Source organism: Rhineura floridana, chromosome 1 (genome assembly GCF_030035675.1).
Source record: "Rhineura floridana isolate rRhiFlo1 chromosome 1, rRhiFlo1.hap2, whole genome shotgun sequence".
NCBI lineage: Eukaryota > Metazoa > Chordata > Lepidosauria > Squamata > Rhineuridae > Rhineura > Rhineura floridana.
The window spans coordinates 187,230,978-187,303,066 of NC_084480.1; positions in this window are offsets into that span (position 1 = coordinate 187,230,978).

Below are 72,089 nucleotides of genomic sequence, written 5' to 3' on the forward strand. Positions count from 1 at the left end.
TAATTTGCGCAGACTGTTGGTGAGAGCTGTGCTTAAGCCACCTATCACCAATCCAGTCTCATCCTTGTCACTCCAAATGCTGTATCACCCGTGTGTACCTCAGGGAGACAGCCACTTTTACAAGCACTAGGACAGGCAGGACATATTACATCAAACAGAACATCACCTGCAGGTCCTGCAATATAGTTTACATCATCGAGTGCAAAAGACCAGGATGTCATATCCAATACGTAGGAAAGACCACAACTGACCTACGCAGGCGCTTCAGGAACCACAAGTCGGCAATTTTGACAAAAAAAGTGGAGCAACCAGTTGCAAAGCATTTTAACATCGAGGGTCACAGCCTGCTGGACTTTTCCATTACAGCGATAGAGATGCCAGCAGATCCAGCAGCATTGACCAAAAGGGAGAACTTTTGGATTTACTCTCTGGACACATTGGCACCACATGGCCTGAACCTGGAGGACAGTACCACCACTACTGAGCTTGTGCAAATGAAGCCCCTCTGAGCATTCCATCCTCAAAGCTCTATAACTGCCACCTTGGTAACAGCATTTGTATGTTGGCAGCTGATGAAGGCGGAAGCTGAAACGTTTTGTTAATATAATAAAAACCTCTGTTTGGTTAATCACAATTACGTTCATATATACATGCGTGTAGGTATACGTGCACACACACACACACATATCCATCCCTGGGGAGATGGAAGTAGGGTGATCTTTGGTGGAGAGATGCCTGCCAGTCATTTTGAAGAAGGGTATGTATCAAAAAATACTTCTTAGCCTTTTCTGAATTGCCGAACAGAGGCTCTGTCAGGCAACAGGGTGAGTGAGGCTGCATTCCAATGCAACTTTACTTAGGAGTAAGCACCATTTAACAAGGTGGGTACAGGGCTGAAAAATGCAAATGCTAGTATCACTGCCTTTTCTACAGAGAGGTTTGCTTTTATATCTTGTATCTGTTCAGGGGAGGGAGTGTTTAGTGGAATCAAACCCTTTCATTCCATCCTCCATGATGACAGGAAGACCCTCCCATTGTATTCACCACTTAAGACACATATCCTGAGAAACAGGCAACTGAGATGAAAGCTGCTTCTCCTTGCTGAAGCAACCAGAAAGTGTATGGGTAAGGGGTGGAACAGCTGCATGTGTTGTTCAAGTGGGTATGTGCAGTTTTCTAACCTGCTAGATTCTGCAGATGCAGCAGGCAAGCAGACTAAAATTCTTCATTTTTCCAGGACAACTGTGGTGTCTCTCATTGGCTAAGAACAATGGAAGGTGGGAATTAGGGTTGCCAGGTCAGAAGCATCCCAAACCCTGAAATTTCAGGGGTGGGCCAGAGGAGGTACTTCTGAGTGATATCAGGATGTGCGCCTGAGTGATGTCACAGGGATGGGCCCTAGTGCTGCCATTAAGCATGATACACTAAGCATCAATCACAGTTGTTTACAGCATACAATGAAAAAAAAACATTTTTCTGATTGGAAATTAAGATAGAAATCTTAGCTAAAATATGAAGCCTGGTTAGGGAACATTTAATCTAGCCCATTTGCTTTCAGCAAGAAGGGTTTAAGTGCCCCCAGGCCAGTCACCAGAAGGCCATTGTGGGAAGAAAGGAGCCTAGTGTTGTGGAGATGTTAGATGGGAACACTCAGGAGTAAAGATGAATGTCCCCAAAAGTAGCAATTCTAAACACACTTACTAATGGACTAAGCACCACAGAACTCAACAAAACTTACTTCTGAGTAGATATAGTATGGATTGTGATGCTGGTAAACCTTGACTATGGATCCTCTGCAAAGACATCCATATCCAAACAGGGTTGGCAACCCCCTGCCTGCAGTGCCCTGCCCATATCTTTTAACATGGCTGCTCCAAAATTCTTAACAGATTTGACCCTTCAGAAAGAGGTCTGAGAAATGAGTAAGAGTAAGAAGATTCTCTACCCTTTCTGTCTACCCTGTGGGCTGCTATAAACTCACTTTGACAGCCAACCCAATTCCAGTGAGCAATAATGGACAGAGAGAAAACACACATGGTTTGGTCTACTTTCATAGGCAGCAGCTTGGGAACAACAGTTGCAGCCACACTTCCAAATATGTGAATTCTCTTTTACCACTATTGGGCAAACTGTCATGCAACCAACAAGGTGCATCACCAGTGGGTTTAAGGGGGTTGCCCTGAGCACATGGAACCACTGCTGTTGCTTCTATGGCTGTAACAGAGTGAGGTTAAAGATAAGTGAAATGCAAATAGAAAAAACAACAACACAAAAGGCAGTAACACTTCCTTAAATGCAATTCCATACCAACCACAACAAGATTCCTATGAGTAAGAGAAAACTCCGCATCCCACAACCAGTCAGGATTCATAACCAAAAACCCAAACTAAAAAAATCCTAGCAGCCAGTCAGCCAAGGTCACAGAAATCCCCATGCAGCACAACCTGACCTGGGGACTTCAGTTAACGCAGAATGCTGCAGCACGATTGCTGACATGAGTGAGATCCTATCAGCACATTACACCTCTGCTCTGAAATCAGCATTGGTTGCTGATTTGCTACCAGGCCAAGTTCAAGGTGTGATTTCCATGCTACGGGTGCCACATAGTACTTGTTCTGTTCTTGTAAGAAATCAGTCCGGCAGCACCTATGCTTTGGAACTCCTTGCCTATTGACATTAGGCAGACGCCTCTTTTCAGCACCTGCTAAAATCAGTTTTCTTGAGGCAAGCCTCTCCAGGCATGTAGAAGCTATTGTGTTTTTAAATCTGTTTTTAACTCATTGTTGGTTTTATTATTTTAAACTTTTAAAAATATCTGTCCTTAACGCTTTTGCCAATAATTTTATTGTTTTAATTCTTTCTGTAAACTGCTTTGAGATTTTTTTACAATAAAGCGGTATATAAATGTTGTAAATAAAAATACATCAATAAATGTTGGAGTCACTGTGGCCCTTGAGTCTCTTCCCACTTTTAGGAACCAAGGAATCTGCCTTATACTGACTCAGGCCATTTCGTACCATCTAACTCAGTAATGACATGGACTAGCATTGGTTCTCCAGGATTCCAGGCAATAGTCTTTTCCAGGAATTGAATTTTGTTAAAATTTTCTTTGCAATTCACTCTTGAATGCACATCATACCTAGGGCAGATCCACACCATTCATTTACAGCACATTCAACACCCATTTGAAGCACATGAATCCCACCACAGAATCATGGGAATTTTCATTTGTTAAGGGTGGTGAGAACTATAACTGTGACGGGGAAACTACACTTCCCAGGATTCTTTAGGGGAAGTCATGCACTTTAAATGTGAGTTGGATGTGCTTTAAATGTGTTGATCTACGTAATCAACTTTGCCTGCATGTAAATCGTTTTAATTAATTTTTCAAAATGGAAATGAGCTATAAAGTGTACTGGGTGACCATGTGCTACTCATCATCTCTCAGCCTATCCTCCCCTCAGGATGAAAACAACAGAGTACCATGACCACCCCAAGGAAGAAGGGCACACTTAAAATGTAGAGGAAAAAATCATCTACAACCATAGTGTGAAATCAAATACTTATTGGGACACAATATGAAGAAATATTTATATAAACATGACAATCAAATATGTTTATGAATTACGCAATCTGTAAATATATTATAGTGCAATCCAATATTTGTTTACTCAGAAGCAAGTCCCAATGTATTCAATGGGGCTTACTAAACTGGGAGGTGTGCAGAGACCTACAGCCTCAAGTGATAAGGAACTTGTTCTTTCAACAAGCCTTTTAAGTTGAGACCTTATCCCAGTCTGAGTCTGTGTTGGAATTGCTTTTTAATATGTTTTAAGCCTTTTCCTTTTTAAAAAAAATGTTTCGTTAAAGCTTTTTAAAATGTTTTCAAAGATGTTTTAATAGATTTTAAAGTCTGTTTTTTATGATGTTTTAAAGTCCTTTTAGTACTTTTGTTTCCCGTCCTGGGCTCCTACTGGGAGGAAGGGCAGGATATAAATCAAATATTAAATAAACTTCATTCACCCAACCCAAAATTCAGAATCATGCCTCTTTAGGCTGTTTTCCAACTGTTTATTCTTGCTTTATGGTTATTGGATTTTAAAGGGATTCATTTCTTATTGTGAGTTCCCTTGGTTTCCAATCACCAACCCAATCACAGGGTTGTTGGAAAGACTTCTCCAGGGCCCAATGAACTGCATCCTAGAATATTGAAGGAACTGGCTGAAGAACTCTTGGACCACTGTCTATTATCTTTGTGAAATCATGGAGGATGGGTGAAGTGCCGGATGACTGGAGGAGGGCTAATGTTGTCCCATTCAGGCAAAAAGGAGGAACCTGGGACTATAGACCAGTCAGGACAGGCAAGATGGTGCCCTGATAGGAAGACGCTACCTCAGCAGCTCTTCAGACTATTCCCCTTCACTGCCCCTCAAACTGCCGTGATATTTTTTACTTGGCACTCTGTCTTCCTTATCAACTTCAACACCAGTTGCTGTTTCTTGGCATTCGTTCTGGCTGACCTTGAGTGTGTGGAGGACTGCTCTTTGTTTTTGCTCAGCATTATTTTTTTAAATCTCCTTCCATCAGGGACTATCTGGGCTGACGAGTCATTCCAAGTAAGCAATTTTTACAATGTACAATTCGATGCAGCCTCCCCCACTCCCGGCAAAACTGTCAGGTTTTCAAAAATCAACTAAATATAACTAAAACAAATAAGAAAACACTCGGCTCCAACCCCTGCGCATTTGCTTTTCTTGGACAGCAACAGCTGCTATCTCTGCTCTTTCTTCCTCTTAAAGTGATAACACCACAATATGGTTTACACCAGAAATTCTTATAGAAAACTGGGAATGCTCCCATATTGTGAGTTGCCCCCACATACAAAAAGAACAAAGCAGGCAATAATCACACATTTTTCTCCCCTAAAGCGAACACAGGGAGATTAGTTTCACCTAAGGATGCAAAAAGAACCGACACAAACTCTGACATGAGGGTTATGGAGCCTGAACTAGCCACTTACCAGCCAGTCTAACACTCTTTTGGACTGGTCCCTGGATATGAATGGGACTCTTTAAATGCACTTAGCTGACCCTCTTTCCTCAAACCTTGTGCTCGAGATAGAGCTGGCGGAGAGTTTGGCTGAGCACCAAGTAAACAACACTTCAGAGAATAAGTCACCATGTGGAAGAAGCATAGAGAGCTTTCAGCAGCTCAACCAGTTGAGCCCCATCTATCCAATACCCAGCATAAATCCAACCACGAGACCTGATTCGCCAACCGAGGCAAACGGACAAGAACAAAGTGTCCAGTTCTCTCTTGAGTGTTGGCTATATATGCTCTCCAGGGATATAACCTGTATCAAAGATTTCCTGACTGCATCCAACAAGCTATTAACCACTCTGGTGGAAGCCTTCAAGAATTTTGGGGTACAACATGAAAACGAGACAAAGACTAGTCGGCAATGCACTGGTTCAGTGCAACTACCACAGTCTAGTAGCACTAAGCGGAAGGCCATCAAGGAGCATAAGAGATCCTTTAGAAAAAGAAGGAACAACATTGCCAAAAAGAGCAAGAATACCAAACAGATCAAGTTCCATTGTTATAAGAAAATGAACTTTGCTAAACCTTTTAAATTACTAAACCCTATCCTCAAAACGAAAAACAGCCAAGAACCCAAAGCTGCAAAGCAGGCCGATCTTCCTAAGAATGACAAAACTAACTCTAATCTCCTTGTTGTAATGGCAAGTCCATCCCCATCGCCTCTTTCTACTGATTGTTTGCTGCAGCCCCAGATCTCCAAGGTGCAGGACCCTTGGACCCTAGTACTCCAGGATCCCAAACCTCCCCAGAGCTCGGTGCCCGAGGCTAGATGGAGATTAATACTCAATTACCAAAAGTTAGTTTTATCCAACTATCCTAAATCCTATGCTTATTGTACACAGGCTGAACGCAAAGCTCATCTTTTGAAGACCGTAGAAACTACTTCACCAAGTCTCTTCTCTACAGATGATTTTAACCATATAGAATATCTTCACTACAATTCTGCCAATGCTCGTATATTGGTGACCTTCAGCAATCCCGACAAAGCCAGCCTTCTCCTTACTAACATACATGCACTTCACACAATTGGAATTACAATGCAAAGGTACTTCGAGAACATTGCTCGGCCTCAGGCCCTGACTGCCTTCTCCCCACCATCTAACAAAGTGCATCCGGCAAAGCCACACTATGACTCAGCAAACAATCTTACTGAACTGGATTCAGAGCCATTCCTTTCCTCTTCTAGTGCTGAGAAGAGACTGGCAGTCCCAGCACACAAGCTGCTAAAGAACCCTACTGAGCCTAAGCCAGAGACTCCCAGTCGTAAACCTCATTTGACTCAGGGCAACGTGATCATCAATGAGCTGGAAATTCCTGAAAACAGTCCTGAGAATATTGAGGGACAGACCTTGTTTAATGAAGATGAGGAGAGACTTTTCAGTGCCTTCAGTGCTCTTCCATCTCAAGCTCAAGCGGACATAATCTCCAGACTTCAGAGACTGACAATGCACCTCTGTAACCATCTGTCGCAACCTGAGCATGCCAGCTGCACCAAAAATGACAAACATCACCCGCTGGTGGCTGCTGGTTAGCCACAAGCTGCCAACTTCAATAGCTCTAAGGCACCAATACTGCTCCCCTCCATGAACAAAAGCACCTCCCCCTCCGGACTGTAGTAGAAATCAACTTACCAGCATACAAACCACCACAAAAATGCAACCCGAAGAATCCAGTGGGTACACGTCCAACTCCCTGGACTGACATGAGATGTCTGGATAAAAGTGAAGAGGGATCCCCGTGTAAGGTGTCTGCCCTAGTGGCCCCTTCTTTTCCTCCACCAAGGGCGATAATTTCAAATGTCAGCTGGCTGGACCCTTCCTTAGAGGTAATAAACTCCCTGCCAGTTGAACTGTCCCTGCTACCCAGGTCCTTCACCTCCCACAACATGCCAACTGCCCAACCAAATATTAGGACTGAAGCATTCTCAGCTTGACACACCACAAGCTCCCCTACGTCCAGGCACTCATTTCTGTCTTGGAATATTGCCGGATGGAGGAGCAAGGCCATGGATCCTTCATTTTTAGACTTTCTGAATAGACACAATATTATTCTCCTCCAGGAGACTTGGGCCAGGGAGCAAATTGAACTGAATGGTTTTTCCACTTACTCACTCGAGGCAAAGCCAAGCAACAAAGGGGGCTGGCCTAAAGGGAGCCTCACTGTACTGGCTGCCACAAACTTATGCGTCACCATTAACAGACTAACCCCTCTTCCTGGGCTAGCTATGTCACTACTTCTTGGATCCAGTCTGGCTAGACTCATACTTATAAATGTCTACCTGCCTCTGCATCGTCAAAAAAACATGGTAAAAGCCATCAGCCAGAAGCTAGAGCACTATATCACCAATTTGACCTCTCTATTTCCTGAAGCAGTGGTGCTGATTGCTGGCGATTTCAATGCCAGAATAGGCTCGAATGATAGGGCTTTATACACCTATTTTCATGAAATTCCCCCACTTGCAGACAAAGCGCTAGACAATCCAAAGATTCAGGATGCAACTATGCCAGTTACCGTCTGCTCCAAATGCTACATAGTTTGTATCTAGCTATGATGAACGGCTCAGTGGACGGCGATCGAAGCAGTGAGTTTACCTACCTCTCTGGATTGGGAGCATCTGTCATAGATTTTCTCATTGTATCTTCTGACCTTCTGAGTGCAGTATATAGTTGTACTGTTGGCAATTGCATGGAAAGTGACCACCTCACTGTGTGTTCCCTCGTGCTGACTGGCTCCCGGCTGTGGAACCAGATTATCCAATAAGAACCGCTTGTGTCAAATGGTCAACTAAAATAGAGAAGGACATAAAAGGAACACTAAACTCAGCTAGATGTCTTTGCCAGCATGAGACTATCCTGACTGCGACCTCCAGGGAAACTGTACACGCGATGTACCAAGATCTGATTGCGGATCTCCAAAAATGTTTACTTCCCATGTACCCTATTATACAACTCCAAACCCTGGTACGATCGAGAATGCCTTGACCTCAAAAAACTCCTAATCACGAAATGCAGAGCTTATAGAGACAAAGACCTCTCCGCACTGCCTACCGAATGCCTAGCTTTGAAGAAGAGTTACAAATGACTGATCGAGGCAAAAAAAATCCAGGCCTCAAGGGCCAAAGATGCGGCCTCCTTCTGGCAGCTTGTGGCCAGGGGTTGGCCCAAATCACCCTCCAGCCTGGACTACTAAATCTCTGTGCAATCCTGGGAAATGTACTTTTATAATACTTACTCAAGGGGTCAGAACCGAACCCAATATGTAGCGAATTCGCTAAATGACTTCCCCAACTGGCCTCCGGTTTCTGTAAAGAAAGTCTCTTCACTAATCACAAAGCTGAAACTGGGCAAGTCACCAGGGCCTGATAACATCCCCCCTGAAATATTCAAATCTAACATCGAGTGGTGGGCTCCAGTCCTGGCAGCCCTTTTAACGAGTATTGACCACACTGCCTGCATCCCCGAAGACTGGGGTTTAGCTACTATTATCCTAATCCACAAAAAAGGCACCAGCTAGCTACAGACCAATCAGCTTACTAAACATTGTCAGTAAATTATACGCCACTCACTTACTGGAAAAATTACAAAGCTGGCTGGATCAGGAAAACATCTTGGTGGAGGAACAAGCCAGATTCAGAGTGGAGCACTCCACCATGGATCATGTATTGGTTCTCCAACACCTGGTGGAAAAATACTCATCTAAAAAGGGGGGGTCCCTTTACACGGCCTTTATAGACTTCAAGATTGACTTTGATCTCATCCCCAGGGACAAGCTCTGGGAAAAATTTGAGACCACAAACATCGACAGATGTCTTTTAGCCCTCATACGATGCCTCTATGAAAACACCAAATTACGCATTAGATGCAACAACGCTGGTCACCTGACCAAGCCAATTCCCACCTATAAAGGCGTTAAGCAGGACTGAGTCCTAGCCCCTACCCTATTCAACTTTTACATAAATTCCCTGGTCGGATTCCTGGCGCAGGTCTCATCCCATTCCCCCACTCTCACAAACAACCCCCTGTTTATACTACTCTACGTCGATGATGCAGTGCTTATCTCATTATCAAGCACTGGCCTGCAACGACTGCTGCAGGCACTTGCAGACCACTGCTCCAAGGAACTACTAGTTATCAACCAGGTCAAGATGAAGTTACTAGTGTTCACCAGGAAAAAGGTGAAACACGGTACCTCACTGGACTTCCAATTTAACAGGTTTCCTCATATTGGTACCTGGGAGTGACCTTCCACTCTTCTGGAGCATGGCACCTTCATGCCAAGAATGCCATCATCAACGCGCAGAGGAACTCGAAGGAGCTCCTTTCATTTTTCTATACCAAGGGAGGGCAACACGTTCCTTCCACTATACAAGCCTTTGTGGCCAAAGTCATTCCCCAAATGTTATATGGCTCCCAGGCAATGGTCTACTCCAAATCCTCTTCCTTCGAACCTGTTCAAACTAAATGTTTGAGATCCATCATGGGTATTCCATCATCTGTGTCCAACAACATCTTGCGTCTTGAAGCTGGACTACCTACAATAGAGGCTTGTATATGGATGCTTAAGGCTAGGTTTTGGCTAAAACTGTGGTTTTCCCCTGTGGGACCAGCCCCCCTTGTGCTCTCAGATCTATATCAATCTAACTGGCAAAAAACACTAATTAGGAAATTCTCAAGTCTAGGTTTCTCCCTCCCTGCCATCTCCCTGTTAGGCCTCTCCAAAGAGAGGCAGGGTATCCACCAACGTATCCCAGACGTAAAACTCCAGAATCACTGTTCCCTGGTAGCAACTGACCCTGGCCCTTTTCTTACCACTGGGGCTTTTGCCCCTGCGCCTTATCTAAGGTTTCTTTCCACTGCTAGGCTCAGAAAGGCATTTACGCTGGTGAAGTTTAATGTACTTCTGTCAGCACTTCTAGACGGCAGATACCATAAGATTCCTTTAGCTGAGTGCCTATGCGCTTGTGGTGCGGGCATAGTGGAAACCGCAGGCCATGTACATTTAGCTTGTCCTTTTTATCATGATTGTCGTCTTTTAACCATAACTCCAATTATTCAAACAATTCCAGGCAGGAACCCTGCATTTTATGCCAGCTATCTTTTATTGGACAAAAACCCCCAAATTACAAACAGGGTCGCGAGTTTCTATGCCGCAGCAATTTCCCATTGTAGAGCATTACTAGCCCAACTGTCTGCACAGACTTGACCATCGATCTTTTAGCTACTCTTGGTCCTTGTACACTAAATGCTTGTTGTTATAATTTGTCTTATATCAACTTTGTATTTTGATGCTTTGTACTGGTCTCTGACTATAAGAATAAATTCTATTCTATTCTATAGACCAGTCAGCCTGACATCGATCCCCAGGAAAATTCTGGAGCAGATTATAAAGCAGTCAATCTGTAAGCACCTTGAAACCAATGCAGTGATTACTAGAAGCCAACATGGATTTATCAAGAACAAATCCTGCCAGACTAATCTTATCTCATTTTTAATCAGGTAACCTCCCTGGTAGAATGTGGGAATGCTGTGGACAAAATATATCTTGACATCAGCAAAGCTTTTGAGAAAGTGCCCCATGATATTCTGATTGGCAAGCTAGCTAAATGTGGGCTGGATGGAACAACTATCAGGTGGATCCACAGTTGGCTGCAGAATCATACTCAAAGAGTGCAATTATCAATGGTTCCATCTCAAACTGGGGAGAGAAAACAAGCGGGGTACAGCAGGGATAGGTCCTGGGCCCAGCGCTCTTCAATGTTTTTATTAATGGCTTGGATGAGGAGGTGTAGTGAATGCTTATCAAATTTGCAGATGATACAAAATTGGGAGGGATAGCTAATATCTTGGAAGACAGAAACAAAATTCAGAGGGATCTTGATAGACTGGAGCATTAGGCTGACAACAACAGAATGAAATTTAACAGGGATAAGTGCAACGTTCTACACCTAGGAAAAAGAAACTAAATGCACAAGGATACTTGGCTCTGCAATACATGTGAGAAGGGTCTTGGAATTGTCATTGATCACAAGCTGGATAGGAGCCAACTGTGCAATGTGGCTACAAAAAAAGGCAAATGCTATATTAGGCTGCATTAACAGAAGTATAGTTTCTAAATCGCGTGAAGTATAAGTTCCCCTCTGTTCAGCAATGGCTAGGCCTCATCTTGAGTATTGCATCCAGTTCTGGACCCCACACTTTAAGAAGGATGCAGACAAACTGGAACAGTTTCAGAGGAGGGCAATGAGGATGATCAGGGAAACAGAAGCAAAGCCCTATGAGGAGAGACTGAAAGAACTGGGCATGTTTAGCCTTGAGAAGAGAAGACTGATGAGAGATATGATAGCACTCTTCAAGTACTTGAAAGGCTGCAATGCAGAGGTGGGCCAGGAACTCTTCTTGATCATCCCAGGATGCAGGATGCAGAATAATGGGCTTAAGTTACAGGAAGCCAGATTTCAACTGAACTTCAGGAAAAAACTTTCTAGAGTGATATGACAATAGAACCAATTACCTTGGGAGGGGGTGGGCTATCCGACACTGGAGGCCTTTAAGAGGCAGCTGGACAGTCACCTGCCATGTATGCTTTAATCTGGATTCCTGTATTGAGCAGGGGATTGGACACTGTACTTATAGGCCCCTTCCACCTCTATGATTCTATGAAATAATAATTATAATAATAATAATAATTTCTTAACTGTGAATGCTAATACAACCACAAGGTCTGGTAGACTGCTTGGCTAACAACAACAGCAACAACAACAACAACAACAAATAATTTCAGAATGCTGTGGCTAAATATGCCCACACGGTTTAATAATAATTCTTAGCAATGAGAATAGAATAAAATAAAATAATAGATAAGAAACTGTTTTAATATATATATATATATATATATATATAAGGATGGGACTGGGATTGATTGGGAAAGAAAAGAAAACATACACAAGCTAAACAAATGCCACCCAACCCCCAGCAAACATTTCTAAGAGACAGAACTTACAAATGACTTCTGCATTTTAAGACTTCACCCCTTCAAAGCACTGTGATTGGGGAGTGTGGGTGGAGTGATAGCATTCTAGCCTTCCTCTCTGTCTCCCTACCACGGTGTTCTCCTTATATGGTGTTGTAATTGCTGCATTTCAGGGACATGCTGTCTGGATTTATTAGAGAAGGCATTAAGCTACAAATCTGAACAAATATCTACAAATTGTTTTGGAACTAGCTGACTCACTTTGCAAACATTTGTAGCTGCTTTAACACAATCAGGACAGGATAAAAATCAGTCCAAATTGGCCCAGTTTGCTTTGTGGTTTGTGCAAATACAGTGTACAGACCTTGTTTCCACTTGTCTAAATGGGACTGCATTCAAGTCAATTCTGACTTATGGCTACCCTATGAATAGGGTTTTCATGGTAAGAGGTATTCAGAGGTGGTTTACCATTGCCTTCCTCTGAGGCTGAGAGGCAGTGACTGGCCCAAGGTCACCTAGTGAGCTTCATGGCTGTGTGGGGATTTGACCCCTGGCCTCCCAGGTCACAGTCCAACACTCTAACCACTATGGGGCCACAGAAAAGGTCAACACTCCTCACAACATGGCAAACATATTCTCCCACATGATCTAAGTGTTTCTGAGCTTCCTCTGTGCTTAATTGCTTGACCATATGCATATATGTGACTTGACTTGAGTATTTGGCTTGGCTCATTTTCTTGAATTAGCTACTTAGCTTATTTTCTGCTTTCTGATTATAGCACTGTCATTCTGTTGACGTGATCTGAGGTAGAGTGGTGTCATGTGTAGATGGCTTTGTTTTTTGGTAGGGATCTTGTACAGGCATACCCTGCTTAACATTGCCCCACTTAATGTTGCCTCGCTATAACGTACATGCTCCATTCGTCCCCATACCCCACTTAACATTTGTGCGCTTCGCAATAATGTATACTTTACTGGCATGACACCGCTGCCATCTAGTGGTGATTGCGTGCACTACAAGTGAAGACAATTGCTTCACTTAACATTTATTTTCGCTTTAAGTATACTCTCTGGTCCCATTGCAAATATTAAAGCGGGGTATGCCTGTATAAACACATACAATAATGGTGCACCATAGCTGAACACAGTGTTTTTTTGTGAATATCATCTCCTGGAAAGTACAATTCCCCTCCCCCATCCCATCCATTGAAACAATTTTTATTTCAAAAATGAAAAATCCTAACCTTTTGAATCCCCTCTCTTAGAAATCTAGATGTGTCATTGCATTGATGAAAAGACCTTAAGCATCCTTTGCATTTTATACCCTTTACTAAGGGTGTGCACTGGCCCTAAGATTCACCTTATATTGATCTCTGCATTTAAAATAAATTCTTGTCCATTTTCTGAGTTGCTCTGTGCTCTCTCTGCTTCAGTGGGTGTTTTGGCTTCCAAGCTGCTATGTATAAAAAAACCCCACTCTTTGTTCCACATTCCCTTTCATAAGGAATTTTCCTCAGAATATGTTTCCCTTTTGCCCAAAGCAGATGAAATTTACAAGAACATGAGTCCCTCCAGAGTGGGTTAAGTTTGCGAAATTGCAAATAAACAGGCCCAGGTACTTTTTTGGGATGAAGTAAAGAGATTGGCTTCTTTCATAATTTGTATTAAAGCAATAGGCCAACTACAAAATCTTATTAGGGGGGCAGCCAGTGTTTCTCTCTTGCTCTTTCTTCTCTTAAAATAATTAAGAAGTAGCAAAGTGGAGTGTATTCTTGCTTGGTCATTTTTAAAAGATTTGTAGCTTCAAACAGGCTGGCATTGATTCAAGTTCATTCTGTATCTACTAGCCGCTGCTTTTACCAATCCATGTTTTTTTCAATCCGAAAAAATATTATTTGCTTCAAAATGTCGATATTCCATTTAAAGATATTGATATTTTGAAGAAAATATTTTAAAAGGAAATATCAATAAATCATCATTCTTATGATCAATACTATAGAGGTGGATTTTTTTAAAGTCCATTTTCAAAAATAACCGTGAAAATTTGCTACATTAAAATCTGATCCTTAGCAATTGAGACTAAGAAAATTAATGGAAAATTTGATACCAAATCCTGATTGGATGGAATTCTAGCACTGTGTGTGTGCGTGTGTGCGTGCATGTGTGCATGTGTGTGTGTGTGAGAGAGAGAGAGAGAGAGCACAGAGGAACATAGGATTTTTAAAAAACTTAAATAAAGCATTTTAACTTTTTTAAAAAACTCACCTGCTGTGCTTTAAAAAAAGAAAGCAAATTCCAGAGCTTTTCAGTGCTCTAAATCAACATTTTGGACAGTCTTTCTTCTTGCAGAGCCCATGAATCTAGAGAAAAATAGAGATGTTTCGGATGTAATACTACGCCAAAGTATGGCTTAGTGTGACTATTTAGATGTGAGTATTCTCAGAGAGGACATCATGACTGCTGCTCTTCTCCCCTAGTCCTGCTTCCATGAGCTAAGCCAGGGTTTGACTTAATGTGCTGTCTGAATAACAGCAGAGAAAATCAGGAGTTCAGGGTTTGGACGACATGCTATGCCAAAACATAGCTTAGCTCACAGCAGCTGCAGGACCACATGAGGAGTGCAGCAGCCACACTGTCTTCCCCAGGAAAGTACATGCTTGTGCATTCATGCTAAGCATAGTTACATGCAAACCAGTGTTACATGCGAACCAGCTCAGAGAGCTATAAGGTACAGAAAAGTATTTGGGGGTTATTAATATTATGCTTCAATCCATGGATGGAAGAAATCAAATCACCCCAGTTGTCCTCATTATTCAGCCCACACACAGAACCCTAGCCTATATACAATTTCAGTAATAATCTTTGCATGTTACACATGTTTTAGATTCTTGAACCAACATTATTGCACTGAACAATGTTTCCATCAATGATTCGAATAAATCACGGATGTCTCCTCACCATTTTGTGGCCCTCGGTGCCAAAATAATAATAAGAAGCAAGCAAAAGCAGAACAACGTTTAAAAAACATCTTGACAAAAAAGTGCAGAAAATCTTGTGGACAACTTGAGATCACCCATTATAGCTCTGGACCCCATATTCTTCTGGAACGCCTCTCCCAGTATGAACCTACACAGACCCTTAGATCTTTTTCTGAGTCCCTTCTCCAGGTCCCCCCTCTGAGGGAAGCTCAGAAGGTATTGACAAGGGAGAGGGCCTTTTCAGTTGTGGCTCCCTATTTGTAGAATACACTCCCCAAGGAAGTCTGCCTGGCACCTTCATTGACATCTTTTCAGTTCCAGGTAAAGACTTACTCCCCCCCCGTCTGTTATTAGTATGCTGCCAAAGTTTCTTGTGTTGTTGTTTTATGGTTTGTTTTTATTGTATGATGCACTTGTTTTTTTAACAATGTAAGTCACAAGTGACTAATAAATCATCATCATCATCATCATCATCTATTCCATTGCTAAAACCAAGCCTACACAGATTGTTACCCACCATCCCAAACACAGCCCACTAGCCATGCATTGTGGACTCTTTCTTTTGCCAGTCTCAAGCAGCTAGTAACAAACATGACATTTGAGTCTTGGATGGACTGCCATACATGGCTGACGGGCTGCAGTTGGTGAGATTGGTCATAAGATGTGCCAGTCTAGATGAATATGTGTACTAAATGTGAAGATATTCAAAGTACAAGTGGGTTAATAACTTTTGAGTCGTTGAATGTGTCTCACATATTTGCATTTGTGTAGCAAATTCCAGCAGTAGAATCCCCTATGATCCTGATAGTTTTGAAGAGGTCTCCACTAAGCAGAGACATACAGTCTGATAATATCCTGCTATATAACTTCATAATGTATACGGTACTTTGAACTTAATATTGTATGCCTATCACCATTACTGAACAGGATGTAATTTTATTGTAATAAAACTGTGAAAGTACTGATTTAAATGTATTACATTCTGCTTACAGAGTTTGTACCACAGAGACTTTGCAGTTGCTATACAAAATAATGGATAGAAATCAGGGAATAAAAGCCTCAAGTTATTAGGCGAATATATAATCAGGTGTCATTAGACATAAAAAATTATCAGTGTTTGAGCTTCTCATTTATTCTGGAAATGAAACAATGTTTCTTAGCTGGACATTATTCATCTTATTTTAAGTGAATTAATTACATTTTCCTTTTTCCTCTCGAGCTTTCCAATTTAGATCATATTTCAAAAATAGTCTTTTAGCATTAATATTAGTCTCATTAAGCAAATAAGAAAGCAAAAACACCCCATCCCCCCCAAAAAAAACCTCCAACCATGCCATTAATCTAGTTAACTATTTCCCAGTAGTAGAGAAAGAAGCCACATCGGCCTTTGGAAAATGCCCAGTGTCAGTTAAGTTCTCCATTTTCACTTCCTGGTACAAATAAGAGAGAATAATGTTCCCATGGATCCTGTAAGATCACAAGAGTGAAACTGGTTCTCCTTTTAAACTTATTTTCCTAAAAGAAAGGCTCTGTAATTCCAATATCTGCTTTGAAAGTAGCACATTCAGAACTGTCAAACAAATTACTGGGAGGTGGGCGAGAAGGACTTCACCAAATATCTGTACTGTCCTGATTCCCTCTGATGCCTCATTGTTCCTTTGGCAATAGCTGCTTGTCAGCCCTATTTTCCTTCTTTGTTGCCTTCACTAACATGACATCATCAACAAAATCACCACGACTTCAGCAATCAACAAATAAATGGCAATGTGGGCATTGCTGAGTAGACATTGTATAATTGTAAGCACTTACTAGCATCCATGGAGCATCTGTGCCCTTTCTGGCCTCCAGCCATACATACTTCACTACTTCTTGTTTCAGTAAGAAAATACCTGAGTTGCATCTTTGTTCCAGAAAGTTCTCAATGTGTCATACAAGAGACTAAAATGGGTCATAACATCTGAATAAAAAGGCTGTTGTAATCTCATTAAACAAAAAACAAAAAAAGAAGGATCTGCTTTTACAAATTTGGAGGAACAGTCTTTAGATGTCAGCATTTAAACACAGATGTGAATATGGTCACGTTGCAAGTGGCAGCTGAAGATATATGAAGTGCAGGACACATAGATCTCCCTTGGAAAGTGATTCTATAGATTTGCACCATTACAGAGAAAGCCAAGCCTTATTTGTCCATGTCCATTCTTTTTCTACCACAAGACAACTACTTCCATAAATTCTGCACATACTTGGGTATTAGACTCAGAATTCAGCGACCAAATTGAAGAAGTGTGCAAGGCAAGTTTATTTGCATTTCTTTTTCTTGGCAGACTCTGCAAACTTTACTGAAATGAATGGGAAGGCAGAAATATTAACACACTCTTCTGGTGTTTGCATTCATTCCAATGAGGCTTGCACGAGAGAGCTATTGCATGTTAATTGGTGGGAGGAGAAAATCAACCTGATTTTTGTGTGTGTCGGATGCAAAAAGTCTTGCATTGGACCTGAATACTCTCGAGCTTTTGCAAGATGATCCAGGAACAGGCATCCTCACTCAACTGATGCAGGCAAGCTGCCACTACAGGAATATGCTGGCACAGGTCACAACATGTGCTATCATGTTCACCATTGTCCTGTCTTCTTTGGAAACATTTTCTCCATTCCTGATTGAGTACTAAACAGTAGGCTTTGGTAGATATGTTATATTGTGATTTCACTTGGGGCAGTTTTGCTGCTCCTGCCAATCTGTTATTGAAACCAACCACCTAATCAGTGTAATATGATAGCTCTGCAATTGTGAGCCCAACAGAAAAATAAACTGCAATACAGGCACCGTGATCAACATAATCATGATATTGTAAACAAGTTCTTTTGCTATGTAAAATGCCCCATATTAGGTTTCTGTCTAGTCTGGCACTAGATGGTACATAATAGGGCCCTGAATTATGGCATTTGATGGCTGGTGGCATCTCTAAGGCAATTTACAAGCAACCCTTAAAATCAGAATTGAAACCCACAAAATTGCCAAACCAACAATACAGTCACATGGGGCCTCTAAAAACTCCTTGTCAGGTCACATAAGTCAGTCACATAAACCATTTTGTTATTCTCATTTACCTATATATTTGCTTGCTGTGACATTTGCTCAGCATGATTAACCAACAACATGTATTAGAAAAGTCAATTTCTGCTTTTCCTCATATATGATGACCAAGTAAATTGTTGGCTTCTACAGTATGTTCCCGATGTAGTCCCAAATCAATGAATTGCATATACGGCAACAACATACGGAAGAAGAGTTTTTTTTGTGACAGCTCTATATCTCTGGGATTCTTTTCCTCCAGATCCACCAATCTATTTCAATCTAATTTGGGACTTTATTTGTAAACAATGTGTAAACATCTTACAGTTGTGCAGAACAAACAGGTTTCCTCCTTTCTGACCAGTCAGAAGGCCTGTTGCCAGATTGTGTACCTGCTGAAGCTTCTGTCATTTTCAAGGGCAGAGAAACCACAGCATACTGAAGAACTTTGGGCTGCAAAAGTGTAGGTGACAGCACCCAAATCCCCAGCATGCACAAAGCCTCTGAAAACCACCACATATAAATCCAAATAACCATCATCCCCTCAGTGGTATACAACTACATCACATTGATTTATTCAGCCACAAATGCAATACCAGTTGAGAAAGGATAATGATCCCCTTCGCAACAATATTCAGGGCCATGTGAGAGCCACTTCTCTGTGCTGAGGTCTTATGTGGCTGTGATCTGTCTGTCAATACCACAACTTCATGAACAAGGCCAAATGAGCTTTGCCATCCAATGATCAATTGGGAAAGACCCACAAGATTATCCTCGTGCCAACATGTTTTCCGTATCCATACATAAAGCACAGTCATGTGGGATCACAAGGCAAAGAAGTGGCTTCCATATACACCAGTGGGTATGGATGGAAGTGGGGTGGGGTGGGGACCATTATTCCTACATATGACAAAAAGGAAAAGTAGAGTTGGGTGTCATAACCCCTGAAGCTTCATGCAAACATGAACAAGAATAACGTACAATAAGGATTAGTAAAGTATCTTGGAAATTAAGAATAAATGTGCAGCATGAACATCAGCCTTTACGCTTGCATCTAAAGTGTAGGTTGGACCATGGCTGGTTTTAAGAACTCTTTGCCAAATAGCTAGCCAACTCTGTCAACTACCATCATTTTAATGATTCCCAAAGCTGACTGATACATTTATTGAAGTCTGGAATTCTCCCCACGTACTGTGTATCATCTTGCATTATTGTGAGTACTAGAAATTATTCAAACAGATAGAAATATACCTTTCAGTAGTGTATTCTCTTTGAAGACAATGAGACTCAGCCAGCGTAAAGGGACTGTGAATAGACTCCTGAGAATTTCCACTTCTAACAGTCAATTCCTTTCTTTTTTTCACTAGAAGCATCACTTGTAGCTTGCTAATATCTGGTAGCTTGCCAAATCCCTTGTCACATACTTTTGTGCAGCTTTCCCTACCTCATGCCCTCTAGATGTTTTGGACTACAACTCCTGTTAGTCCTAGCTGAGGCTGGAGCTGTATGTGTAAAACATCTGGGGGACTCCAGGTTGGGGAAAGCTACTTTAAGATGCAGTTCTATGCACTTACCTGGGAGTAAGCCCCACTGGACGCAATGGGTTTACCTTCTGAGTAAGAACGCATAGAATTGCACTGTTAGTGTATCTTGGTAAATACATTCTTAGAAATTAAAATGTAACTAAAATAAAGTATTCAGCAGCTGCCAGTATAACTGACTCTTGTAAATAAAGGAGGCTTCCACATATTGCTTACAAAAGCAAAGAACAGCTGGTCAAATTTGTTTAAAAACTATTTGCATAGAACTGAAGTGTGTACATATATATCCACCTTTACTAAAGAGAAGAAAGCATTTTCCTTAATGGCATTCACACATCACATTTATAGACATGGGGAATTTTTTGTGGGGAGGATAGCACACATGTGGACAACTCTTGTAACTTTTGTATATGGTTTCATTGAAAAGCAAGACTAAATCAACTTGGGCTCCTGGGCAGAAGGAGCTCACCTACATTAGGGATCAGCAACAGGCAGCCCCTGGGCCAAAACCAACCCTATCAATGGTACCTCAGCTGTCAACTAAGAAGAAGGAGGGGTGAGAGGAGGGAGGTGTGACTATATGACTTGCTGGTAATCTACCAGCAAGAACATAGGAAGCTGCTTCATACTGAGAAATACCATTGGTCTATTTAGCCCAGTATTTGTCCACAGAGATTAGCAGCAACTCTCCAGGGTTTCAGGCAGGGGCCTCTCCCAGATCTACTTGTCTAAAGCCTTAAATGACTTAGGCCTCAAATATCTGAAAGACCATGTCCATGCTACCAACATTTTTGGGTGTTAAGTTCTGCAGAAGGGGCCCTCTTGGCAGTTCTGCCACCCTCAGAAGTGTGGGGAATGGCACCTGGAGCAGGTCTTTCTGGATGACAGCCCCTAAATTGTGAAATGCCCTCTCCACAGAGGTTTTTCTAGCATTTTCATTGTGCAGCTTTCTCCATAGGCTGAAGATGTGCTGTTTACTTTGGCCTTTGACAAGATATTTTGCTTTGAGGAAGCACCTCTTTTGCTGAACTTATATGTTTCTGTTCCATTTGGAACCATTTCAGGCATTTTATAATTGCAATAGTTTTATTGTTTTTATAACTGTAGATTTTATAGTTGTAAACCACCCTGGGACCTTATAGTGAGGGGCACATAAGAAATCTTATTAATAAATAAACAGCCTGAAGATACAAGGGATTGAACCTGGGACCTTCTGCATGTAAAGCAAATGCTTTACCACTGGGACACTTCGCAAATGGCTCTGTAGTAATAATTGTTGCTGACCAAGTCCTAAAAAAATAATAATGTTTATCTAGAAAGGTAATGAGTGGGAAAAACCAGGCTGTGGTTTGAAGGCAGTTGGATGCAAACCATGTCTGGTCTGGCCAATGCTGAGTAATGTCATATATGCCACATTAAAACTCCCCAGAGGAAAGATTGGAAAGGTCTGCAATAAATGTAGCTCCTATGAAGAGTTCAAATCTCATCCATGCATTACCCCAATAATCCTTCCAGCAGTCCTATGAGGTAAGTCACTGATTATACAGTCATGAGAGTGGCATGGATTTTTCACATTCTGCAATGTTAAATTGAAAATAACCCCCATGCCATTTTGATGATTCCCATAAGCTCATTTCAAAACAAAACCTTACAAAACTTACAGTCCTGAACTCAGAAATGCTTGCCTAACATTCCTCTAAATTTGCATAGTGAGAGAATAGAGAGTTCAAAGTCTAAAAAGAGAGAGAAAAAAAACCCAGATCCCTATTTGACTTTTTTCTGTCAGTAGTCTCCTAATCTGTTGAAATTCATTAAAAATCAGCCATGTTCACAGAGTACCTGTAATCCTATTACTGACCTTGCCCCATACTCTGAACTTCATCTTTTGCAGTTTAAAAGTTTAAAAAATGCCTAGCTGATTTTTAATTAATATAAGAAATTTTGCATTGAACTGAATAATAGTGTCGGGCATGCTCGATAAGAACCAACTGTCAAAGTTCTAAAAGCCAGACTCACAGCTGCTGGGCTTGCCTAATCAGGGGGCCACACCAGAAACTGATTTCACTTGAGACAATCATGGCTTCCCCCAAAGAATCCTGGGAAGCGTAGTTTGTGAAGGGTGCTAAGAGGAGACTCCTATTCTCCGGACAGAGCTCCAGTGGCCAGAGTAATTTAACAGTCACCCCACTCTGATTGAAGGCCTGTGAGGGGAACAGGGCATCTCCTAGCAAATCTCAGCACCCTTCACTAACTACATTTCCCAGGATTATTTGAGAGAAGCCATGATTGTCCGAAGTGAAATAAAGGCCTGGTGTGGATGTGGCCAGGGACTGCTTTGGTTTACATTTGGGTGGGAGGCTACATGTGCTTGCTGTAGAAAAAAGAGGTGGGGGAAACACTGAAAAGCAATGATACTGTTCACAAAGTTTTCTTTTGGAAAGTGGCTTCCCTTCTGCCCAGTGCCCACCTACCCAATCTCCTCTCCTCTCCTCCCCTCCCCTCCCCCTTCTCCTGCCCTCCCTGCCCTTCCTCTGGGTCAATGTTGGACTATGACCTGGGAGACCAGGCTTCAAATCCCCACACAGCCATGAACCTGACTGGGTGACCTTGGGCCAGTCACTGCCTCTCAGCCTCAGAGGAAGGCAATGGTAAAACCACGTCTGAATACCGTTTACCATGAAAACCCTATTCATAGGGTTGCCATAAGTCAGGATTGACTTGAAGGCAGTCCACTTCCATTTTCAAACATGATTGTGCAGAAATAAATCCCATTGAACTCAAATAGTATGCAAATGAACAAACCCACCCTCCCTTCTCCTCCCTCCAATACTCTCCCTCTGGGCCCTTCCCTCCCCCTTCCTGTGCCCCTCCATCCCCATCCCCTTCCAATCTGTTCATTCACCTTCCCACTCCTCCTCTTCCTCCCTCATGGTCGGTTTTACTTATCCTAACCATGATCACATAGGAGTAAATCCCATTGAACTCAATGAGCATGCAAATGATCAGACATTCCTTTCCCCTCCTTCCCCTATTCTGTCTCCCTGTCTCCTCCCATCCCCTTCTTCCTTCTTCCCTGCCCACTCCAGCCCTCCCTATCCCCCCCGGTCAGTTTTATCTATCCTAAGCATGATTGCACGGGAGTAAATCCCACTGAACTCAATAAACATGCAAATGATCAAACCTGTCCTCCTCCCCCCTCCTCCCTGCTCCCCTCCCCCCTCTGCCCTTCCTCCCCTCCCTACTCCTCTGCCTCCTCCTCTCTTCCCCTTCTCCTGTGGTCAGTTTCACCTATCCTAAGCATGATTGCAGGGGAGTAAATCCCACTGAACTCAGTAAGCATACAAATGATCAATCCATTCTCAGCAAGCTTGCATATGATCCAATTTCTTAACTCCTGGATTAAAAAGCAGAGAAATTCACTAATAGGCAAAAAACCTTGTGGTTTAACAATGTGCCTATAGCCCACAAATATTTCTATCAAACTATAAAAAGCAGGGAAATTGGGCAGCTATAGTGAATGCAACAGGGGAGCATGAGACCTGACCTTTCTGAGATAGTGTACTGCCATACAAATTTGTCAAAATGCTTCACTCATATCTCACTCATGTCAGCAATTGTGCTGCAGCATTCTGCACTAACTGCAGCTCCTGGGTCAGGTTGTGCTGCATGGGGATTTCTGTGACCTTGGCTGACTGGCTGCCAAGTGGTTTTTTTTTTTTTAGTTTTGATTAAGAACCCTGACTGGTTGTCGGTGCTAAGTTTAAAAAGCAGGGAAATTGGGCAGCTATAGTGAATGTACCAGGGGAGCAGGAGACCTGACCTTCTCTCTGAGATATTGGACTGCCCTACACATTTGTCTAAATGAAAACACATTTTGGGTTGGTCTTTTACAGTCCAATCCACTTGCTGTGTACCTTGGAAGAATTTGGTAACATGTGCCTCTGAGCATATGGTGAGTGGTGGCAATGTCTGCAATCCGCCCAAATAACAGAAACAGGACATGTGCTGTGCTGATCTTGTTTTAGCAGGGAGGAAGCAACAGTATGAAGACAGTTGATATAGTTCAGATGGTCACTTTCAATATGTCTGATTTCCTTTGCAATTTTAGTGAAGTTTCTTATAGGAAATAATTTTCTTTTGTTTCTATTTCTGTGAATATGTGAGGTACAGCAACACTTTGCAAAATTTACACTAAAAAACCTCCAAAAATAATTATGGAATAATGGCACTGACTATTCTGCAGAATATCCTTTAGTGGACATCAGGAGTATCTCAATTTGCACAAGATAAAACAGTGGGAGGTGAAATATACTCTAGCAAAATTCTAAGTGTCCTCTATGTTGATTGACCGTGCCCACCTTGCCTTAAATGAATTGGTTTAAACATAGCAGGCTGGAAACATGCATCCTCTTTTTCCCAACTGCTGGAGTCATTGCTGAAGTAGCAATATGTTGTAATCAATCTGATCTTACATCAAACAGCAGTTTCAGATTCAACGGTTAATGCACCCAAAATAGAAATAACCTCCAATTTGAAACACAAAAGGCTGCCTTCACCATCATATGACATTGACCAATAAAAAGGCTTTGACATTATTAAAAATAAATTTGACAGATTTTTAGGATGAATAATGAGGGAAATAAAATTTTCTAGATTAGATTCTCTAGAAACATTAGTAACAGAGGAAAGAATCAAAGTAAGAAGAACAGCAACAAACATACAAAAATATAATTCTCCATCTTTGGAGATGGCAGGTGCTGCCACCACTCACCATATGATCAGAGGCATATCTTACCAAATTCTTCCAAGCTACAGGAAGTGGATTGGACTGTGAAAGACCAACCCAAATTGTGTTTGCATTTTGACAAATTTGTAGGACAGTACAATATCTCAGAGAGGAGGTCAGGTCTCCTGCTCCCCTGGTGCATTCACTATAGCTGCCCAATTTCCCTGCTTTTTAAAGTTTGATAGAAATATCTGTTGGCTATAGGTATGTCCTTAAACTGCAAGGTTTTTTGTCTATTAGTGAATTGTTATTATCCACGTTTCAGAAATAACGGAGACTTGCTTGAGGTATAAGAGCTTCAGGTTTATGAAAAATTTGAAACCAGAGACTGCCCAGTTCATTGCGTAATCTATCAGCTAGTAGGGTTGCCAGGTCACAAGAATCCCAAACTCTGAGATTTCAGGGGTGGGCCCTAGTGATGTCATGGGGACAGGTCTTAGTGATGTCACAGGGGTGGACCATAGTGATATCATAGGGGCGGCCCTCAGTGATGCCACAGGGGTGAGCTTTAGAGATGTCATAGTGGGAGGCTCCAGTGATGTCATGGCTTGAAGCATACAATTCAAACAAAAACATTTCTCTGATTGGAAATTAAGATAGAAATCTTAGCTAAACATAGAGCCTCAGTGAATGGAAATGAACTGCCTTCAAGTCGATCCTGACTTATGGCTACTCTATAAATAGGGTTTTCATGGTAAGTGGTATTCAGAGGGGGTTTACCATTGCCTCCCTCTGAGGCTAGTCCTCCTCAACTGGCTAGGGCTGTTCAGCTTGCCACAGCTGCACAAGCCAGCCCCTTCCTTGTCCACAACTGCCAGCTGGGGGGCAACTGGGCTCCTTGGGACTATGCAACTTGCCAACGGATGCACAGGTGGCAGGGCATGTAACTCCTCTCACTGTGGGAGTAATTGGTAGGGAACATTTAATCTAGCCTGCTTGCTTTTGTCAAGAAGGGTTTAAGGCCAGCCCAGTGACCAGAAGGCCATTGTAGGAAGAAAGGGGCCTAGTGTGGAGATGTTAGATGGGAGCACTCAGGAGTAAAAATGGATGCCCCTGAAGGCTGCAATTCTAAACACACTTACTAAGCCCTATAGAACTCAATAGGACTTACATCTGAGTAGATATGGTTTGGGTTGTGCTGTCGGTAAAGCTGGACTAGGGATCCTCTGCAAAGATATCCAAATCCAAGCAGGGTTGGCAACACCCTGACTGGAATGCCCTTTAAAAATGGCTGCTCCAAACTTTACAGATTTGATCCTTCACTTCAGAAAGAGGTTTGGGAAATTAGTAAGAGTAAGAAGATTCTCTACCTTTTTCTGTCAGCCAACCCAATTCCAGTGAGTAATAATTGACAGAGAGAAAATACACCTAGTTTGGTCTACCTTCACAGACAGCAGCTTGGGAACAACAATTGCAGCCACACGTCCCAGTATGTGAATTCTCTTTTACCACTACTAGGAAAGAAACAAATCATTATGCAACCAACAAGTTGCATGATCAGTCGGTTTAAAGGGGTTGAGCTGAGCACATGGAACCACTGTTGCTTCTATCGATGTAAGGAAGTGAGGTTAAATGAAATGAAATGAAAGTACGAAAAGAAAAAGACAGTGATTTCCTAAATACAATACCATATCAACTAAAACAAAATTCCTATGAATAAGGCAGAAAACTCAGCATCCCACAACCAGCCAAGATTCTTAACCAAAACCAAAACTAAAAAAATCCTGGCAGCCAGTCAGACAAATCACAGGAATCCCCATCCACACAATCTGACTTGGGGCTGCAGCTAATGCAGAATGCTGTGGCATGATTGGTGACAAGAGTGAGACCAGGGACGGTGCCAGGCATGTGGGGGCCCTTGGGCACCAGCCTGCCCTGCGCTCTACTGTGCGTGCACACACATGCACACACACACACGCCCCACCTAACTGTCTATCCAGTCTTTTGCAGCTGCGTGCACTGCGCACACAGGCTGCCATTAACCAAGATGGCAGCCAGGTTTTCCCTAAGGAGCCGAAGCCTCCACCGCCATCTTGGTTGATGGCATGCATGTGTGCTACGCTTGTGCATCCCTGTAATCCACCAAGATGGCAGCAGGGGCATCAGCACCTTAGACAAACCTCAGCTGCCATCTTGGATAATGGGAGCCCCGTGAGTGCAGTGCATGCAGCCACAAAAGACAGGAAAGACAGGTAGGTGGAGCCAGCAAATGGGTGGGCAGTTTTATTTATTTATTTATTATTCAATTTATTAGTCGCCCATCTGGCTGGTTGGCGATGTACAAGATAAAAACAGTACATTAAGCATTAAAATTTAAAACATAACAATAAAAGCCTAACCCATCCTAAAAGCTTTCCTGAAGAGCCAGGTCTTCAAAGTCCGGCGGAAGGTCATCTCAAAAGGGGCATGACGGAGATCATTTGGGAGAGAGTTCCATAGGGTGGGGGCCACTATTGAGAAAGCCCTCTCTCTAGTCCTCAACAGTCTCGCTGTTTTTACCGGTGGGATCGAGAGGTCTTCTGAGGCTGATCTTGTTGAGCGGCATCCCTGACGATGCTGGAGGCGCTCCTTCAGATAGACTGGGCCAAAACCATATAGGGTTTTAAAGGTCAAAACCAACACCTTGAATTGGGCCCGGTAAACAACCGGTAACCAGTGCAACTCCTTCAACACAGGAGTGATGTGATCTTGCCGGCAGCTGCCCTTAATCAGACGAGCCGCCGCATTCTGTACCAGTTGCAGCTTCCGGACCGTTTTCAAGGGTAACCCCACGTAGAGCGCATTACAGTAGTCTAGGCGAGAGGTGACCAAGGCATGTACCACCGGTGGGAGCAGATGGTTGGGAAGGTAGGGCACAGCCTCCATATCAGATGGAGTTGATACAGTGCCCTCCGGCTCACAGCCGAGACTTGAGCCTCCATGGACAGCTGGGAGTCCAAAATGACCCCCAGGCTGCGGACCTGGTATTTCAGGGGCAAACGTACCCCATTGAGCACCAGGTCCACATCCCCCCAGTTGGAAGCTCCCTCCCTGCACAGATCGCAGAAGGGGATTGCTATTCCACCCACCCTATTGAGGGGCCTCTTAGGGGCCCCTGAGGCCCCAGGTGCCTTCAGTCAGGGCCCGACCTGGCCGTTCTTTGGTGCTGGCCCTCAGTGAGACCCCATCAGCACATAATACCTCTGCTCTGAAATCTGCACTGGTTGCCGATTTGCTACAAGGCCAAGTTCAAGGTGTGCTTTCCATGTTATGGGTGCCACATAGTACTTGTTCTGCTTCTGTAAGAAATCAATATTTTAGTGTGGTAGTACCTATGCTTTGGAACTCCCTGCCTATTGACATTAGGCAAACAACTTCATTGTACTCTTTTCAGCACCTGCTAAAAACTTTCTTGTTTAGGCAAGTCTACCCAGCCAGGTAGAAGCTATTGTGTTTTTTATCTGTTTTTAACTCATTGTTGGTTTTATTATTTTGAATGTTTTTAAATACCTGTCTTTAAATGTTTTTGCCAGTAATGTTATTGTTTTAATTCCTTCTGTAAACCACTTTGAGGTTTTTTTTTTACTATAAAGCGGTATATAAATGTTGTCTGCTTCTGTGATGGAATTGCTTTTTAATATGTTTTTAAACTTTTTTTAAAAAAACAATATGTTTTAACCTTTTTTAAAGATGTCTTCAAAGCTTTAAAATGTTTTAAAGTTGTTTTGTTTTAATGTATTTTGAAGTCTGTTTTTATGATGTTTTAAAGTGTCTTTAGTGCTTTTGTTTGCTGCCCTGGGCTCCTGCTGGGATGTAGGGTGGTATGTAAATCAAATAATAAATAAATAAATATTTTTTGGAGTCACTGTGGCCCTTGGGTCTCTTTCCACTTTTAGGAACAAAGGAATCTACCTTATGCAACTAGGCCATTTGATACAATCCAGCTCAGTACTGATGATATGGACTAGCATTGGCTCTCCAGGATTCCAGGCAATAGTTTTTTTTAGAAATTGAATTTTGGACCTTTGCATGCAGAGCATATGGCCTGCCATGTAGCTACAGCCCTTCCCCTGTTTTAAAAAAGTACCTTTTACAATTGTTCTTTTCATTTCACTAATGAATGCACATCATACCTAGGGCAGATCCACACCATTCATTTAAAGCACAATCAGCACATTTGAAGCACATGAATCCCACCACAGAATCATGGGAACTGAAAGGGTGGTGGGAGCAATAACTGTGAGGGGGAAACTATACTTCCCAGGATACTTTAAGGGAAGTCATGTGCTTTAAATGCAAGGTGGATGTGCTTTAAATGTATTGTGTGGATCTACTTAATAAACTTTGCCTGCATGTACATTGTTTTAATTAATTTTTTAAAATACAAATGAGCTGTAATGTTTACTGGGTTACCATGGGCTACTCACCGTCTCTCAACATAATCTGCCCTCAGGATGAAAACAACAGAGGGGAACCATGAACACCCCATGGAAGAAGGACATACTTAAAATGTAGAGGAAGTAATACTCAGATTCAGATTTATTGTTACAGTCATAGACCAAACGTCAGTAGATAAAAAAATATGCACATTTACAACAAAATCTTACAGAAATATAGTCATATTAAAACAGTAAAACCATGAAACGTTAAGAAAAAACAATTACAATATAAAAGCGGGAGCATCATGGGGGATAAATGCTCTCCGTATTGATTGGGCCGCAGAGATGTATTTAGCTACTAACAAGGTAATATCTCTGTTTGCCACTGACAGAAGATGGAGAAGTAAGCGATCAGGCGTTTTATGAGAGAATTTATTAATAATGGGGGTTATGAATTTAGAACGAATAGAACCATATAGGGAGCACTCAAAGATGACATGAGAGAGAGTTTCAGTGGCATTAACACCGCAGGGACATAAGCGGTTTGCATATGGAATGCGCTGAAATCTCCCTTCTAATAAGGCAGAGGTAAGACAATTAAATCTAGCCTTCGTAAAGGCTAGACGATGTTTAGGAATCGTAAGAAATTCCAGGTATGGAGCGCTAAACAGTGGAGCAAAGCTCAGGCCAAAGTGAATAGGGGAACAAGTCGAGGTGGCTGCAGTGATGGAACGTTGCAAGTCCATATCACTGATGCGGGTCCGGATAGAGAATTTAACTGACTCTGGAGCATGTGACATCAGATGTTCAGTAGAGAGGCCAATACTTGCAAGGTAGTTTGTAAATGTTTGGGCCCATTTTGAGGTGAAAGAGTCTTCCCAAAGCAAAGGAAGATAGCCAGAGGAATTTTCACATTACATTTTAAGTCAGTAATTTAGGGCAGCCGTCCACCCTTGGGACTCGAGCGAAGCTAAGCCAGATTCTAATCTAAGAACCGCCGCTGGAACACACCTGGGGACTCCAAAAATTTGTCTAAGAAATAAAGAAAGAACTGCTTCCACTGAAGAATTAAAGGCGCCAATCCATAAAGGTACCCCATAAAGAAGTTGGGGAATAATTTTAGAGCAGAAAACCTTTAGGGCTGCTGGGATGTATTGTCCTCCTTTAGTAAAGAAGAACCTTCGGATACCACTGGCTGAGTTGCGAGCAGTAGAAATAGCCCCTCGAATATGGGGAGTCCAAGACAGTGATGAATGGAATAATATACCAAGATATTTGAATTGAGAAACCTGTTCAATTTTATGGGTGTTGATTAACCATTCGTGGGCAGGGGAATGCTTGGCAAATGCTAGGATTTTAATTTTGGAAAAATTAATAGTCAATTTATTGCCATGGCAGTAGCTCATAAAAGATCTTGTTAAACGTTTGAGTCCTACTTTAGATACAGATAGAAGAGCAGCAGCATCTGCATACAATAGCAAAGGACAATGCAGCTTCGCTAATTTAGGGGGGTGAAAGTCCGGGGATTGGCAGTTAAAGGACAAATCATTCATAAAGAAATTAAATAAAAGTGGGGCTAGTATGCAACCTTGGCGGACTCCCTTTGTTGTAGTGATAGGGTTTGTAAGATGCCCTTCATGGCTGCATCTAACTCGAAGTGATGTTTGATGGTGCAGTTGACTAATTAAAAAAAGGAGTCTCTTGTCAATTGTAGATTTTGCAAATTTTGCCCATAGTATCTCCCTGGGGATGGAATCAAAAGCCGATTTCAAATCGACAAAGGCAACAAACAGGCCGTTGCCCCAGCGGTTTTTATATTTTTCTGCTAAATGATTTAAGATCACACAATGCTCTATCCCAGACCTACCTTTCCTAAAAGCTGCCTGCTCCCTCCAAAGGATGTTTTCCTCCTCCAACCAAGAGGAGAGTCTCGCTTTTAGGTAGCAAGCGTAAAGTTTACCAATAACGGAGAGGAGGCTAATTGGGCGGTAATTTGTTGGGTCCTCATTATTCCCTTTTTTGAATATAGCGATAACTATGGATTCGAGCCAGGGCTCGGGGATGCAACCAGAGTTGTTAATCAGTGTAAAGAAATTTGCTAGGAGAGGGGCCCACCAAGCTTGGTGTGCTTTCAGCATTTCAGCGAGTATATTGTCGAAACCAGGGGCTTTACCGGATTTCAGGCTGGCAATCAAATCAATAATTTCTTTTTGAGTTACAGGTGGCCATATGGGAAGATTTGTTGGATCAACGGTAAAGAGGCCAGCGTTTACAGTCTCATTACTAGCAGAGAAATATTTCTCCCAGAGATGTGGGGAGATATGACATGGGGCCGGGTTTGGAGGTCTCATAGAACCAGAGACAAGCTCCCAGAAACACTTTGAATTTTTTAATCTGGAAGCTTGAATTAAGGCATTCCAGTCTTCATACATCACTTGCCTTTTTTTGGTGGCTATCATTTGCTTGTATGACTTTTTGATAATAAAATACTCAGGGGGAAGGGTAATTAGATTTTGATGGCGGTATTGATGATAGATCCTTCTCAGCTGTCTCTTGGCATCTTGGCAATCCTTGTCAAACCATCTGGGGAAACCTATGGTGGTAGAAGCTCTGAGGGAAGGTAATGGCGGCGTGATGGATGCTTTGAGGTTTGAAATTAAAGAATTATATGCTGTAAACGCTAAATATGGATCAGTAGCATACATGATCTCCTTCTGTAAGGACAGAGCGGAGGAGGAGGTAAGAAATAAGGCCACTTTTGAGGCTACTATGGGAGTCCAAAAGGTCCTTTTATGGGTGACATGAATTGGGTTGGCCATTGGTTTATGGGTAAGGAGCAAGCAACCCCTTATTGGTAGACATAAGGAAAGAGTAAGGGGAAGGTGGTCACTTTCCTGTCTAGAGCCGACGGAAAAGTTTAAAATAAACTTCAACAAACAGTACGAAACTAAAACGTAATCGATGACACTACACCCAAGACCGGAAATGAAGGTAAATTCCGCACATGGATCTATCTGATTGTGGCCATTCAGCATTGTTAGGCTGTGGCTAGCAAGGAATTGATTTAAACATATACCTCCATAATTTATCTTTAAATCCTTGGAGGTCTGAGTATAGCATGGAAAATAAGGGGTAGTATCCTCACCCCCCCAGAGGTTTGATGCAAATAACGCATCGTTGTGGGGGCCAGACTTGGCATTAAAATCACCCATAACAATGACAAACGCTCTGGGAAATTTAGCCTCAAGTGATGTTAAATAGTTGGCAAGATCATCCCAGTCATGATCAATTTGTGCCATAGAGGAATGGGGGGGGGATGTAAACATTTACCAACAGAAGAGAAATTGTGCTGAAAGATAATAGAGCAGCCTGGGCAATGTTTTTACAAGGAGTTAAACTTGTAGAGCGAGCTGTTATAGAAGTAGAGATAAGTATGGCTAGGCCTCCTTTGGGTCTGCCTTTGGAGTTGGGTTGGGAGTAGGTCGCCGGTAAATATAAACAAAAGAAGCCATCCACTACGAGCTTTTGGGAGCACCACGTTTCCTGTAAAAAGATTAAATCAGATTTGTTCAAAAAAGTAATGAAGTCTGGATTCTTTTGTTTGGCATTCCAGCCTGCAATGTTCCAGGAAAGAAGGTGAAATGTAGAATTATATGTAGAAGCAGAAACCTGGCATGTACTAGTAGTTGAGCTCGTTGGAACAGAAATATCCTTAGGTGTGTGTAATTTACAGGGAGAATGTTTTATTGCCCTAGATTGAGGGCATGCCATTTTTTTAAGTGGTTCACAAATTAGAATCGGGGATTTAGAAATTAATGGAGGTTGTCAAGTCAATTCGGGGACCTCGTGAACTATTACGTCACATGTAATGCTAGGTCTACAAACATTTGAATAACAATGTTGCAAAACCTTTGGGGAAGCTTTCAAGGGAGAAGCTGGAATATTAGTTGGCGAGTTCAGTTTGTAATCCTCCAGAAATCTGGAGCATGTCCTTTTTGCCCTAAGATTATTTAACAGGTTCTGCATTTTATTTATGACCTCACTTTGTTCAATATCAGTGAAAGTATGGAAACTATTTATTAATTCCTCTTCTCCCTCACAAACAAAGTCAAGAGGTAAATCATGATTCACCTTAGTATTTGTCAAGGTAGGAGGTGGCGGTGTCGGGTCAAGAACAGAAGCTGAGAGCAGAGAGGAGCTTACCTCATCCAAAGTAATAAGGTCAGAGTTAATAGAATTAGGTGTTTCAGAGTTTGGAATTTCTTGTGAAGAAGGGGTCTGCAAAGGTAAATTGTTTCCCAGCATAATTAATCCTGTTGATAGTGAAGAGCAGTTTGTATTAAGTAAGCTGTTATGAGGAAGCTGTTCCAGAAGTGGATTCGAGATTCCAGAGTTTGGTAAGTTTTCTTTCCTATTCAAGGAAGACTTCCCTCCCACTTGTGGTGAGATAAGTTTTGTTGATGGAGTTCTCTTTGTAAGCAAGGAAAAAGGTTTAGCCTGGTTTGTGAAATGTCTCTGAACGGATATCCCAAGGTTGCTGAGAAAGGATTTGTTTACAATTAACCGTGCTGTTGTCTCAGGTGATTTAAAGGTAAGTAAAACTGACGTTTTTATTGAGGGGTTGTAAAGGAATTCCACGTTCAAGATATCATCAGGCCATAAATCCATTACACCTAACAACTGAAGAGTATGGCACACTCTTTGCTTTCTAATGGTTACTTTTTCTTTATATGTGAAAAAGGGAAGATTCAATAGTGCAAGTTTGTTAGAATTATATTTAAGTAGCCAGTTGCCGTCTAGAGTTTCTCGTTGTGAAATCTTGCTGTTGGTAGAGTCTTTTTCGCTGTCAATCATCCGATTAGGATGTATAAGCATCTCTGGCAAATACGAACTTTCCTTACTTACTGGCAGAGCTTCGCAATTGACCCTAGGGGGTAATCTCGCTGTAGATGAAGCAGATAAATTCTTTGTTTTCGAATCTGTATGCTGTTGAACTTTAAGTAATTTAAAAAGTTTCTGAAAGTTCATCTTCTTACTCCTTGAAGGTTTGTAATTTTTTATATTTTTAGATTTTTTCCCTTTAGGTGCAATACGAGCTTTCTTTATGTTTGCACTCTTCGATGTTGTTGCTGGTTTATGGGGGGGGAAGAGTATGGTTCAAACGCATATGGAATTTGGTTAGTTCTTCCATAAAAGATTTTAATAGACTATTTGTTTCCTCCAAAAAGGTTTTGATGTTTTCAGTCTCTTTGGCTACGATAGCTAATTGTAACTGCAAACATTTTTGGCCAGTTAGTAGTAGTTTTTGGCCAATTTGTGCCAGTTCCGTAGTTTCCGTAGCTTCTAAAGAGCAAGCAGGGAATGGCTGGGATTGAGTAAAAAAGGGAGTCTGGCTATCGATGTCTGTAGCATGCTCAGTGGACGAGACGGCTGGAGAAGATTGTAAATCACCAGCCTTAAACGGAGAGGGAGATGGCGTCTCCTCGCTCTCAGATGCCTGCAACATGGGGTTGGTCAGACTAGATGAAAGCGTTTGACCAAGAGGGAGAAGCAAGGACGATTCATACTCCAGGCTTTGAAGAATTGCTGGCTCACTCATTACCAGGATCTCCTCATTTGAGCAAGGACAGGGTTGTTCTGTTTCAGTGTCGGAAGGCATTTTCTTGTTGGATCGTGGCACATTTCTCTTTGATTTGCTCGCTTTAGTTGGTAAAAAGAAGTTTGTAATTTTGGGCTGGAGATCCCGTTTCCCAGAATCTTCCAAGTTCAGGTCTAATTTAGGTTCTTGTTCATAGCATCTTTGCCTTGTTTGAACCATATTGGAGTCAATGAGGTTTAGTCAAGATTTGATTTTGTTTGGATTTTAGAGTCTCGAAGAGTTAAATTGAGTTGGATTTTGGCTTATGTCCAGTGCTGTTTCCAAAGTTGATTAGCACGCCATACCCCTTAAACTTGTCTGCTGTATAGTTCGTTCTTTTTGCTGGTAAGATGATCTAATTGCCTTGAAGTATAAGGGTTGTCTTGTCGTTAAGTTCCAGGATAAAAATTTCAGGAAATAACAAGTTGCTTCACAAAAGAATGTAGACAAAACAGAGTGTGCTCCGGAGCTCTCTAACGGAGGTCTGAAGCAGTTGCTGCCATTTTCTATTGAGTTGTTCCGGAAGTAATACTATACAACCATAGTGTGAAATCAGATACTTATCAGTATGAAGAAATATTTATATAATCATGACTGTCAAAGATGTTTATTATCTACACCACTTGTAAAGATATTTGTAATGCAATCCTATGATTGTTTACTTAGAAGCAAGCCCCAGTGTATTCAATGGGGCTTACTCAAACAGGGAAGGGTGCACAGAACTGCAGCCTCAAGTGATAAGGAACTTCACTTACCCAACTCAAAATTCAGAATCATGCCACTTTAGGCTGTTTTGCAACTGTTTATATTTGTTTTTATGGATATTGGATTTTAAAGGGACCTATTTCTTGTTGTGAGCTGCCTTGGTTTCCAATCACCAACCCTAACTCAAAGGGTTGTTGGGAAGACTGCATATACCCACACTTTGAAGATGTAAAAATACAAAGACCCCATATAATAATTTATTGTCAAAAGCAGTTGGTCATAGCAGAACTTTTTAAAAATAAAAATAGAATCCTTATTAGTTTCCTACATAAAGCAGTGATACCTGTGTAAGCCCTGCTTAATTGCTTTAAAAATAGGATTGGAGGGGGAGAGAATGATTTGCATCACAAACACAGCCCTTTGCTAGGTTCTCTCAAATGTCCCATTAATTTACAGCCCAATCCTAACCATGTCTACTTACAAATAGGTCCTATTGAATTCAATGGGGTTTAGTCCAGGTATGTGGGATTAGCATTGCAGTTTTTCTCCCAGAATATCAAGTATTGGATTAAATCTTCATATGGGGAAGGATTCCAAAACACTGCTCTCTTCAAGAGCCAAGGAAAATGTAAACTTGTTTGACTTCTACACACAAGAGAAAAAATGCATTTTGGTACAGCAACAACAACAATAGCAACAGCAACTGCAACAACAGCAACAACAACAACAGCAACAGCAACAACAGCTAGAGCAACAACAGCAGCAAGAGCAACAACAGCAACAACAAAAACAATAGCAACAGCAACAACAGCAGCAAGATTAGCAACAGCAACAACAGCAACAACAATAGCAACAGCAACTGCAACAACAGCAATAACAACAGCAACAACAGCAACAGCAGCAACAGCAACAACAGAGACAGCAGCAGCAGCAACAGCAGTAACAGCAGCAGCAGCAAGAGCAACAACAGCAACAAACTGCTGAAAGCTATATACTTACTCAATTTATGAGCATTTCAGATAAACAAGAAAAACCACAATGCTTTCTACGTTTGCAGTGGGGTCTAGGTACTGCCTGGAGGCCAAGAAATCCCTTGTCAATCACAACCCTGACATCACTTATTGGCTACAAAACTGAAAAGGCAGGGTTAGAGCAGCCACCTAAGAGATCATTTCACAGAAGTTGTGAGGGGGGCGGCTGATGTTTTGGTGTATATTTCACAAGCCAGACCACCCAGAAAGTTTTTTTAATTGAAAGCTGAGAGTCCGGAGATTAAGGCGACACATACAGACACCTGGAGAGGGCCCCAAAAATCCAGAGTCTTGAGGCGAAAACTGCAGATTTGGCAACCCTAATGCTCAAGTAGTTTTCATGACTGTACTGAAGTCTGGGTTCCCCCTTCATGCCCTTAGACCACTGTTTTTCACATTTTCTACTGTCGGAGAACCCTCTTCCACAGTGATATGTCTACCAAAGGATTCCTGTGTATTGCAGGATATTCTAGTTCTAGTGAACAGTCAATTTATGCAGACCACCAGCCAAGGCTGTTGGGCCTCATTGTTGCCTAGCATGAACTTAGACCATAGAACACACCCAACATTCTTTTGTGGTTACAAGGGAAGAACAATAATGGTGTCGAAGCATTAAAAGGATCCTTGTCTGATGTTTGAGGGCTACTGATGATATTCCAAGTAACTCTATGGTTTCTATAGTTTAAAAATCAAATAACCTAGACTCTAGCAAGAAGACATGACACCTTCTAGCTCCTGGATGGGTTTCCCCATAACAGCTACACCTACCTATGGCATAGGCAGTGAGGGTGAGGGAAAAACTCACTGTAATTTTGTGCCTACTATTTTGAAGCTTCTCCCCAATCTATCTCTCTTACTCTCTCTACTGGCCAGTACTAGTTTTTACCTGCCAAGTGGGTCGGGCCCACAGCCCAAAGACCTCCATTGCTTTCCTACTCCTGCTTTTCTGCCCACTGCTCCTAAAAAAGCAAGCAGTGTTTTCCTTTTTTTTTTATCTTTCTCAGATGTTTGGGGGTAATAGGTTGCTAAAGGGCAAAATTGCAATTGACCCTGAAATCGAATCTTGTAGATGGCTGCTTTTCAGGGTTATCTATAATACAGAAAACTGCACATTACAGTACATCTGATCAAGCTCCCATTTAATTCAATGGGAGCTGTGCATGTCATAGGGCAATTCAGCCTCTGCTTTCCATTCTCAGATCTGCTACAGGCTGATGGTATAAATGTAATCTCTAATCTTCTGCCTCATTTTCTCTCCCTCAGGAAATTGAAAGTATTTTTTTTCATCTTGGAAGATGACTTTTAATATCTCAGGTTAAGGCGGTCATGTCAACCATTGCATGGTTCAATACATGTAGGTTAGTAAAATACAGCATGCAAGGAAGTGAAGGATATGGGGCACCAGTAAATGTCTCTTCTCGGGTTAAATACCATGCAGGTTGGGTTTTGTTCTCTTAGGGGAACAATTAAAACTTCTGGCCAATAAGGAGTTCAGATGGTCAGGAATGACTATTCAGAGCCATATGTCAGCTTCCTGTAACCTCCATTCAGTTCTTTGACAATAAGCAAGAAAAGGGAGATATGCCTTTTTTAGGACATCACCTTGTTGACAGATGTGTGCAGCTCCCAGCCAGTTCTGGGCATGTCTTGTCCTTCATCTGATTGGGCAGGAATTCACATCTCCCTATTTATTCACTGAGGACAGTTGGATGTGCATTAGCTCTGCTGTGGACTCATCCCTGTATAGCAGGGATTGGGAACATCAGGCCCAGAGGCTAAATGTCGCCCTCCAAACCTCTCTGTCTGGCTCTCAGCTCTCCTCGGGCCACATGCCTTCCTCAGCCACACCTCCTGCAGGCCCTGCTTTGCATCCTCCTTGAGTGTTTTTGCCTGGCTAGAATGTGTCCTTGAACTCTGATAATGCTTCTTGCTTACCTAGATGGAGGATACAGAGGGGTGTGAGTGAGCATGTATAGAGACAAGCCTACTGTACAAAGGTAAAATATACATTCATTGCTCTGCTCACTTTGGGCTGTGGTCCCACCCACCACTGGCATGTGGCTGCCGGAAGGTTGAGCAGAACGAAACCCTTGAGATGAAAAGTGTTCCTCACTCTTGTTGTATAGGATTCCTATTGGAGAGAAGAAGAGAGAAACACAATGGCTTCAGATAATTTGGAGTTTGTTCACATATGTATCTCATGGAGTAATGACTTGCATGTGTGAATAATACATCACAGATACAGGATCACTGGTGAGAGATTAACTTAAGAAGAGCCCTGGTGGATTAAGGCCAAAGGCCCATCTAGACCAGAACTCTGTTCTCATGGTGGCCAACCAGATGCCCATGGGAAACCTACACACAGAACCTTAGTTTTGTTTTAACTGGCACTCAGATTGCAGGCACTTGACAAACAACCAAGCTGCAGAACCATATAGTTATAGCAGTTACATTTTCAGCTAGCACGGCGCAAGAATCTTTGAAAGTATGGCTTTATAGTCATGACACATAACAAACAAAACCATCTATTCCTGGCTCCCTCTTAAACTGAAGAGCACTCTGCCTTCAAAGCGTGTTAAGTTTACTCCACCCACTCCATTATATTGTAAGAGAAATGCTATTGTGAGTTGTCAAGTGAAGAGATGGCCATCTTTTGTACAGTTTGATAGCTTGCTATCAGGTTAGCTGAAGATGCTTGTTCAATGGCTTTTGGTGGCCAGAAGAGCACTGTGTTGGGGGAAGCTACTACCTAACACTAGGGATGGAAAGATCCGTTGATTTTGGTTCTTTCAGATCCACATTTTTCCAGTCTTAAATTCAGTTCTCCACATTTCTGCAGCAATTTGTTTTTTTTTATCTAAAATGTTCCAGCATTTTAGTGCAACTCTCTCCTAAAATACACATTTTTGTAGTCAGTTCTCACTAATGTACACATTTTTGCATGCCATTTCTTGCCATATAATGCATTTTTGTATGTTATTTTCACTCCTGTATTCATTTTTAGGCACACTTTCCTCCAATATATGTTTTGTTGTAAACATTGGTTGGTTGGCGAATTGGATCACAAAATTCAAACAAGTGCAAATGTTGTGTTTCGGTTCTCATATTGTTTTGGAAAGTGTGAATTTGATATTCAGCTTGAAATGTGAACTGAATCCAAATTATTTCTCATCCCTAGCTTCAATACACCCAATGTGCTGGAACTGGAGGCTTGAGAGAAAGAAAGAAAGAAAGAAAGAAAGAAAGAAAGAAAGAAAGAAAGAAAGAAAGAAAGAAAGAAAGAAAGAAAGAAAGAAAAGATTTTACATTTCACCAGAAGAAGCTTCACAGGGGAGAGCAGGCCCATTAATGCTGTTTATTCTGCTGGGTACTGATGCTGCTTTAATGACTGCCTCTTCTGTTGTTCTTTTTTTCCAGCCCCAGTCATATTAAACTTTTATCTCTGGAAAGAATAGCATTAATATAATGAGACACACCTCCAGTACTCTCACCTCAAGAATCAACCTGACCATGTTGTAGCTGCCCCTGTAATGTCCTGCTAGGGGGGATGGGCCTTTCAATTTTGTTTCCCATTTTGGTTCACCCCACTTCCACATAAACTGCATTTAAAAAAAAAAAAAAAGGCCGCATGAAAATTTGTATGCATTTTCATATTTCTCCTAATATACAGATTTTTCTATACAATTTTGCTTAGTAAGCAAAAAGAGAAACACAATCAGAACCCTAGATGCACTAATAGTACATAGGGACAAAGAGAACTATTACAATAGTTATTGCATAGAAATAGAAGAGGACAACAAAAAAGGTAGAATAAGAGACCTATTCGAAAAGATTAGAGAGATTAACAGAAAATTTAAACCAAGAGTAGGGATGTTGAATAATCAACAGGGGAACACACTGACTGACCGAGATAAAATAAAAGGAAGCAATATACTGAAGAACTCTATAAAAGAGATGCAAGGATGACAGATTCATTCATGGAGGAACCGTATGATGAAGAACCAGAAATTTTAGAATGTGAGGGGAAAGCTGCTTTTAAAATACTTGGAAGAAAGAAATCACCAGGAAGAGATGGCATACCAATAGAGCTGCTACAAGCTACTGAGACTGAATCTGTCCAAAGTTTGAAAAAAAATTGTCAACAAATATGGGAAATAAAACAATGGCCTACAGACTGGAAACATTCAATATACATCCCAATCAAAGAAATTGAATCCTAGGGAATGCAGTAATTATCAAACTATTGCCTTAATATCCCATGCAAGTAATGCTCAAGATTCTACAACAAAGGCTCTTACCACATATGGAGTGAGAAATGCCAGATGTCCAAGCTGGATTTAGAAAGGGAAGAGGTACCAGAGATCATATCGCAAACATACGTTGGAGAAAGGAATTTCAGAAGAAAATTGCCCTATGCTTTATAGATTACAGCAAAGCCTTTGATTGTGTAGATCATGAAAAACTATGCAATGCTTTAAAAGAAATGGGGGTGCCACAGTATCTGATTGTCCTGATGCACAACCTATACTCTGGACAAGAGACTACTGTAAGGACAGAATGTGGAAAAACCAATTGGTTCCCAATCGGAAAGGGTGTGAGACAGGGTTGTATTTTATCACCCTATTTGTTTAATCTATATGCAGAACATATCATATGGAAAACCAGATTGGACCAAGATGAAGGAGGTGTGAAAACTGGAGGGAGAAATATCAATTAAGATATGCAGACAATACCATACTGCTAGCAGAAACCAGTAATGATTTTGAAACAAATGCTGATGAAAGTTAAAGAGGAAAGCACAAAAGCAGGACTACAGCTGAAGAAGACTAAAGTAATGACAACAGAAGATTTATGTAACTTTAAAGTTGACAATGAGGACATTGAACTTTTCAAGGATTATCAATACTTTGGCACAGTCATTAACCAAAATGGAGACAATAGTCAAGAAATCAGAAGAAGGCTAGGACTGGGTAGGGCAGCTATGAGAGAACTAGAAAAGTTCCTAAAATATAAAGATATACCACTGAACACTAAAGTTGGGATCATTCAGACCATGGTATTTCCAATCTCTATGTATGGATGTGAAAGTTGGACAGTGAAAAAAGAGAAAAATCAACTCATGTGAAATGTGGTGTTGGAGGAGAGCTTTGCGGATACCATGGACTGAGAAAAAGACAAATACTTTGGTGTTACAACAAATTAAACCAGAACTATCATTAGAAGCTAAAATGATGAAACTGAGGTTGTCATACTTTGGACACATCATGAGAAAACCTGATTCACTAGAAAATACAATAATGCTGGGAAAAACAGAAGGGAGTAGAAAAAGAAAAATCCAAACAAGAGATGGATTGATTCCATAAAGGAAGCCACAGACCTGAAGTTACAAGATTTGAACAGGGTGGTTTATAGCAGATGCTATTGGAGGTCACTGATTCATAGGGTCACCATAAGTCGTAGTCGACTTGAAGGCACATAACAACAAAAACTTTTGAGTTGACATGGTTAGCATTTCTCTGTAAGTGTGTGGAACAACAAGAAATTGTACTAATCCATCTCTTATTTAGAAATGATGTCATACCTTTTGCAGTTTTGAATATAATACAAATATTTTCTTTGTGGGAAAAATAGATGTTCATAGAGTTTTGTGGGATTATTCTCCCTCCATGTTTGTGGGGAAAATAGCTGCACATATAGTATATACAGTGTGTGCGTTTATTAAATGGTCGTAAGTTGTCTCTTTTTTCCATTGGTATGTATAGAATTGGTTTGTGGGGGTTGATAAATATTCTCAATATACTAGCAATCTGCATTTTAAAGTGCTGCTTGGAGTGGGTATTATCTAAATTTTGCCTGGCTGAAAAAGAGCTGCTATGTGTATGACAGATGATGGTTCTTCACAAGTGTTGACAGTTATTTGGAAAAGGTACACTTGGCACTGTTTTTGACTATGTTAAAGCTATGATCTATGCAGAGGCTCTCAGAATATGAGGAAGTAATATAATAGCAGAAGGACATAAACATTCAGGCAGTAGCCAGGAGTATTGTTAGGGTAGTGTGTGCATAAACTCATTAAGACATCTTGGCAAACTGTGGAGTAAATATTAATGACAAAAACTGAATTTCAGAATAATAGGGTTGCACAAATAAAAGTGAAAGTGCAGATTGCACCAAGATTTCCAAAAGAACAAAAAATAAAGTGGAATGTTAAAAGGAGCATGTGTGTGTGCCCCCTCCCCCCCACCTCTTATCAAACAGCTTAGATAACAAAATGGCACATTTACTGCCGTAACTCAAGTGAGGTGTGATCTCCAATAATGGAAGGAGTTTTTGAAAGCACAGTGAGTACTTTAAGAAGACACTGCCAATAAATCTAAGAAAATAGATGTAGACAAACAATTACCTCTGCTTTTGCTGGCATTAGTAGAGCATAAAACGACAAGAGAATATTGGAAGGATTGACACCCTGCCTCCTAATAAACTGGTGGGGAATGACTCATATTATGTAAAATGGAAATGGACTGCCTTCAAGTTGATTCCAACTTATGATGACCCTATGAATAGGGTTTTCATGGTAAGAGTATTCAGAGGAGGTTTACCATTGCTTTCCTCTGACGCTGAGGGGCAGTGACTGGCCCAAGGTCACCCAGTGAGCTTCATGACTATGTGGGGATTCAAACCCTGGTCTCCCAGGGTTAACCCCTACACCACACTGACTCTCCATATGTATGTAATGAACATGCATAATACCTGTTTTCATCTTGCCCTTTATCTGAGCAAAGGTCAGTATACAAGGGATTATCCTATTTTATTGGTAGACCAGGGTTCGAATCCCCACATAGCCATGAACTTCACTGGGTGACCTTGGGCTAGTCACTGCCTCTCAGCCTCATGAAAACCCTATTCTGAGGGTCACCATAAGTCGGAATCGACTTGAAGGCAGTACATTTACATTTTTTTATTCTCAAAACAACCCTGTAGCAGTAGGCCAGTCTAAGAGGCAATCTGAAGTAAAATGGCCACTATTCTCCCACTCTACCAGTAGACCTGAATTTGACCTCTGATGTTTAAATTTGGTACATTTTAAACAACAGCATCTGCAAAGCATAATCTTCAAGGACATTTTGAGGTAACTTTTTTTCTGGGTGTTGGAAGGGAGGCTGTTGTGAGCATGCTGAAGGCCTCATCATTAGGCTCTCAGCAATTAGACTGCATATAGATCAGGAGTGGGAAACCAGATGTTATTGCACTACAACTCCCATCAGCCACACCCAGCATGGCCAATGGTCAGGGATAATGGGAGTTGTGGTCCAGCAACATTCGCTGATGTTCTTTAAACCATCTTTGAACCCACACCAGCAATGTTGGTTATGTCAGCTTTTCCCAACCCAGCCACTCAAACACATGCAAAGCCCACACTGTGCTAAAATACTCTGGCCTAGTGTTTTGTCTGGGAGTCTTGCTAATAAGGCAGAAAGCAGTGCTCATTATTTTGTTTTCCATGCAGCTTCCCACTCTCCTGAGCTCAAATAGGAGGAAGGTGGGGATTGGGGAGAAATTAGTTCAGTTCACATTTTAATATGAACTTGCCCAATTTTCACTTCCCAAACCAATATGTGAACCAAAGCACAGCTCTCCTGTGGAATACACACTTCTCCACATTTTATGAGGCTGCCTTCCAACCAAAGAATGCGTACAGAAATGGGCATATTTGTGAAAAGTACATACAAAAATAATTATATTACTGGAAATAGCATATAAAATGCATTTTGAAATTTGCTTGCAAAAATGCATGTTATGTTGCGGTTGTTATGTGTCTTCAAGTCGACTTCCACTTATGGCGACCCTATGAATCAGTGACCTCCAATAGCAACTGTTTTAACCACCCTGTTCAGATCTTGTAAAGACTTGTAAGTCCTGTAAGACTTTGTTTATGGAATCAAATCCATCTCTTGTTTGATCCCGACTTTAGTGTTCAGTGATACAACTTTATATTTGAGGACCTTCTCTAGTTCTCTCATAGCTGCCCTCCCCAGTCTTAGCCTTCTTCTAATTTCTTGACTATTGTCTCCATTTTGGTTAATGACTGTGCCAAGGTATTGATAATGCCCTCATTGTCAACTTTATAGTTACATAAATCTTCTGTTGTCATTACTTTAATCTTCTTGACGTTCAGCTGTAGTCCTGCTTTTGTGCTTTCCTCTTTAACTTTCATCAGCATTCATTTCAAATCATTACTGGTTTCTGCTAGTACAGTAGGGCCTCGCTTTTCAGCGGCTCACTTTTCAGTGTTCTGCTAATATGGCGGTTTTCAATTAGAGTAAGACTCCACTCATATGGCGCTTGTTCCACTTTTATGGCATTTTTTGGGCATTGGGCACCATTTTATTGATGGGGTTCCGCTTTTTGGTGGGTTTCACTTTTTGGCGGAGGTCTAGAAAGTAATCTGCCATATGAGTGAGGCCCTGCTGTAGTATGGTATCATCTGTATATCTTAAATTATTGATATTTCTTCCTCCAACTTTCACACCTTCATCTTGGTCGATCTGACTTTCTGTATGATATGTTCTTCGTACAGATTAAACAAATAGGGTGATAAAATACACCCCTGTCTCACACCCTTTCCAATTGGGAACCAATCAGTTTCTCTACATTCTGTCCTTACCGTAGCCTCTTGTCCAGAGTAAAGATTGTGCATCAGGACAGTCAGATGCTGTGGCACCCCCATTTCTTTTAAAGCATTCCATAGTTTTTCATATTCTACACAATCAAAGGCTTTGCTGTAATCTACGAAGCACAGGGTGATTTTCTTCTGAAATTCCTTGGTCCGTTCCATTATCCAATGTATGTTTGCAATGAGTAAGTCCTATTAAATTCAGTAAGGCTTACTCTCAGGTAAGTAGGGTTAGGACTGCAACCTAAATCTGTATTTACAAGTGATAAAGAAGGAACATGCAGGAGAGGAAGTAAAAATGTTATTTTGTGTTTTTCTTTGAAAAACAGATTCCATGTGTTTATATCTGTGATGGATACCTTCCTTCTGAAACTGCAAATGCCACTTTCATGAGTAACTTATGTTGAGGTGTCAATGGGGCTTGTCCAGACAGATGGACAATACACAGTATATTGTCATATACATGCTCCACATCGTATGAGACAGCTTTAGGAGAGGGGTGGGGAACTCAGGCCTGGAGGCCAAATGTGGCCTTCCAGGTCTATCTATCTGGCCCTTGGGACTAGGAATGGACAAATCTGTCAATTTCAGTATCTCTCAGATTCTCATTTTTCCAACTTTAATTTTAGTTCTCTACATTTCCACAGTAATTTGTGAATTTTAGGTAAAATAATCCTCATGACAATTCATCAGCACCCTAATGTGAATTTCTCCTAATAAACCATTTTTTATGCAGTGTTGACTAAAATACGCAGCTGGCTGATGAGGCTGGGCGAATCAATTAGCTCTTTGCTTGCTACTCTTAATTATCTATTATTATTATTATTATTATTATTATTATTATTATTATTATTATTATTATTATTATTAACCAGTGGTGACCAGTGTCCATTAGGATTGGGAGGGCAGAAGGTAGGGAGGCCAATAGTAGGTGGAGCCAGAGCCAGTGACAGGCAGAGCCAACTAATTCTAGTCTTGTTCCCCATCTTCCTCCCTGCTGAGTTCTACAAGGGCATTATTGAGACTAGCAAGGTGGACACTGGCAGCCAGGGCAACCTCCCTGGACCAGAGAGAGCAAGGCAGATGGGGACTACCTAAGGGCAGACTGAGGTTGGTACAGCAGTGCCCCATTTGCCCTTAACAGAGCAGCTGCCACTGGAGAAAGCTTTGAAAGGTAGTGCAATGAATACTTTATTGGGACTTTCGTTCTCAAAAATCCAGAGCTTGGAAGTAATTCATTAGGAAAAAAGGAACTGGAACACCGCATCCAGTGGAGTCACCACTTAGCAGTTGCAAAAGACAATTGAATTTTGGAACATGGAATATACGGACATTGCTGGACAATACAGATAGTGAACCTCCTGAATGCAGGACTGCCATCATCACGAGGAAGTTGAGACATTTTAATACTGACATAGCAGCACTCCAAGAAACTCAAAGAGCAGGAGAAGGACAACTGAAGGAAGAAAAAGGAGGTTATACCTTCTTCTGGAAAGGACTTGCCTGAACAAAAATGATGAATACATGGAGTAGGTGTTGCACTGCAGCCAACTCAGAAGGGACAGGAAGGGGGGAGGCATGAGTTTCAGGCACCTCCACAGCCAGAAGAAGCAGAGTTGGGGATTGTTGTGTCTGAGCAGGATTGTGCGGGAGGGGGGCAGCCTGCTCTCCAGCCAGTTCCCACAAGTAACGCCCTTTCCGAGGAGCCGAGCGCACCACCCCCAGTTGATGCAGAGAACTTGTGGGGGGAAGCTTCAGAGACAGTGCCAGCTCCTCCCTTGCCAAGCAGTTCCCAGGAGGATTCCAGTGTGGCACCGCCCCCTGACCTCAAGCCCATTGCTCGGGAGCAGGTGTCTTCAGATGAGCCGTAAGATGCGCGTCCCCTGTCTCCTCATTCCCGTTGCTGCGAGAAATGGACAGGGCAAAGACAGGAATTACGAAGGAGTCAGAGATTACTGCTCACGATGCACGGGGCTTTTTTAATGCCACAAAGGTCATCTATGGACCAACAAATTACAGTACAAATCCCTTATGTTCAATGGATGGTACCAAACTTCTTAAGGATAAATAGTCTATTGCACTGTGCTGGAAAGAGCATTACCATGATCTCAATTGTAACTCTATTATGGCTGGTGAGGTCTTCTCACAAATTCCACAACAACAAACTAGAGACGAGCTTGCAGCATCCCCTAATTTGGATGAAGTCAGTAAAGCCATCAATCAAATGAAGAACAACAAAGCTAGTGGACCTGATGGGATTCCTGCTGAAGTCTTTAAAGAAGGTGGGTTTGAATTTACACAACAACTCCATAAGCTCATCGAAAAAATCTGGATGAGGGAGGAGATCCCAGGAGACTTTAGGGACGTCATAATTATCACCCTTTTAAAGAAGGGTGATAGAACATATTGTGAGAACTATCGAGGTATCTCTGTTCTTGCTACCGCAGGTAAAATCCTTGCAAGGATCCTCACAAATCACCTCCTGCCGATCTCAGAGGATGTCCTCCCTGAATCTCAAAATGGTTTCCGCCCTTCCAGGGTGACAGTGGACATGATCTTCACTGCACGACAGCTTCAAGAAAAATGCCAAGAGCAGAATCAACCTTTATATATGGTATTTATTTATCTGACTAAGGCCTTTGATACTGTAAATCAAGCTGCTTTCTGGACCATCCTTCTGAAAACTGTGTGCCGTGATAAATTTGTGAATATTTTGCGACTCCTTCATGACAACATGACGGTGACAATTTTGGATAACAATGGCTTTCAGAGCGATCCATTCAGAATCGGATCAGGAGTAAAACAGGGATGTGGCATTGCTCCTACCTTATTTGCTATCTTCATTGCTATGATTCTACACCTCATTGAGGGGAATTGTCCTACTGGTGTGGAAATCATATATCGAACAGATGGAAATCTTTTTAATCTCAGTGGGCTGAAAGCAAAAAGTAAGGTAATGTCAACCTCTGTTGTAGAACTTCAATATGCCGATGATAATGTAGTCTCTGCACATTCAGAGAAAGATCTTCAAACTATCCTAAATGTCTTTGTAAAAACATATGGAAAGCTTGGGCTCTCACTTAATATTAAAAAAACCAAAGTGCTTCATCAACAGGTGCGAATTAGTCCCTCTGTAGCACCATCAATCCAGTTTAATGGTGTGATGCTGGAGAATGTTGATCACTTCCTCTATCTTGACAGCCATCTCTCTGTAACAGCTGACATCAATGCTGAAATTCAACATCACCTGAGCTCTGCGAGTGCCGCATTCTCCGGAATGAAGCGTAGAGTTTTCAAGGATTGGGATATTCGCAGGGAGACCAAAATGCTTATTTACAAAGCTATTGTACTACTGACCGTACTATATGCCTGTGAAACATGGACCATTTATAAACACCACTCCCAGCTTCTTGAAAGATTCCACCAACGCTGCCTCCGGAAAATTCTGCAAATTACTTGGGAAGACAGACAGACTAATGTTAGCGTTTTGGAAGAAGCAAAGACTACCAGTGTTGAAACAATGATCCTTCAATGGAAGGCACATCAAACAAATCCCCATCGCGACCATCTTCCATCTGGAAACCTATGTCCTCACTGTGGGAAACTGTGTGGATCCAGAATTGGCCTCCACAGTCACTCATGGACCCACTGTTAAAGAGCTTATCTTGGAAGACAATCTTACTTGGCCATGAGTGATCGTCAATGAATGAATGTTAGCAGCCGATGAAGGCGGAAGCCAAAATGTTTTGGTAGAACAATAAAAACCTCTTTTTTGTTAATCACAATTACATGCACACACACACACACATAAGAAAAGATATTACTAATTATATACAGATATATAGATAGAAAGGATAAATGGCATTTTGTCAAAAGTATTTTTGCCTACATTTTATACCTCCTCCTTGGTGTTCCAAGCTCATACAGAATTAATTTGAAATGCTGCATATTTATTATCATCATAATCATCATCTTCAAATCCTACCTCAAGTCATTGTATGTTGCTCTTCCTCCCTTCATTTTAATCTCACAACAACCCTGTGAGCTAGCAAGTTAGACTGAGCAAGGCCCAGGCAGGGTTATTCAGTGAGCAAAAATTATGCAAAGAGGATCTCTTTTAATTGTGCTATCAGCCTGCTTACTTCTACTCTGACTGGGAGGATCTTGCAGGATGGGGAAGAGTCAATTGAATACAATACAATACAATTCAATTCAATTCAATACAATTCAATACAATTCAATACAAGTCAATTGAAGAGTCAATTGAAGGTGTGTGTGTGATGTTCCTGTATGTGAATGTATTGTAAATATGATAAGTGCAGGTTTATTATAGGAAATATGGTAAGTGGAGTGAGTGAGAAGGAGGAGTAAATGAGCCGTAGAATGCTAGATGATGATTGGCTGAGTGTTTGAATGGCTGAAGGTATAAATGAGAGGATAACAGTTGACTTGTGGTGTGTGTTGGACAGGGAGGTTGAAGTGGAGAGTAAGAGGTGGCTGTTGAGATATTGGATTGGGAGTTCTGAGGCAAATAGTAGCAATTAGGAACATAAGAGAAACCAGAGCTTGGAAGTAACTAGTTACAAGTAACTAATTATTTGTAATTCATTACTTTTTTGAGTAATGAGTGGGTAATTCCTTTACATTTTGATTGTAATAGAACTAGGAGTAATTTTACTACTTTTGTGGAGTAATTGTAACTTCTCCAGAATTACTTTTGGGCATTACTTGGGGGGGGGAGCAGGGGAAGTCTTCTGCTCCTCTGATTTGTGGATGAAAATCATGTGCCTCAAACTGGGCTTCTGTGCAGTGTCACTCTTTCCTCATGCTCTGTGGATGGGCAGGAGGCGACGAGGGAGGAGGTGGAGAGTGAGATGGGGTGGAGTGGAGAAAACAATTATTTTAAAAAACGGATAGTAGTGGTGAAGAATGGAGTGGAGGGGAAAAGGATCCGGAGGTCAAGAACATGGATAAAGGAGGAGAAGGAGGCAGCAGCAGAATGGAGATAAAGAACTGTGGAGATGAAAGATGACAACGTGTGTGTGTGTGTGTGTGTGTGTGTGTGTGTGCACTTGGCACACAAAGTGGCCTCCACCACCCTCTCTGGCTACTGTGCTGCATTTGCAGTATTTTAACTTTTTTGCATCTCAGGGGAAAATGTTTGCTTGAGTGAGTGTCCCTTAGTTGGTGGCAGGGCAGGGTCCAGGAGGTGGTTAAGTGAGGGAGATTATGCTTGCTGGCTGGGGGGGGGGTTGCACTTGGTTTGATGTGCAAAGATCTGAGTAGTGGCCTCAGCCTCCCTCCCCACCACCCTTACCAGTGGAGAGACCACCATTGCTATCTTATGAATAAAAATAATTATTCTACTACCTCTATATGTGTTTGTTTATTTTTAATGTTGTTTTAGGCTACTTAGCTGTGCAGCAGCCAAGGCCAGCACCTTGTAGGCATTTTTTTAAAGTAACTGAAATGTAATTGTAGTGATTACTTTGGAGGAAAAGTAATCAGTTTCTTTTAGAGCAATTGTAATTGTAATGGTAATCACTACTTTTTGGGGCCATGTAACTGTAACTGTAATTTATTACTTTTTAAAAGTAATCTTCCAAGCTCTGAGAGAAACATATATGAAACCCTATGCTTGTCAATGAAATCTATAAGTAATCTTGTTATTCTTAGTGTTATCAATAAATATTTTCTTGGTTTACTTAAAGCCTGATTCCTCAGTTGGGGGGCACAGACCAGGGGGGAGGCAGAGTAACCAAAGCTGAAGAAGAAATAATATTGAATGGTGGCAGCAGTGAAGGAAGAGATATTGTATCAACATCCAATACCACAGAGCAACCCAGAGCTGTGAGCTTCATAGGCAAGAGGCTTCAGGGGGGTTGGGAATTACCTATACACACAGACACAAGGTATCAAAATAATCAGGAAGAGACTAAGGCACAGTCTAGAGGTTATATTGGATACACAGAGTGTTGGGTAGTGTGGCCTAGCAGGGGGATCTTTTGAGATCTGTGCTAGAGCAGAGAGAGGTAAAAATAAACACGACGATCCTGACTGCTGGTAGCCACGAGTGAGAGCGACACAGGTGGTGCCAGGGAAGGACGTCACAGGGGGCACTTCACATGGCATCACAACTGAAGTTCACCCATATAGGAGCATTATTCAAAACTCTTTTACTTATTACATACAAGCCTGTTGCAGGTGCTGTTGCTGCTGAGAGCAACAGCCAGTTGGTACAGCCATTTGAGTCACAGCTTGTTGATCATGAGTTTGAAAAACTAGAAAGTGAAGTTCACAAAGAAGGCTCTGTGCATGAGGAGGAGCACAACATGAAGCAGTGCCAGTTGCCAACAGACACATCTGCAGAACAGCAAATACTATTTGAGAATGTCATTGTAAGATGCAATTACTGCCTTCCAAGGATCAAAACTCTGAGATTAGCTATTTCCTCCTCATCCAATGTAAAAAAACATTTAGAGGTGAGCCTTTGTCATGCTGCTCCTCAAAGAGTGTTCATTGTCTATTTATGTTTAAATGGTGAAGTGCCTCTTCCATTTTTTTCTTGGATTCATGCTTTGTTCATCTTCTTTTTCCTCAGAGAATGCACCCTGAAAAGCAGACAGCAATTGAAGATGCAATAAAGGCAAGGAGACATGGCCATCCTGAACCAATGCATGATGCCTCTCCTTCCAAAATGCTGAAGCAGCAGCAGACAACCTTTGAGAGGTGGGGATCCGGCAGGGAGGCTGTCATCCAGAGCAATCTCAACAGGAAAATAATTGATTTCATTGTAGAAGACACATTACCACTTCAGACTGTGGACAAACCGTCATCATTAATCTGGTTTGCACTGGACTCCCAAAAGATATCACCATTATATGTGCCAAGACTCTGAGAGACAGAATTGAGAAGACAGCATGCCACAAGAGAGAAACGCTTGCAAACCGAATGGGTGCTGCGGCATATATGGCAACCACTGCAGACTGTTGGACCAATAGAAAGAAGAATGACTTTGGGGTAACAGCCCACTGGATGAACCCAACTATCCTGAAACGTGAGATTGGGCCTTGGCTTGCAAGCATCTGAAGGGGCACCATACATATGATGTCCTTGCAAAAGCACTGTATGATGTGCACGTGCAGTACATGATTCACAAGAAAGTTTTGTGCACTACTACAGACAATGGCTCCAACTTTGTGAAAGCATTCAACGTTTTCATGGCCAAAGAACCAGCAGAAGCTGCAGACACCAGTGCAAATGATGAAGATGGTGATAAACAGGAGGTGGAGTTTGTGCCCATTTGTGAGATCCTGGACACAGGACCTGAGGCAGAGGAAGAAGCAGACTCAGGAGAAGATTTTGTTTTACCACCACACCAGAGATGTGCTAGCTACACCTGGTGGCAACAGAAGACATAGAGACCATGTTTTCTTACTCCTCCAAAAGTTGTCTTCTTGGTTATTTCAAGAAACATTTTTGTTCCTTGATGGGAAAGTGCAGCAAGTTGTGATCCAAGCAGAACCAGTCAGCACAAATTGCTGAGTACATCCAAGTGCAATGTGGTGTGCATCTGAAGGTACTGAACAAGACCAGGTGAAATTCCACCTTTGATGCTTTGAAGCAACTACATGAGCTCCTGTTAACTGTGCCACAAAAAATGAATGCCATAATGGACCAGTGCTCCTTGTCCAGGATCACAGCTGCTGAGACTGTAGTGGTGCAGGAATATACAGAGATCATGGGGCCACTAACCCAGTCCCTAGACATCCTGCAAAGGGAGAATGGCATGTTCATGTGGTATTTGCTACCACCGCTCTACAATCTGGACTGCAAGGTAGAAGAGCTGGAAAACAAACCTCTGAGGTACACATACTGTTTTCAGCTATTAAGAGTGTGCATGACATCCTAAGAAAGCAGTTTGCAGCTATCTGGGAGGGCAAGAGGTTTCTTCTGGCAGAATGGAGATAAAGAACTGTGAAGATGAAAGATGACAGTGTGTGTGTGTGTGTGTGTGTGTGTGTGTGTGTGTGTGTGTGTGTGTGTGTGTGTGTGTGTGTGTGTGTGTGTGTGTGTGTGTGAATACTGTGTTTGCACTTGGCACACAAAGTGACCTCCACCACCCTCTCTGGCTACTGTGCTGCATTTGTAGTATTTTAACTTTTTTGCATATCAGGGGAAAATGTCTGCTTGGGTGAGTGTCCCTTAGTTGGTGGCAGGGCAGGGTCTTGGAGGTGGTTAAGTGAGGGAGATTATGCTTGCTGGCTGAGTGGAGAGGGGGTTGCACTTAGTTTGATGTGCAAAGATCTGAGTAGTGGCCTCAGCCTCCCTCCCCACCTCCCTTACCAGTGGAGAGACCACCATTGCTATCTTGTGGATAAAAAGAATTATTCTACTACCTCTGTAGTTTATTTTTGTCTGTGTTTATTTTTAATGTTGTTTTAGGCTACTTAGATGTGCAGCAGCCGAGGCCAGCACCTTGTAGGCGTTTTTTTTAAAGTAAATGAAATGTAATTGTAGTGATTACTTTTGAGAAAAAGTAAAGTAATCAGGTACTTTCAGTGCAATTGTAACTGTAATGGTAATTACTACTTTTTGGGCCATGTAATTGTAACTGTAATTTATTACTTTTGAAAAGTAATCTTCCAAGCTCTGTCCTTAAGGGCCTGCTGTGCTGACCCATGAGTTTGGTGACTTGGTCAGCTTCTTACCTTCCATGTCATCATCCACAGGCTCAGGCTGACAGTTGGACCCTGAATCAGGGGACATGACAAGCATCAGCAAATCAAGGGCATATGGTGGTTTCCTAACATATATGTGTTAACATATCCTCTCTCTTTCCTAGATACACAATTGAAGCCTTGTTGAAAGCTGAAATAAAGATGGGTGCACTTAATGAGGACAGTGACTGGCCTTCAGACAAAGACCAGGAAGGAGATGGAAAATGACTTCTTTAACATTCAGCCCCAGGGCAAGAAGTCAGCAGTGGTACTGCCGATGAGGAATTGTTGAGGTACCTGTGGTCTCCCGGCAGGGAACTGTCATCACTCCATGACTTTCCACGTGTGCTGCTGTGTTTTTTGAAGCACAACACAGACATGCCTTTAAGCACCACAGTAGAATGCCTGTTCAGTACCAGTGGCAATGTAATGGCTGTAAAAAGACATTCCTTGTCTAACAGAAATGTATAGTAAAAGCAGCATTTCAAGTGTAAAATTTTCTTTCAGATGAATTATATGTGTGTTGGGGTATCATCATAGCTCAGGATGGGTGGGGGATATGAGATTATGTTATGCCATTCTGTTAATTTTATGGATAAAAAAAAATTATTCTACTACTCTCTCTCTGTGTGTGTTTATTTTTAATGTTGTTTTAGGCTACTTAGATGTGCAGCAGCCAAAGCCAGCACCTTGTAAGCATTTTTTAAAAAAAGTAACTTAAATGTAATTGTAATGATTACTTTTGAGTAACAGTCCAACACTGTAACCACTATGGCACACTGTCTCTCGTTTTAACAGTAAAGTAATCCGTACTTTCAGAGCAATTGTAATTGTAATGGTAATTACTACTTTTTGGAGTTATGTAACAGTAATTGTAATTTATTACTTTTTAAAAGTAATCTTCCAAGCTCTGCAAAAATCCATGCTTGGAAGATCTTTTTCAAAAGCTTTAGTCTGAGCAAAAATATTTAAAGGTGGTATATGTGTGTAAATTAAATACACTGAATTCAACATTCCAAGCAAAACTGTAAAATAAAAGCAGAACATGACCAAACCCACCACCACCGGGTAGGCTCAAACACCAGTCATTCATTATTTTCTCCACTCAGTGTGGCTAGCAGATTCAATATGGTTAATTTGATGTGGTTAGCAGTGTGTGTGTGTGTGTGTGTCTGTCTGTCTCTGTGTGAAAAAGAACACTTTCAGATTCAGGGCTTGTCTCTTCAAAGTACCCCAAACCAAATGGGAGACTACCAGTGTTCTTTGGGGTGATACAGAAATTTGGATGTTTACAAAACACTCCAGAACAAGTAATGTTCTTGTCTATTCAATACTCTTTGCAGAGTGGTGCGTGCTTAGAAGATGCTGGATATTCAAGTTCTTCTGCCTTTGACCCAAATTTTTACACACCCACTCCTGCCAAATCAGCTTCCCCCTTAGTTTCCGTGAGTCTTGGTGCCAGCTGAGCAGAATATTAGCCCAAATCAGGGTGGTGGTGGTGTTTTTTTTAAAAATCATAACTACCAAGCCCCTGCCCCCACCTTTCTGAAATTTTACAGGTTACTTTCTTAGGGGCATAATAAATGGGAGATGCACAGAACTTTGCTACAGTGGGCTAAGTGAGGAGAACTGGAAGGAGTAGAGGTCAAGCCCATTGTTTCCTAAATCAATATTAAGATAATATTTAGCAGTATTCAAACTGGATCCACAAAGTTCTGTACTCTTATTAATGGATGGTGAAATCGTGTGTAAGTGTTATTCTCTTAGAAGTGGGTTGAAATTCTCCAACAGTTCAAGAGCCCCCCAAAAAACATTTTCAAGATGGGCTGAAATGGTTTTCAAGAGGGCCTTACTGAAGGGGGCATTCCATAACTGGGGGTGGGGTGGGGAACACTATTGAAAAGACTCTTTCTCTGATAGTCATTCACTGAACCTCACCTGGAGAAGATCTCTGGAGAAGATCCTATAAGAAAATCCACTGGTGACCTCCCAGTGGAATTACAACAATGCATTGTGCATGGAGCTGCCTTGGAAACCAGTGCAGAACATTCCTTTAATCGAGAATATGGCTGTGTGATTGCTAACTGGGACTGCACAACAAGAACACATTATGCCAGTGCTTCATCATCTCCATTTGCTTCCAGTCCATTCCCAGGCCCAAGTCAAAGTCCTACCTTTGATTTTTAAGTTTTTTCTCAACACAGTACAGGCAATCAAATAATCTACGGTTTATTTGGGGTTTTATTTTCTTGTACGCACTTCAACTCCAGATTTACCCTTTGAGTGTATAAACAGTTCTAGTGTTGAAGTGAATTGAATTGTGTTTTACATCTTGGCATAGGTAACTGGATAAACAAGCCCATGGGGAGTCATTACAGGCACCAGAATCCATCAGGTATGTTTTCTGCTGCCTGGCAACCATCTTTAGTACAATAGAGACAGAACTGAGTGCAAGCTGAGGTAATGGAGCCTAAACCTACTATAATCTTGTGTGCATTTAGTCTGGCAGGCTGGCAAGCCCCATGAATTAGTAAGAGGAACTGATCTCATTTGGATAGGATGGGAGCATTTTGCAGTGTCCCATTCCTACTAAGGCATGACACTAGGAAGGTTTGTGACAGTTCTGTGGAAAAACTTTGTCATGAAACTGAAGCTTGAGGGACTGAGCAGTTGAATCAGGGCTTTTCCTTAGAGGGAGGCATGCCATGAAAGAGCATTTCAACTAGGGTTGCCATATTGCCCGGTTAGCCGGGTTTTACCCGGATTCTATGCATGCCACCCGGCGCCCGGCTAGCCCTTTAGGTGGCCCGGATTCTCAGCTTTAATTAAAAAAAAATTAAGTTTCTAGGTGGTCCGGTTCTCGAGATATACATAAAAACGTCAGCCGCCCCCACGACTGTTAAATCTTTCTTTAAACAGTACTGTATAGCACTTCGTAGCTTTAACCCCGCCCATTCAGGATTGCAGCCAATCAGGAATTGTGTTTCAGTTTCATTGACCTTAAGCAGTTTCTAGAAAACAAAATGGTGGTTTCACCCCCTGTTTATCTGAAAATCTCATAAATTGGGTAAGTATATACATTTCAGTTTTTTTTCCTCTTGTGTGCAGGAGTCAGAGCTTGGGCAGTGTTTTGAAAACCTTCCCAATACTTGCTTTTTGTAAAAGCAATGCTAATCCCATATGCCCAGAGTAAATCCCATTGAATTCAATAGGACTTACTTTTGAGTAGACATGGTTATGAATGTGCTGAAAATCAATGGGACTTTGGAGTGAATGTAAAAAAGAATTGTGTTTGTGCCCTCCAGTCCTATTTTAAAGCAAGTAGGCAGGGCTTAGTTAGGTATTACAGTTTTTATTCTGTAGGAAAGTAATACTGATTTTTAAAAAACTAATACTGATTTTTCTGCAATGACCAACTGGTTTGACAATAAGCTATTATATGGGCTGTATGTATCTATACATCTGCAGTGTGTGCGTGTGCGTGTATGGAGTCTTTCTAACACCCCTGTGAGGTAGGGTTGGAAACCAAGGCAGCTCACAACAAGAAATAAAGCCATTTAAAATCCAATAACCATAAAAACAAGTATAAACAGTTGCAAAACAGCGGAAAGTGGCAAGATTCGGAATTTTGGGTTGTGTGAATGAAGTTGCTTGTCACTTGAAGTTGCATTTCTGTCCCTGTTTGAGTAAGCCCCACTGAATACGCTGAGACTTGCTTCTGAATAAATAAACCTAGGATTGCACTATAAATATCTTTACAGTTTGTGTAAATAATAAATATATTTGATAGTCATGCTTTTATATAAATATTTCTTCATTTATCATATTTTTGGTTTTTGGTTAGGAATCCTGACTGGTTGTGAGATGCTTAGTTTTCTGCCTTACTCATAGGAATCTTGTTGTGGTTGGTATGGTATTGCATTTAGGAAAGTGTTACTGCCTTTTGTGTTGTTTTTTTTCTATTTGCATTTCACTTATCTTTAACCTCACTCCGTTACAGCCATAGAAGCAACAGCAGCATATGCAAGATAATTAACTCCCATTAGTGATAAGAACAAGAATTTATAATTATTATTTCAATTAAAACAAGAGGCTTATCAATACTTTGAAGAGGACCAGATATTTATTTTCTTTCTGAGCCCAGGACTGGGTCTTTCATGATGCCCCGGGGGGGGGCGGAGCAGGAGAGTAGTCGATAAGACAGACATCCTGGCATTGGTAATCTAATTAGCAAGGTATGTGTGGGGTTGTTGCACACTTCCAGGCCCAGTTTCATTTTGAGTATGGAGGTGGAACCTGTGTAGATGTGGTTGATCAAAGGGAGAAGAAATTTTGAGTTAAGCAAAGCTCTGCTTTTATAAAACCTAAGAAACATACAGATACTTTGAATGTCTGAGTGCCTGCACCAGTGGAATACTGGAGGAACTTGTAAAGCTTGCTGCAATGGTATTTATAACTGAGCATGTTGTGTGAAAGACTCCTTTTCCTAACATTTTGGCTTCTTGTTTTTCTCCACCCACCACAACTTTGAAATATATCGTATATGGTTAACCGTACTGCTGCCCTGACTTACTTTGTTTGTTGCTATTTTGTGTTTTTATTATGTTTTTATATTGATTGTGTATTTTTATTGTTTTTATTATATTTGTAAGCTGTGCTGAGCTCTGTTTTTAACAGCAAAAGGGCAGGATATAAATTCTCTTAATCAATCAATAAATACTCCATAGTGTTGGAAACTAGAGTCTAGGCATTTAAGGCTAAAAATGTTGCTTTTAAAAAAAAGATTTCTCACATCTTTCCCCAGTTTTTGGTGGTAATTCCTAGGCACAAAAACAAAACAACTGGACAATCCAAATATTAACATGCAAATAATTTGCTTAATATGCAAATCATTTGCATAATATGCAAATTAACCTGCCCGGATTTGTGGAACTGGAATATGGCAACCCTAATTTCAACTGAATCAGTAGCAGCCAGCATGGCAGATCAGAGTGGGGTGGCAATGCTCACCTGGCTTCCCAACAGAGACGTCCCTGCCGGTAAACAAGAGAGAGAGGGGTGAGGCAGTAGGGAGGTTGGCATGGCGTGGGCCTGTTTTGCATTGGCTCTACTGCTATGTGTACCCACACCCTGTTGCCCTCCCCACTGCTTCTCCCCTCCTCGTTCTGCCAGCTGCTACTGAACTAAATGAATAAGATAATCTTGAGATACCTTTTTTAAAAAGCATCTGAAAGTGAAACTGTTCCAAATTGATGAGCATCCTTTTGTATAGAGGGTTCTTGGCACACCACTGAGTGATTTCCTACTATGGCCACCAGGGCCGGCACCAGCTCACCACAGGCTCTTGGACACGAGCCCACTATGGGACCCACCTCCCCCCTGCTTGTGCATATGGGCATGCACATAAATACATCCCCTTGCACTACCTTGAATGTCAGCATGCATGCCTGCCATCACTCAAGATGGCAACAGGGGCATGTTGACACCCCTGCCTCCATGCGAAGTGGCATGACTGAGTGTATTTAAGCACACACATGCATGCAGAGGTGATGTTGACTGGGAGAGCGGAGTTCCCATTCTGCAATCCATGCCACCATCTGGTCATGGCCTGTGACTCAATGCTGCGGGGACCACAGAGCGGGAGCTCCACCTTCCTAGCTCTAGTCACAGGGGTCCTCAACTAGCTGCAGGGGCCATTGGGCAGTCACAGGCCCCTTGGCCAGTGCCTGACCTTGCCACCCGCTGGCACCAGGCCTGATGGCCATTGCTGCCTTAGAAGAGACCTAAGTTTTATACAACCTAGGGGCATATAACTATAGTGTTGACTTAAACTGGTTTTATAATCATTTTCTGTCCCCGAGGACTTATAGTATGTTCCTGTGAGGCAGATCTAAGAGAGAACTATCAACATCCTCAGAAAATTACAATTTGTAGGATTTGGAGGGGGTGAGCTATGATAGTCTAAAGCTGATATAATTTTTTGTTTTGTTTTTGGTAGGGTAGATCTGCTCATAGAGAATAGCACAGATTATTGGAAGACCAAACCATTATTCATTGGTGACTATATCAAGTTACAGATGGCTTGAGGTAAGCTGCAGCTACTGAGACTTCTGAGCTGGATCTCTAAGAACCAAATCTACACATGTAAAATTCACATGAACAGCCTTCTGAAGACAGTACCCCTTTACATAACAGATGGGAGAATTGCCAGCTTGAATGTCTCCCTATGAGCATTTTCACTGTATGCATAACCAGATAACTGATGTCAGGGAGAAGGGTTTGAAGCCTGGCTTTCTCTTTTGACACGCTACTTTTCTGTGACCCAATTTGCATGTAATGAGAAGCCCAGTAGTGGTCGTGGGGTGTTGAACTGGGGGCAGCATTACGTATCTGGCTTCTGAATGGCAAGCATTGCTACCAGTGACTGAGTGGGAGAGGGGAGGGAATGAGGCATGCGGAGCACAGCGAGCACTGGACAAGTACTGTGGCAGTGCAGCAGCAGGAGTGCCCAAATGGCTCTGCTGCTCCACTCGCACAATACTGTGCTCCCCACATCTTGTTCCTCTCCTTAGCAGTAATGAGCAGTGGCAATTGCCATTCAAAAGCCAGCTGCGTCACGCCACCCTGCCTTCGCCGCTCTGCCAGCTGCTTCTGCCTAAGCCAAATGTCATGCAAATATGCAAGCATGTGGGCTCCCAGAAAAGAGATGAAGGTTCTAGGAGTTGTTTTTGACTTACTTTTGGAGATGCATTTTTGCTGTTATTGGGGCTATGGCTTTGTAGTTTTGTTGTTAGACATTATTGTGAAGTATGTGGGGACTGCTTACTTGTATATTTATTGAGATGTTTTCATTAGTTTATTGTTTATGACTATTGTTTAACTTTTTATATTGTTTTATTTTTGTAACTGCTAAAATTATGTAGGCTTTTTTCGTATGTTGTGAGCCATCTTGTGCATAGCTGCTATGGAAAGGCGGCATACAAATTAATGATGGTGATGCTTTGCTCCTCCTCTGGTCCAGCTACTCTGCTGAACTGCTGTGAGCTAAGCCATGGTCCAAACTCAGGCTTATGATGTCTTTTGCTCCTGAGAATTGTTCTTGGTTTGCAGCTTGTAGTTTGTCTGGAGCAGACAAACTGCGAGCCTGGTTTGGATGACACACTAAGCCACAATAGCACAGTAGCAACAGGACTAGAGCCTGCATGCTCATGCGTTTGTGCTGCTGCGTCATGGTTTAGCTCAGCTTTGCATGTGAACTAAGCCTGTGTGTGTTGGAAACATTTATACAGCAGAAGCATTCAAACACAAATTCCTCTGCCTGCAGCTTGTCCTAGGAACATAGTCCTAGGAAGGTTGATTGAACAATGTATTTTCTACATAGGTGAGGGTTAATTTGTAGGAGATTATCTGTTACATTATTAGGAACAAACATTGATAATTTTGTGGAATGTGTCGCAGAAGTGTATAGAAATAAATTAACAACAATTTGGGCAATTCATTGAGTGCTATGCAATTCACTGTATTTTCAAGAGTTCTCTCTCCTTTTACAGCTTGGTGTGCTGCTCTAATACACAAGAAAATGATCTTCCCTTGTGGAAATTCAGTGAACTGAAAATCACATATCTTTTCATGTGTACTCAATCAGTGAATTGCTATTGCAAGATTTTAAAATGTGACTTTTTATCAAGGAGATTATATATTCATAGTTAGGGCTCTTTTTCTTTGGTGCAGAAGACTGGACTTGTGTGAAGTACAGTGTTCATAAATTAGATTTCTCTGATTACATTTAGTTTTGGCTCCCTGAAACCCAGGGAATATTTCCAAGATTCAGGTTACAACAGAAGCTTCTCTGTAGTCACACATCCTTTCAATTATTTATTACATGGATAAAGAATATGATGTAGAGGCATAATATGAGCAACTCAATCCTCCAATGCAGTTCCTGTTATGCTAGGAAAAGGGACTCATGCTAGCAAACTGCTTTGATGATCAGACTGGGGCCTTGTTCACAAGCGTGGTAACCAAAGAGGAACGTAAATCTTACCAGTTTGATTTTAGGTAGCATAGCATAATAGATAAGAGGCTGAAATATGAGCCAGTAAAGTCCTCTGCTAAAATCTCACTTTAGCCAGGAATGGGGATATACCCCTCCTCCCCCACAAAAAAACCCATACACATATAGTTGAAGATTTAAACTCTTCGGTGCGAAAAAGGGACAAAAGAAAAAGGTTTTGGGAATGGGAAAAGAAAAGAAAAGCTTGAGCTGAGTTTTGAACTCTGTAATCTAAAACCATATAGGGATACTGCAGGGGCTCCTCTCTCAAGGTCTGATGTGGCAACAATAGACTTGCTTTGCTGGAGTGTTAAACCAATGTTTTACAGATAGCTGAATGAATTGAGAAATGAATTGGCATTGAGAAAGTGGATAGAGAAAAGTTCTTCTCCCTCTCTCATAATACTAGAACTCGTGGACATTCAAAGAAGCTGAATGTTGGAAGATTCAGGACAGACAAAAGGAAGTACTTCTTTACTCAGCGCATAGTTAAACGATGGAATTTGCTCCCACAAGATGCAGTAATGGCCACCAGCTTGGATGGCTTTAAAAGAAGATTAGACAAATTCATGGAGGACAGGGCTATCAATGGCTACTAGCCATGATGGCTGTGCTGTGCCACCCTAGTCAGAGGCAGCGTGCTTCTGAAAACCAGTTGCCGGAAGCCTCAGGAGGGGAGAGTGTTCTTGCACTCGGGTCCTGCTTGCGGGCTTCCCCCAGGCACCTGGTTGGCCACTATGAGAACAGGATGCTGGACTAGATGGGCCACTGGCCTGATCCAGCAGGCTCTTCTTATGTTCTTATGTTAATTCTTTGCATCTGTCTTCACAGCAGGAGATATAGGGCAGATCTTTGTGCCTGAAATAATTTTGTAGGAAGCAATTCTGAGCAACTGAGGCAAATAGTGGTGACAAGAGACAAAGTTCTAGGCCTAACAGACAAAATAAAAACTGACACATTGTCAGAGCTGGATAGCAGTCACCTAAGAGTTCTCAAAGAACTCAGATGTGAAATTGCTGGTCTTCTAACAAAAATATGTAACTTGACCCTCAGATCCACCTCCATACCTGAGGAGTGGGAAGTGACCAATGTAACACCAATCTTTTAAAAGGGATCTAAGGGGATCCTGGAAATTACAGGCTAGTTAGTTTAATGTCTGTTCTGGGAAAACTGGCAGAAAGTATTGTTAAAGATAAATAACCAAGCATACATAAGAACAAGCTGTAGGAGTAAACAAATATTGCATGTTCACTTTAAGGGATATTTGGGGAATATCCCATGATGTAACTTCCTAATGGGTGGGGTTTAGTTACCTGACTTCCTCCTCCTTTTCCAGGGGGATTTTTGAATATTCTCCATTGCTGATCTATCCACCATTGAGAGAGGCCACATGGCACAGATGCTCTTTCTGAGAGCATCCATACCAAAGACTAAGATGGACTGGGACTATTTTTCTTTCTTCCAAGCTAGAGCCTATGTTCTTCTAAACATATGAAAGGTCATAAGTAAATATTATTTTCTTTTACCTAAAGGATTGTGTCTGTTATTTATATAGAGAAAGGTGGGCTGGTTTACATTCTCATTCTGCTGCTTGTATTTTTACGACTCTGCTAAGAAATAGGACCAACCAAATTAGTTCCTATTTCTGTGTGTATTTTTTATAATACCGAACACAAGCCTTGCTGAAGCAGAGCCTCTCTCACTAACCTATTAGAGTTCTTTGAGAGTGTCAACAAGCGTATAGATAGAAGTGATCCAGATGACATAGTGTATTTGAACTTTTAAAAAGCTTTCAACAAGCTACTTCACCAAAGACTCCTGAGTAAGCTTAGCAGTCATGGAATAAGAGGAGAGAGGTCCTCTTATGGATCAGGAATTGGTTAAGTAACAGGAAGCAGAGAGCAGGAATAAATGGACAGTTCTCCCAATGGAGGGCTGTAGAAAGTGGAGTTCCCCCTTAGTTCTTGTGTTCTTTACCTATATACTCACCACATATATTTGTAAATAAACTTAAATATTACAGAAATGCCTTAAGTCTCCAGTCATCTCTCTCACCAAAAGAAATCAAACCCAAGTAAATGTTAACAGTATCTGTTTTAACTGCAGATATTCTTACACTTGTTTCCATTTCCTAATTCAGGATGTGCAATAATTTCTGCAGTGAAATGCAAAGGTTTGGCTATTTGCCAGACAGGATCACTCAAACTTTTCATAATCCTGTACGTGCAACAAATATTGAGTCATTTTAAAATTGCCTCACAGATGAGAAATATAAATTGTACCATACGACAGCATTTCTTTGAAAGCAGTGTGTGCAGATTCTGGAAGCAATGCGTGTGAGCCTTAAAACAGTTCTCCCCCATCGCATTTCATGCTCCTGGGAAACACATAATAAAGGACATATAAACATAGGTCTGGATTTTTAAAAATGTGGGCTTTGAACTTGTGTTTCTCAAACAACAGACTCCCCATGCCTCTTGGCAAACGTCTTTTACAACTTGTGTGTGTTGGGTTTTTCTTTTTCTTTCAAAAAACAGTTTGTGGTATGGCAATTGGGAAGTGTGTCATTCAATGAAAAAAGCTACTGGCTACAACATTCAGCTAGTTGTACGTTCTGAACTAATTTAAGTCTAGATATGTTGTTGCTCTTATGTGCCTTCAAGTCGATTGCGACTTATGGCGACCCTATGAATCAGCGACCTCCAAGAGCATCTGTCATGAACCACTCTGTTCAGATCTTGTAAGTTCAGGTCTATGGCTTCTTTTACGGAATCAATCCATCTCTTGTTTGGCCTTCCTCTTTTTCTACTCCCTTCTGTTTTTCCCAGCATTCTTGTCTTTTCTAGTGAATCATGTCTTCTCATTATTGTCCAAAGTATGACAACTTCAGTTTCATCATTTTAGCTTCTAATGACGGTTCTGCTTTAATTTGTTCGAACACCCAGTTATTGGTCTTTTTCGCAGTCCATGGTATACACAAAGCTCTTCTCCAACACCACATTTCAAACGAGTTGATTTTTCTCTTATCAGCTTTTTTCACTGTCCAACTTTCACATGGGGGAAGGTTGAATGCTAGGGTGGGGAAGGGGGAGGTCAGAGGGAGGTTAGGGTCAGGGGTCATCATCAATCATTTTGACAGCAGGTGGTCTTTCTATACTACTACCAATCATCCCAGACTGCAGATCAAGATATCTATATTAACAAACCACATATCCTATCTTTTCTGTATAATTTATTGCCTACTTAATTTGTAAAGTGTCTAATCAAGATTATCTAAATCAGTCCCTAACTCTGACCCATACAACATAGCTACACCATAGTTAAATAGCTTAGAAAACACAGTGTCAACTTTGCTCATTATATTTTATTAATTTTCCAATATAGAACATTAATGCCCCTATTCCTCCACATGACAAGTGTAGATGTTATCTATGCCAATTTTAAAAAATTAATTAAAAGAAAAATTATCAGTTTCCTTGCTTTCCATAAAGTATTTCCCCATGTGTCATACATGTGTGTCTCAAAAGTTGACAGTCCCAAGATTCAGTACTTGATATGAGAAACACTGTTGTTTGGATCCAGAAAATTGAATCAAATCTCTGCAGTCATCTCCCCCTAGAAGCATGTCATTCACCCTGATTGTTGGCCTTTAGATGTCAACTGAAGTCATTTTTATTTACTCAGGCTTTTGAGGTTTGATAATGGGATATTTAATCCTCAGCAGCAGCATTTGAAACTGTGCTTTAATGGATTGTTAATATTTCAGTGTTATATTTCTGCTGTTTATTTTATGATGTTTATTGTACATTGCTCTGTGCTCCTATGAAGGGTGGTTTATAAATATTTTAAATTAAAATGAAATAAAACAAATGAGGACAGAGTCACATGGATGTGCTTCTCCCATGAAGGCTGTAGTTAGTGATTTGGGTCTTGCTTTCTCCTCCTATCACATGCTGCCTTTCAACAGCTTTCAAGGGTCAAGTCAAGGGAGTACTCTTCAACATTTAAAAGAATGGAGAAACAACTCTTCATGCACACAGAACTCATTGACTGCTCTGGAGCCCATACTTTCACACTAAGGATGCTGACCAAGACTGATGACATACCACCAGATCAAACATGTACGTACATCATCTGATGACTCAATACTTGAGGACTGACTCACAGCAAAATATGGGAGCGAACTCCTTAAAAGGACTGGGTTTGAAGTGATATTAAATGAAGTGATACAAAAGCTCTGTCTTCAGTATTTGATCTGTGATTACATTTCAAGCATTGAATCGAGCTGTTCACGTATATTACATCTAAACAGAACATCACATTTAGCCAATTAAAAAACTTACTATTCTGAAGGTCATGAAAGATCTATTGTGTATTGAGACTTTAGTACTTCTTACATCAGACTGGCAAGGCCTGCTGACTCCTAGAACATTGTAGTTAATGCAACAAAATGTAATATAAAAAGTCAGAATCTATACTTGAAATTTGATTTTGCAAGAGTTTCACAAAAGCAGCTGTAATAAGCAATGAATCATCTGAAACCCTTCCATTATACTAATGGTGCATTAATACAAAACAGATGAATAATAAGCTAGTGGTTGCAAACAAGAAAAAGAAAAAGATAGATATGCTACTGAACTGTTAATGAGGATTCAGAACAAAATAATTTATATAAATCAGTGCCAGGCTTTTCAGAAAGTTAGCAACACATATGGAATATCTACCTGTTTGGAAGATTGAGAACTTTAGATTGTGGGTCAAGAGATGAGCTCAATATGTGCAGAAACTTTATTTATTTATTGTTTAATTTATATCCCACCGTTCCTCCCAGCAGGAGCCCAGGGCGGCAAACAGAAGTGCTAAAAACACTTTAAAACATCATAAAAACAGATCTTAAAATACATTTAAAACAAAACAACATTAAAAACATTTTTAAAAAATCTTTTAAAAAGGGTTAAAACATTATTTAAAAACATATCAAAAAGCAATTCTAACACAGACACAGACTGGGATAGGTCTCAACTTAAAATGCTTGTTGAAAGAGGAAAGTGGAGCACATATGGTGGACAGCAGGATTATGACCAACTGCCCTATGTAACAGATATGCTTGTGCTGTCCCCAGGCTCACCAAATGTCCATGCATTGTTCAGAACATTGGTATATGTAATAAGCACATAAACTTCATCACATGTAGAAATGAAATGAGCAATTCCCATGTGAAATCTGGCAACACTGATTTTTGGGTCTATGTTTGTCAAACTTTATGCACACAGATCCCATGCAACTATTCTATCTAATGTCAGAACATCTACCAGGCTAAGAGGCGGGAAAGCCACAAGTGGACCTCAGATTTGTTACTGTTTGGATGGATCTTAGGGATAACCATCTAGGGATAACCATCTAACGTAACTGCTCAAATCTTTGAATTTTTCATCTACATTTGTATTTACACAAATAATAATATATAGTCACAATGAAATGTTTCTGTTAGGCAACAGTTAAATATATTGGGATTTTCTAATTAGCACAACTCTCTCTCTCTCTCTCTCTCTCTCTCTCTGTGTGTGTGTGTGTGTGTGTGTTACAGTTCTATTAAATTACTACAATAATATATTTAACCAGTCAAATTGGTATTACTTGACCAATTAAATTTCTAGCCGCAGTTTCTCATTTTCTGGGTAAGTATATGATCTCTTCTGTTCTATATAATGGCAGCTTAAGATGTACCTCTTTTTCTAAGCTTTTGAGGGAGTATGATAATTGTGCTTATTATTGATGCTCTTTGTGTATATTTGTGTTTGATGGGGTGGGGTGTTGATATTGTGTTATTGTTAAACTTGACCCTTGTTATTTTTTTATGTATGTAGGTTGCCTAGAGATGTTTTGTATTAGGAGACAAATAAATAAATAATCAATCATGATAAATGTTCTTTCGGCTCAGTTGTGCATTTTATAGTGCTGTGCCAAAAATTTCCCCACTTTTTTTCAACCTTTCAGATAGCCAAGTAGGCTACAGAGTGCTAGAGAAATGTTTATTGGAAAGAAAAATGCACACACCAGCCACGGCCATCTTGCAATGATAAGGTAAACTCAAAACCACACACCCACAAAAAATTTAAGGAAATTCTGCAGTGCCCTGAGAATGAGGCTCAAAAATGGAAGTTCCTTTCATAGTGGAAGAGGACCTTTGAGGAACTGGAAGAAAGATTTTGGCACAGTGTTAGTATTTTATGCCAGATGTATCTACAAGAGTGGTCCAACAGCAGGACTGCCCCATTTTGCTGCCTGAGACAAAGGACAAATTCTACAAACAGATGCTAACTGGGCTAGCAGTTCAAGAAAGTAGGCTGCCTTAGGGGGTATCAGCAGGGCCAGTGCCAAAGGGTTGCCAGTTGGGCCCTGGCCAAGCATAGAGAGGGAGCTCCCAGGCACCCCCCATACAGTCAGTATGGGCTTCAACAAGCCTGCACACATGGCCCACCTACTTTCCCTATCCCTGTGAATGGCGTGTGCGCTGCGTGTGCATGCCTGCCATCAACCAAGATGGCAGCAGAAGCTTCCCTAAGGGACTGACGCCCCCACTGTCATCTTGGTTGATGGCAGGCATACAAGTGCAGCACACACAACATTCACAAGGAACTGGAGAGGTAGGTGGGATGTGCAGGTGGGCTTATTAGCCCTGTGCCTCTATGGGGGGTTGGGTTACTGTGCCGCAGGCCCAGGGCAGACTGGTGCCCAAGGGCCCAGTCATGCCTGGTGCCGGCCCTGGGTCTCAGGCAGGCTCGGTGGCACAAACAGCTCTGTCCCCAACGAGAACAATTGCAAGGCTCAGGAGGAAAGGTGTAGGTGGGGGCCTACTGCTGTTGCCTCCCCTCTAGTGGTGGGATGAGGTGGCTGCCAGCTCTGCCTATTTAGAAAATTATAAAGAAGGTATTCTACCACTTGTGCCAACCTCTATTTCTTAATATTTCTATTTCTTTTTAAATGAGTTGAAAATATTGCCTTATTTAAATTTATAATATAGCTCTTTTAAATACAAACATGACTAATTTAAAAACAGCAGTGCAAGAACTTGTAAGAGTATGTAACTGGCTTAACAGCCTTCATAAATAATAATAATAATGATAATAATAATAATAATAATAATAATAATAATAATAATAATAATAATAATAATAATAATAATAATAAAGTTTCAAACCACATATAAACATACAACTTAGAGGATTGTTATTCCTGAGACAAACAAATTCATGTCCAGGTCACTCACATTATATGTCCCAGGTGAAGTATTCACTTCTTTTTTTTAAAAAAAAAATCAAAGCATCATTAGAAACTAGCAAGAAACTGATAAATAGGCTCCATGTTTCTTCAAGTCTCACAACAAATTGTCCATAAAAACAGGCTCTTTCCATGCTTAGAATATTTAAAATGGCTAGCCAGAGCAGAACTATGCAGTGCCTCTGCAAAAGCATGTTCCTAAATCCATGTTTTTTCAGTGGTTTGCATATTCTCCATCTTTGAGGAGTGATCCTGTTTTACTGAACTTCAGCAGCTTTCCCCACACCATTCCCCCCCCTGAAATATATTGTTCCTTTATTGATTTTACTCACAGCACAGCACAACAGTATAGCTCTCTTTCTCTGCCACTCCCACCACTAATCCAAACTCCAAGTGGGAGGAAAGAAGCCACGTCTCACCCATGTTGATTCTAGACGAGCTGAGGAGTGGTGGCACTGAAAGTTGCATTCCTGTTTTTGTTTCCAAAAGGAAAACAGCCGGTCTCTGCTTGCTAAGATGAAAAATAACTAGCCTTAGTCACAGGGAAGAAGGAGGCGGTGGCGGTGAACAGGGCCAGCCCCAGACATGCCGGGGCTCTTGGGCACCAGCTTGCCCTGGGCCCTGCCATGCATGTGCACATGCACACATACATGCATGCACATGCCCAGGGCCAGCCCCAGACACACTGGAGCCCTTGGGCAAAAGCCTGTCCCAGGCCCCAGTGCTCCCCTTCAGTGATTCACGCATGGCGAGAGCTTTGGGGCTCCGCCATTCCCTTCCTTAACTTACCTTGTTCTGCAGTTGCACATGCAGCGGTGCCCTTAAGAAAGATGGTGGCTGAGGTTTCCCTAAGGAGCTGAAGCCTCTTCCGCCATCTTGGTTCATGGCAGGGATGCGAGCGCACAGCACACATGTGTGCCATCAGCCAAGATGGCAGCAGAGGCTTCAGCCCCTTAGGAAAACCTCAGCCACCATCTTTCTTAAGGGCACCACTGCATGCGCAACCGCAGAACAAGGTAAGTTAAGGAAGGGAATGGCAGAGCCCCAAAGCTCTTGCCCTGCGATCCGCGGCAGTGATCCTGCCATGAATCACGGAAGCGGAACAGAAGGACCCCCCAGGGGCTCCTGTAGCCTCAGGGGCCCTCGGGCCAGTGCCCCACCTGGCCGCCCCTTGGAACTGGCCCTGGCAGTGAAACTGCTTTCCTTTCCTTTATCAATATTTTCTTTCATATTATCAGTATTTTCTTTAAAAACATTGATATTTTTCTTTCAGGATATTGATATTTTCTTTCATGTATCCACATTTCTTTTCAAAATATCAATATTTTGGAAGTATCAATATTTTTCAAAGTAAATATCAATATTAATATTTTGGGAGTGGGGGTAAAAGCACTGAATAGTGGAAAAAGAATGAACTCAAATCAATACTGCCTGTTGGATTGACAGAATGCTTTTGAAGTGGCACCAACTAATGGATCCCATGCCTACTTATTGCAAACAGTTTCACCCTTAGCGATACCTAGGAAGTAGTTCACATAATCAAAATGGAATGTATGGAGCAACTGTTTTAAAATTATCTAAAGAGCACTGGGTATTCTGAAGTAGAGAAATACAAGAGTCTAAAATGAACTTTTTATGAGTATATCTCTCGAACATAGAACATACGAAGGAACAAACAGCAGAAGTCAAAGGACACTGGGGTCAGGGGTCCCAACTAAACAATGTTAGTACCTGAAAGGGGTGAATAAAAGAGGGCAGTGATTGTTTGTGCTTTTCTGAAGAGAGGGGACTTTATTCATGCTCAGTGTGTGTGTGTGTTGGAAGATCACACAAGAGCTCAGGGCTTGCAACAGCCAATAAATGAGTGACAAGGTGTTTTCTTGATTCAATTAAGATCCAAGGGCAATTTGGCTTGGCACTTGTAAGAGTTCCTCATTTTAAGAGCTTTGGACATTCTCTTTTCCATATGAACAGCAGGTGTCAACTGCTCCTGTAAGCACATCATGTCCTGGCTCACTAGTTGTTGCCAGCTAGCTGTTACATACAAGATGGATGGATAAGAAGAGATAATGGCATGGGGATAAATGGAGGCAAGCTTGTCCTCTCTAGTAACACAGGAAGAACCAGTTGCTTCTGATGCTTTTATGCTTATTTAAACACGGATGACTGTAGCTCCATAGCTGGCTCACTCAAAGGATGAATGTACAAAGCTTATTTGTATCTAAATTTCTTCTGACCCTAATTACAGGTTCTGCAATTGGAATGCACTCTATTGCAAAACCAGTTGGTTCCTTTTCTGTTTCTATCATGAATAATTTCACAATTTATCGAGCTTCTTATAGAAGCCTTACAAGCAAACCTTACAAGCAGACCAATTGTTGTCTCTGAAATCAATTGTCCAAATCAATACCATTGTTATTACTGAAGGGTTTTTATTATGCAAATACATGGGTTTTAATATCAATAGAAAGGAAAACATTTTTTTAAAGGGCATCCTTTAACTTGCTGCTTGGTCAGTTCAAGGGTACCACAGAACCTTTGCAGAGGGCATTCTGGAAGGGCTGTTTAAAGCTAATAAATATATAGTCCAATCCTGAGGACACTTTGTGCACAGTCAAATAATAACTTTAAGCTTTGTGAGCTGGACAGCAAAATGTCCATATGTTAAACAGAATCTGAATCAATAAGCATAAATATAATGCTTTATCAACAGCAGTATATCTGCTACAACTTACTCCAAATCAGAATTAAAATCTTTAGAAGAAGACCACTAGGCTGCAGGTCTCCTCATAGAATCTGCTCCAACTTTTATTCAACACATATATAATGCTAAAAATGAGTTTAATTCTACAGGAGGTGTCATTAACACCATCCTCTTTTATAGCATCTGTAACAAAATAACAATGCTTGGTAAATATGAAAACCACCCCTTGACTCTGGGGGGACCTGGGCATGTCAAAACATTGGGGAGGGAATTATGGCTATGCAAATATGTACGGCATTTCTGGACAAACATTTTAGTGACATGTCAGGACAAAGACACCATAGCTGGTATTTGGCAGTATAAACAAGAGGAAGGATAAGGTCTTGCTAAGTAATTAATTGGGTACAGAGCTAGAATATTGCTTGCCAAAATTTGAGGAAAAATTGAAGTTTCCTGCAGTTGATGATTGGCTTTT